At 36.5% G+C, this 64,855-nt stretch overlaps 1 protein-coding gene across 1 annotated transcript; it reads left to right on the plus strand.

Moving 5' to 3' along the window:
* The first annotated feature begins 13,730 nt into the window (after positions 1–13,730).
* Positions 13,731–60,144, plus strand: LOC149818711 (mitochondrial pyruvate carrier 4). Its single transcript, XM_089985501.1, has 5 exons — positions 13,731–13,874; positions 42,979–43,077; positions 43,221–43,273; positions 44,980–45,053; positions 59,833–60,144. Exons 1-5 carry the CDS (start codon positions 13,817–13,819, stop codon positions 59,879–59,881), a joined length of 333 nt encoding a protein of 110 aa, XP_089841627.1. The 5' UTR covers positions 13,731–13,816; the 3' UTR covers positions 59,882–60,144.
* The last annotated feature ends 4,711 nt before the right edge of the window (positions 60,145–64,855 follow it).

Here is a 64,855-nt window from a genome sequence, read left to right on the forward strand (position 1 = left end):
ATATGTGATAGTGGATAGGCTCATAAAGTATGCTTACTTCATAGCCTTGCCAAGCACATACTTGGTTCAATTAGTGGCATGTCAATTAGTGACATGCTCCTTCCACCAACAAGTGTTCAAGCTCTTTGGTATGCCAAAGACAATCATATGTTTTAGTGATCCAGTCTTCATTAGTAGATTTTGGAAGGAATACTTTTTCTTGATGGGCACTAAGATGTGCTATAGCACTAAGAGTTGCCTAGAGACTGACGAGCAAACTGAAGTGGTGAATAGATCACTTAAAACCTATTTGAGGTGTTTCACAAGTGAACGCCAAGAGACTTAGGTAGATTATTTGCCTTGGGCAAAATGGTGTTACAACACCTCTTTCCATTCATCTATGTGTATGACTCCATACAAGTCATTATATGGACAACCACCTTCTAGACCACTCTTTTATGAGAAAGGTACCCTGAAGTCACCTATAGTGGATAAAAAACTAAGGCAAAGAGATGAAATTATGAGGATCTTAAAGCATAATTTAGCATGAGTACAAAACCACATGAGGCAAATCTATAATTGGCAAAAAAATGACAGAGAATTCAATGTAGGCAATTGGGTGCGGTTAAAATGCATCTCAGACAATTTTCCTTGAGCAGAGCACCCATTACAAAGTTAACCTCCCACTACTTTGGTCTCTATTAGAATGTGGAGCATATTGGCCATGTAGCCTATAAGTTGAGGTTACCAAGAGATGTTCATGTGCACCTAGTTTTTTGCATTTCAAGATTGAAACCTTATCATGGTCCAACACCTAACGAAGCAGGTTATATGTCCCCTCCCCCCCCTGGAACATGCAGGTGCGTGTTCTTGGGTCTAAATGAGTGCCACATATGTAATCACGTGGGGCTCGTTTCCCCGTGTGTGTCAGCATCACATAGCATCAAAGTCTGTTGCATTTGCGAAGACTTAAGTACCCTTTTCCACCATTAGCGTCATAAAATGATGTTTTGAAGAAATGACAAAAATGTCCTTTCACAAGAAAGAGTTAAAATCAGCATCGTTTTCGCCCTAAGGAGTAAACTTCTTTGCTTTTAACAGAAGCTCCTCGCAATATGTCACCCTAAACGTTCTGGATCACCCTTTGACGATGCACCATCTGCTGTAATAGAAGCTTCGATTGACGATACACCATTTCATGTCATCTGCTACCATCGGAGCACCCTTTGTCGTTGTCTATTGTCATCGAAGCACCCTTTGCCGGCGTCTGCTATCGCCAGAGCATCTTTTGCCGCCGTCATCGTCTATTATCGTCGGAGCACCCTTTGTCGTCGTCTGTTCGTGAGAAATAGTTGAACTACCAGAAAAATCAACATTTTGTCTATTGTTCATCATGATACCAGGGTGAAAGCGTCAAATTGAGTAGACAAAGAATAATGATTTATAATAGAGATAATGGTGGCAACGTCAAACTGAGTAGAGTAACGATTTATAATAAAAATCAGATCAGAGAGTAGAGATTTACAGTAGAAATCATATCAGAGAGTAGTGATTTATAATACAAATCAGATCAGAGAGTAGCGATATACAGTAGAAATCAGATCGTCATTCGATTTGCAACATCCTTCAGCAAATTGTTGTTCGATTTGTAGTGTCCTTCAGTAAATCATCATTCGACTTGCTACTTTCTTTAGCAAATTGCTATTTCTATTGTGGTGTCCTTCGATAAATCACCATTGCAATTTGTAGTCCTCTTTAGCAAATCGACATTCGATTTGCGATATTCTTCAATAAATCACAATTGCGATTTATAATTTTCTTTAGTAAATCACAATTATGATTTACAATGTCTCTTAGTAAATCATTGTGCGATTTACAATTATCTTCGGTAAATTGCTATTGCGATTTACAATGTCTTCAGCAAATCGCTATTGCGATTTATGGTGTTATTCAGCAAATCACTATTCAAATCAGGACCAACTTGCCGGAGGCGTATCTCCCTAACCGAAGATCGTATTTCTAATCTGTAAAAAGAGATGTCTTTGTGATTGGAGCTAGTTTATTTCTGCCAATTTGCAATGATTTTTATGGTCATTTCATGTCCCATTTTGATTAAAAACTAGACTCTTATCATTCTGCATTATTTATATTGCACAGATTTTAGTCCATTTTCTTAGAGTCATATCTCCCCAACGAAAGTTCATTTTTTAAATCTGTAAAAAGGATTGTCTTCCTTTATATGTCTAGTTTATTTTTGTCATTTTTTATAAATTTTTATATCTATTTATTATTTTAATTCTATTAAAAATCAGAACTGGTTACAGAACTTCAGGTTCTGTAATAGGTTCATTTCCTAAAACAGAATTGTGACTTTCCAAAGTCAACATTTATAAACCAAAACTGATTTTCCCATTCAGTAACTTGAAAAAGTTTCCTAATCATGTTAGGAAACTTCTCCCACAAATTTGGTATAATTTGAATTCGTATAGCCTCTAAAACATTAAAAATATATAAGTCTGTTCACTTTTTCTTAAATCCTATTTTTGACAAAAGGCCTTCAATTTTGAATTTTCCTTGCATGATTTCTCAAAAATCTTCAATCTTAAATGGATTTAAGATAAGTTCAGAGTCTTCATAATAATTATGATCATTTTGATACATCATTTATTTCATTTTGCTTAATTTTCTTTATTTTGGAGCTTGAAAGGCCTATTTTGGATTATTTCCTTCAATTTTCCAATATTGAAGGAAAATCTGACTAAGCCTACATTTATTACTAATATGTTTTCTCAATTTTGCAGGTATTTTATTTTTTTTGTTATTTTTCTTTTCAGTTGTTGTATTCAATTCGAGGGTTGTAATTAAATACTCAATGAGAATTTTTACTTTATGCTTAGTTTAGGAATGAATGAGCATTTAGTTTAAGCTTAATTTCATAATTACCTTGTTCCATTTCTTTTTATTTTATTTTAAATACACAATGGTAAAACATGAATGACACATGCACCATTCTAATAAGAGGTAAATAACCCTAAGTAAACGATTTACATTTATGGCCATAGTAAAAATGTGAACAATACTTAGGATTTTTATCTTTTATAGGATAAAATTTGACCTTCACTTAAGGTCTGAAAGTATTTGTAGGCTTCCCATCGCTTCGCGACTGCAAACGAGGAGAAAGATGCGAGGGTAGTGTGGCAGAAGGTGGCTGTCAATCGATTTGCCGACATGTTGCACAATATGAAGACTATATAAAAAAAAAACAGCTGGTGGGATAAATGGTTCACTACAGTGAAAGGGCCATGAGCCTTCTACTATCAGAAGAGATTATTGGGAGGGTATGTGCGACAAGTGGGCGAGCAATGAATTTCGAAACCGCTCAGCAAAGGCTGCATAAAACCAAGCGAAGATGCTCGATACCCATCTACACACAGATGGATCTAAGACTTTTGGGAGCTACCAGAAGAAAATGGTAATTCATCAATATATATATATATATATATATATATTGTCAAATTTGTAAGTATTTATACATACTTATTAATCAATTTTTTTATCATTTAACACTGTAGGAAGCAGAAAAAAGAGACATTGTGCCTTACAAGGATGTGTTTGTTGAAACACATAAACGTAAGAGCACTAAAGATTTTGTATCAGAGAAGGCGAAAGCGACATCGGTATGTATTTATTGTATTAATAAATATTGTAATATACAAGTTACTATGAATTACGTTATCATAAACATTATAATTATTAATTATTAATTCATATTTTATTCATTACTTTGTGCGAGTCATACGAGTAGCAAATGATACAACGATATGGTGATGAAACCACTCAGCTTCTGCCTTTTGATCTTGCAGCATGGGTGACTACAACAGGTGAACCCAAAAAGGGTTGTGTATTCAGGTTTGGGAGTAACATGAACACCACAACAGTCGTTGCCTTCTGCAGCCATGACTCTCAATGTTCTCCCGCCAACATTAACTCCCAACAGCTGATTGTCCCTGCTATGTCTTGGAATGATGTCTATCAGCGTCTTGAGGACAAAATGCAGTACTTTTTAAATAAAGTCATTCTCAACATTGCCCGTAATGAGTTGTGCAACTTTTTTCAGGACAGGGTAACTTCATTTGTATTTAACATGAGCTCTGGTGCCCGTCAGTATAAAGATTCATGTCATTTGTTTCATGTTGTTAGATTTCAAGCTAGTATATGCATGATTGAATACATATATGCATGATTGCCTCACTATGAATTTTTTTAACACCTTATAACACATATATGCATAATTTATTCACTATACAATTTTTATGATACCCTTATAACACATATACGCATGATTGAATCACTATGAAAGTTTTTTTACAACCTTACAACACATATATACATGATTTAATCACTAAAAAAGTTTTTTGACAACCTTAGAACACATACAAGCATGCTTTCATCACTATGACAACTTTAGAATACATATGAGCCTTATATTAGCATATATGAAAATTTTTTAATGCCTTATAACACATATATGCATGATTGAACCACTATAAAAATTGTTAACTGCCTTAGAACATGATACACATGATTGAATCACATATAAAGTTTTTTGACTGCCTTAGAACACATATGAGCATGATTGAATCACTATAAAAAAATTTGACTGCTTTAGAACATAATACACATGATTGAATCACATATAAAGTTTTTTGATTGCCTTATAACACATATGAGCATGATATTAGCATATATAAAAGTTTTTTGACTGCCTTATAACACATATATGTATGATTGAAATCAATATGAAAGTTTTTTGACAATCTTAGAACACATATATGCATGATTGAATCAATATGCAAGTTTTTTGAAAACCTTAGAACACATATATTCATGATTGAATCACTATGAACATTTTTTGACAACCTTAGAACACATACAAGCATGCTTTCATCACTATGAAATTGTTTTACTGTCTTAGAACACACATATACATGATTGAATTACTATAAAGTTTTCCTTAGAATATATTTATCCATGATTGAATCAATATGCAAGTTTTTGGACTGCTTTAGAACACATATGAGCATGATTGAATCACTATGAAAGTTTTTTGACAATATTAGAACACATATAAGCATGATTTCATCACTATGAAAGTTTTTTGACTGTCTTATAACACATATATGCATGATTGTGATACATAACACATTTATTTGACAGCCTTATAAACCATATATGCATGCGTGAATTACTGTGACATTCTTTTACAACCTTAGAACACATATCTGCATGATTGAATCACTATAATTTTTTTTTTCTAGTTTTAGAACATATATTTGAATTTTGTTAATGTCCTTCAGTTTATTGCTAGTCTATGTGCATTCAACCATTTACTTTATTGCATTAGATTATGTGCATTGCATATAATTTATTTTATTATATTTTGTTTATAAATACTAACATTTTTGTTCTCTTGTAAGATGCTAGAGATGATCAAGGTAGAGGAGCTGATGGAGGTATGGAAGGAGGGGCATATCGAGAAAATAAAGAGGATGATGTCCAAAATCTTGGTGAGGATTAGATTCGTTTGTTTAATTTGTTTGACATACTTGTAACTAATTCTAACTTGGCAAGGACTGTATTTGGTTGTTAAAGTTTGCTTAACTTAGAACTTGTGTTAAATTTGTTTCACTTGTATATGTATTTTTTATATGTACTTTTTTTTATAAGAAAGTTATATGAATTATATAACGAGAAATTTTTCTTGAGTTTCAAAATATTTCAAAAAAAAAAATAAAAATTTTATTAAAAATTAGCGGCAGATATTATCTGTCGCCAAATTGAAGCAGTCGTCGGTTTGCGATGGAATTTAAGCTGTCACTAATGGTCGTCGCCAAATTGGCGACGGACATTAACGACGGATATGTATCCCTCGTTAAATAGTAGTGACGAATTAAATTTTGTCGCATAACCAAATCAGTCTCTAATTAGCGACGAACATGATCAGTTGCTACTTAGCGACAGATTGACGACAGATAAATTCTGCCGCAGTTTAGCAACTAGGGTTATGCGATGAACGCTATCCATCACTAATCCATCACAAAATCCGTCGCTAATGTATTTAGCGACGGATAGCGCCTGTCGCTAATACACATTTTTCTTGTAGTGCTCATTTAATTGGAGACCATCTAAACTCAACTTAGCATTATCTTTCTTGACATTTATTCTAGCCCACCGACCGATCTTTGGAAAACCATAAATTGTAGGGTCACACTGAGGATGCAAGGCGATAATATGCTCTCACAATCAGACCTATAAAATTAGTATATTAGTAAGACTATAACCTTCACCGATCTTAGTCTACAACTACAAAATATGTAATAAACAATTACCTAGACAAATAGCCAAAATCCTAAGACGGTTTTTATACCCTTACGCACATGGTAAAGTTGATTGTACAAGTGTGCAAGCATAGCAGCCCATGCATAGTTATTGACTTTATCTAAGTCTTCCAAGAATTGCAGCCACAAGTAACTTATCCCTCGAACCAGACAAATCAGAAAATAAAGTAAGTCTAAAAAAATAAAGAAGGAAGTCACACAACTCTTGGTCAGCTCTTTCAGATGCACATGTAGCGGACTGACCTTCCCATTTATTACGGAAATAATAAACTTTCATCGATGTGAAATTGCTTCCACCAGAAATACATTGACTCTAGTCCTCCATCGACATTTCTAGAAAGGGCGTGCACTTGTCTTTTGCGTTATAGTTTAAATCTCATAATATGAGAGCTTATTAAATGGGAAGGGAGGGAAAGAGCCCATCACGTATGGGCCTCCTCTTCCTTCTAAGTCATTTAATTGACTTTTAGAAACCCCTTTTTAAATATATTCATTACTTATTATATATATATTGTTTATTATAATCTATTATTTTAACTCATTAGGGAAGAGGAAGGGTCGACCCACCCTTTTCTCTTCCTCTCATTAATACTCCACAAAAAATGTGGATTCCTAATAATTAAAGGTGGGGCCCACTAGTGAGGGGCAACCCGCTATTATTTTTATTTCTTTTTTTGTTTATTGTTTTATCATTTAGCTAAGTTTTATCCATTTAATATCTTAGTTTAACTTTAGGAACAAAATTCATTAAGATTACTTGTTAGTTCTTAAATAAATATACTATCTAATATTTAATCTTTAAATATTTTAAAACTGAAATTTACATTTTTTATTTGATCATGCATCCATATTGGATCCAATTCTGCTTGGATCAAACTCGTACCTTATTCAAATTCAAAGTGAATTTTGGATCCACTTGAGATCCAGATCCAAAAACCAAACCCAATTATTTTCTCTAATGGATTTTGGACCTTCCCAAAATCCAGATATAAATACTAAATCCAACCACCTTCGATAATGGATTTTGGATCTATCTGAGATCGAGATCCAAAAATTCAAATCCAAATGGATTTTAAATTGCAAACTTTAATTTCAAGTTTTAAATTCCTTAAAGCCTTTAATTTCAATCAAATTGATATTTTTAATTCCTATTCGGTTCTGAATAATTAAAAATTCAAAATTTATAGTAAAATCCTCTTTTATTTAATTAAATAATTAACAAAATTTTACAGGTCTTATAGGGTGAGACACCCTCTATGTGAGTCCATTTTGGATCTTGAAATCCCATTTAGGAAATGACTCAATCAAGGCAATACAAGGCAAACCAATTAGGACGTCCCCATGAACCTTCCTATTCTAGATTTTTCTTATCGGATTCCTTCTTGTTTAGGAAACCCATATTATTTAGGATTCGTAATTTAGAAGGAATCCTAATTGACTAAGGTTGGATTAAGGAGTTTCCTTTTTTAAACAAGAGACCTCACAAGAGAGGTTATTTAAGGGAGGCCTCTTCCCTTTACTCCCACATGCCCCGTTAGTTTTCTATTATCTCTCTCTACTTTCCTATCTTTCTCTCCCTCTTCTTTCTTCTTCCCACACACCCCAGCTTGGTGAAGAGATCCTTTGAAGGCTGGTGTGTTTGCTCCATTGGCGATGCATACCATAGGAAGAATTTGTTGATGTGTATAATTCAGGAGAGTCTTTGGGTAAATTTTTCAATTTTTAGTTAAGTACACCATAACTTTATACGTGTGCATAGGACTAGAATATATGAGCATGCCATGAGATTATCTTCAGGTATGTATTGGCACACATATCAACCTAGATACATGTAGGAACTGATATTGTGTAATGCATGAAGGTTTAATAAAATTAAAATCCTTTTCAGAAATTGGTTTTGAGAAAAGTGTTTATTTGTGAAAAATGGTGGATTTTGGTGTTTGATTCATGATATGTGTTATATTTTTGTATATAAAATATCTTTAACTATTTATATGCATGAATTTGATGTATTCTTTGTTGAATGTATTTTTTTTTATATTTTTGTTGAAAAGTATGAAGTTCATGTTTGATTTCTGAAAAACTACATGTTATATGTATTTTGATTTGACTAGTCTTAAAGATAAATTTGGTTCTCCTAAACTGTGAACCCATAAATCTTGTAAAATTGTGGGAATGTTTCATGAAAGTAATCTTAGTTTAAAACGTAGAGTCAGATGAGTCGTGGTTTGGGAGATATGCCCTCTGTAAGTCGACATATGAATTTTGTCCTAATAAGTATTCTATGAAGATAGAAAAACTTTGTAAAAATTATATCTTTCTGAATACTCAAGATCTCAGTGAAATTTTAAGGTATATTAGTCTGAATATGGAAGAGCACATGGTTAAAATCTTGGAAATTGATTCCTCACAATTTTGAAATAAAAAATTGATAAAGTTGCTCCATAATATGAGATTTTCTGGAATATGTTTTGTCAAATAACAGAAACAACAAATATTACATATTTTTAGCTCTCTACTGGAATTGAATTTAAGTCAGGGTTTTTGCGAGTTTGAATCAGACATATCAATCCACCTAATATAAAAATCCTAGCATTTATTTCATTCTATATAATTTATGATTGCTTTTTTCATTGAAAATACAAAATTGGACAAGAATGTTCTGTGAACAGAAAATAGTTTATGCTTACAAAATTTTTAATTTTTGTTTTGTAATAAGATAAGTTCTCAGTTTTTTCTTGTATATATATAACATATGTGAGAATCTTTTGTAAAATTTCAGAGCCTAAATCATTCTGGATTATTTATAAAAGAATTTACAATGTTAGGTAAATTATGTGGTAACAGTTCTGAATTAGAGAATTGTATTTGAATGCATGTCATGGTCCCAAAAGTGAACCAAATTAACATGGTATGGTTCTATAAGTTAATTAGATGGACACATGACATACTGATGTAGAATATATGGTTTTATTGAGGAAGTGTGATTGTGCCATCACTTGTGAATATCTTTTGAATGTTATGCTAAAAATTTCTATCATAAAGTTATATTATGCAACATGATGTTATGAAGTGTTATAAGACATGAAAATCATGCATGTACATGTTAATGCTCATAAATTATCGTGTGGCTTTAAATAACCAATGTGGTGTTATAAGTGCATAGATATGTTGTGTGGCTTATGATGATAAAAGCATACATGCACACATGATTGCTTATCGAAGAACAAGTGGTTGAAAGAACTAATGGGGTGTCAAAAGTACATCAAGCTATACAAAGAATATAAATATGCACATAATATAAATATACCATAGAGCGGTAGGCGAGGGTATAAAATTGCTCAACTAGTTTAAAGTCATTAGAACATTCTGAATGGGTTATGAGTAAGTAAATTGTATAACTACCATGAATGAGCAATATAATGCTCATATCATGAAAATCAATATGAAAAACTACCCTGAAGGGGTACTTGGGCTATTGAGCAACGAAGTGTTGAAAGATATAAGGCACATATAATGAAATAAAATAAACCCATGCTTTTAATAAAAACACCAAATAACCCATTTAAATCAGGCTTACCTTGGAGAGAGTAGATGATACAAAACTTCGTTGGACTGTTATGTTTGTTTTTGTGAGAGTTAAACATTTCACTTGGTTCCTCATCCTCGGAGTTAGGGGAACAAACTACCAATATATCATAGGTGGTAGGTTCATATCTTATGCAGAACTTTAGGTTACATCCTCAGAATCTCGGTCACATACCACCATCAATTGATCTATTTCAGTAAGATACTCGCAAAAACTAAAATACATAGCTAATAAACACCTAGGTAGACTCTTCTGATTTGATGACTTATCGTGTGCATGCTCGCATGAGTGATAAAAAGATAAACAAAAGTCTTACACTTGAGGAGATTTATTTTGTGCTAAACTTGTATTGAAAATATACCTTGATAATTCATATGCATAATCATGAATATGATCTTGTTCTGTGATGTGTAGCATGAGTTTATTTACTATAGTTGTTTAGTTGAATCCCTTATGATTGTTATGTTGTTTTGCACATGTTCTAAAAGAATGTATGATCTCATGTATATTTGGTTTTGTATATATGTGCATTGTTATTATGTTTCTACCAATACTCAATGAGTATGCCCACATGTTATAATCATTCATGTAATGAGTAGATGAGTTGAAGCGATGGTGGGATGCTATAGGTGGTGCCAAGAACCAACTATCTAGATTTGAGATTTGCTTTAGAAATAATTTATGACATATTTAGACTTGTTATTTTGTTAGTCATGTTTCCAAACAATTCAATTAATTTATGAACACTATTGTCTTATTTCGATCTTAGATTTTGGATTCCTGATTTGGATCGATTCACGATTTAGACCTGGACCCAAGTCCAATATGAAAATTGAATCCAATCTCATGTTGAGTTAAAATACATGTTTCTTGGCCAAAAATTCTAACTAAAACTAAAATAAATATTTCTGTTGTATTTATGTTTTATTGATAAAGTGTTCTTGTCCTTGACTATCTCTTTTATGAACTTAGTGATAGTAGGCTAATATACACTAGCACTTGCACACAAGCGAGCCCCTTAGTACTTAGTTTGGACAGAGCATTGCTATCAATAAGGCTTTGTATAAAAAAATGCTTTATTTTTGGATTAAAAATTTGGGGCATTACAATTATCATTTATGGATTTTATCTGAATGTCTGTCTTATAAAAGACATTGATATTTCTTCTTTAAAACTATACGATCCACTTCAAGTAATTTTTTGACCTAAAATATGGTATTTTCAAGCTTTTCTTTTGAAATATGAATGAATGAAGAAATCATAAGCTTTCTAATGCACCAAAAATCAATTAAAATGGACATCATGATCCAATGTTATGACCAAATAGCATTTTGAGGCTATTTAAATATAGTTCTAAATCTAGATTAAGTGCAAATTGTCCTTCCCACTCAATTGTATTTTGTACATGGTCGTTCTAGCCCGATTGTCACTCAAAGGTTTTGGATCTGGATCCCAGTTGTCATTATAAGTTTAGATATGAACCCAAATTCTTGCTTGAGCTAATTGGATCTGGTTTGGATCCAGTCAAGTTATCATTTAAGCTGCTTGGATTTGGATCAAATCCAAACCAGTTTGTCATTCTATTAGTGTGGATCCATGATAGATCCATTCTCAGTTGTCACTCTAGTGATTGAATCTAAGTCAGATCCATATCCGAATAGCCTGGGTTGTCATTCTTGTGAATGAATCTAGACCAAATCCAGTCCAAGTTGCCATTCAAAGAGCTGAGATGTTGTTTGAGCCATTTGGATCTGGGTCATATCTAGATCCAAGTAGCTAGGTTGTTGCACTTGTGAATAGGGTGTTGTTTGGACCCAAAAATGGCCATTTTGGGTCCAATTCGCATTTACAAGGCTAGAAACTTTCCAAAACCTCCAAAATTCATCCCTTAGACCTTCTAAAACCCTAGCTTAGGCCCCTCAACTTTTCAAATCTATCTCACTTATCGCTTAAGCTGAATCCCTGCCTGATCGGATTGTGCCATGTCATTCTTTCGACCAATCAAATTCAAGCTCCTACGTGGCACTTAGATTTAGATCCTTTAACCCATAATCTCTTAGATTTAAGTCCAAGACCCAATCTTACTTCAAGAAATAGGGGTCCAGCCCTCCTAGTCCAACCTAGTGCACCCATACCCTGCTGAAACCTAAATCTAAATCTAGATTCTTGTCTCACCCTTCTTGGAGTCTCCGCCTAATTGAAGCTTTGTCGACATTTCCTACCATGTTTTCCAACAATCCGACCTTATTGGATTCAAAATAACTAAATTTGGAGTTGGATGAAGATAGCCTAAAACTAAATCCAGGTTGTTTTTTTTTTTTTTCCTTTTTTTATGAAGGAATCTAGCGTTCGTTTATTTACAATTAATCTTACATCACCTTTTTTTTTTGTTCAAACAAATCAATGTTGAAGGCATTTCAGTTTTTTTTTGCTTGTTTTTGTTTTTTGGGGTAATTAAACAAAGGTCAAATTTCTGATCTTAAAACTAAGTGTGTCTTTTGCATATAACTTACAAGGGCATAGGGATACATGTAATAAATAAAATGCCAAGCGGTGGCCTTGTATAGTAGCTGATAAGTTGATCGTTTTTTGTATATTATTCATCAATTTAGATACAACAAATGGGGATAGCTCGTGGGTGAGGAACCCCCTAGTTGGAGCTTATAAGGGGAGGATGCTTTGACCAAATATGACCTCATTGATGTATTTAACATTGTCAAAATAGTAGGAATCAACCTTTGGATAATAGTTTTTCGATAAATTTTTTTTTTTGAGGTATGAAAATTTAGTACACTGTTTCAGCCCTTAAAAAACCTGACATATGTGTGAAAACATTATCCAAATGTCAGTTTCTATTAAACTAAATATATATTTGAAGGCTCAGATGTTTAAAAGAATCTGAAAAAATAAAAAATATCACATCTTTTCATTAAGGGATTTCCTTGCCCACCAGGGCAGCAAACATTACCTCCAACAAATGTCTTAAATATTTATACATTCTGAATGCAAACGATAAACGTTTGCTATTAATGAACGTATAAAACTATTGGGCAAAAATCACCAACTTGTTTATGGTTGATGAATTATTTTGTAAACAGACAACTACATGCATGATTTACATGGGTTATTTAGTAAGAAAATGGGTTTTGTAATATGTGAATGCAATATGTGGGCATTTTAAGAACTTCGAAAATCAATAGCTTGTGCCAAAACTTTACCACTCACTTACATTAATAAAAATATAATTTAAAATATGATATATAGCAAATAAATCACGTTCCACACATCTATGATCTATATGTCAGATCGAGTCTTTACAACTTCCAGCACAAAGGCGTCCTTACCTACCATTTTAGTTTTTTTTGGATTTATTATAACCCCAAGAAACCTCACGAAAGACCTGATCGCGCTCGCTCAGCCTACCATACTTACGGTGCCGGCATCGTAAAACTCCTGGGCCTAGAACCCCCTGCTCCAGGGGCTTATGCTACGCATTGACTCGCACATATGCGCGATACGATGAGAATCGAACCTTGACTGCCCGTCTAGCAGCCAACGCCCACCTCACTACGCCAACCACCCTTGAGGCTACCTAATATTTTCGTTATTGTTTTTTGGCAAGAGGTTCGTGGAGGGGTTAGTTGGTATCATGGTCAAAGCGATGCACGGTTCGTTCCTGACCATCGGGTGGATGAACGGCGGTTAAAGAGCCCTACCTGATATGCACTCTCTCCCTATATAATTCGTCGTTGACGGCGATGCCAGGGTATCCGTAGCTGGTTCGTCTTGGGGGGAGGGGAGCCTACGTCGTTCTCCCTGATTTCCTTCAGAGAGAGAGAGAGAGAGAGATATGGCTGCCGTTTCAAAGCTTCAGGCGCTCTGGAACCACCCCGCTGGGCCCAAAACAAGTAACTCGCTCGTTCTCTTTACGTTGTTTGCCAGTAGAGTTGCCGTTCCGTGAATTGCGCTTCAGGCGCGTCTCTGCCGCCAGTTTCTAAATATGTGCAAAATTTCGTTCATTATTTATTTTCATACGCTCCGTTCATTTTGGGGCCCTTTGCTCCGTCTGCCTATATCTGCCTCTCCTCCTCTCGTTTTTTCCTGCTCGATCTGGAATGGTGGAACGGTCAGTAACGATGAAGATAGACAGCAATCGCCTGATCGAATTGATCGGGCCATGTAGGAACAAGGCCGGCAAGCGCCTGATCGAATTGATCGGTCCATGTAGGAACAAGGCCGGCAAGCGCCTGATCGAATTGATCGGGTCATGTAGGAAAAAGGTCTAAGATGTGATTAACAACATAGTGTCCCGTGGACCAAGCAGTCGTATCGTTGTTTGTATGATACCATGTTGTGATCGTTGTACTCGATAACTTGCAGGCCGTTCCAGATTTTTTTTTCTTCATTTCGCTCTTCCTCGCACCTTGCATTCCTCCGGTATTTTTTTATTCATTTACTGCCGCTTACAAATCGGCAGGGCAACTTATGATTCTTTTTGTTTTGTCGTTTGATAGGCGAAAACGAGAGTACTAGCAACATTTTCTTAAAGGATTCGTTGTCAATTCTACCTGTTTTGTGTATCAATGGTGTGATGAAACGAGATCGTGGACCTCTCGCCACTACCTATACAGTTTCTTAAATTGCACAGCGATCCTATCTGTTCTTACGCTCCCAAAGCTGAATCCTTTCGTGGGAAGGTGTATATTAAGCTTGGGCGAGACACACAATATAGCAGGAAGACAAAGGCATCAATTGATTTTTCAAACTTGTAAAAACCAGTGAGCATGCCCCATGGTTTTAGAGAAAGAAGTCATTGAAATTCCAGAGGATAAGCAAGTGCTGCGGCACAAAAGATTGGTTCATCTTAGCTTTTCTAAAATTTGTTATTCTCCTCTTGTAACATGTTACTTCTCTTGTTATTCTTCATACCGTCGTATGGGGAGTTGCTCCTGCTGCTTCTAAAAGTGCTCTAACTTATAATACATATTTCTAAACTCTGACACATGAATACGGCTGTAGAATGGGGATAAGGCCATTTTTAGAGAGTTTCTGTATTACTTGTATTATTGTATATACAGGGATACAAAAGGGGAGTCAACTTGAGTATCTGTCTGACATAGTTGCTAGATGACTGTACAAGATACAATTATTGAAGCACAAAGTAGATGTATTTGTTGACATATATTTATGTTAGCAATTAATTTCGATTAGATATCACAATTCTTTTATGGGATTCGAGCAGAGAGTACATATCATTTTACTTTCAACGATATATGCATTTTAAGTGACCTGTATATAAAAAAGATCATATTCTCATACCCCACAACAAATTGGGGTTACTAAGGAAAAATATAAACATATCAAGGAGACAATCTGAGCTTTGTTTTAACCATTTATTCCTCAACAGTATTGGGAAAACGTTGTATTAATTACTAACCATCGTATACTTAGAATGCTCTAAACTTCTCATGAAAATGATAGTCTTTTTGAAAACATTTTTGGCCTGTTTGGATAAAATCCTGGTTTCTTGAAAACCTGGATTTGAGAAACTTGGTTTTTGAAAACATTGAAAACTTGGTTTAACTGTTTGGATGACAGGAATTTAATTAGTAACCTGATTTTCAAGAAACAAAGCACTTGTTGTTCGGATAACAGTTAACCTGGCTTTGAATTTCTTTTTATCATGATAATCTTTTTTATAAATTTAGCAAAATCAAAATTTTATGTAGTTTACTACTCTCTCTCTGAAACATACTTGTTACTCAAGAAACAAAGCACTTGTTTGTGTTGATGAATTTCTTCATAGTCTTAGATACCTCTATATCTTTAATATCCCAACAAGCCTAACAAAAACAACCTGAGAATCCATTTACTTATATGAGGAACACCACATCAATGGCCTCTTCATAGTAACCATGGGACTATCCTGCATAGGAAACAAAGAATCTGAACAAGCAGGATCTTTTTATAGGAGAGTTTGGAAATGTTTTTTGTGGTTCAACCGTTCAAGTAACATTATTCTAAATGATACCACATACATGAATGATTGAATTGTTTATGTTCTCTACTCTTGACTCTTGCAGAAAAGAATGCTGAACCACATCCCCTTCTCTAAGCCATTAAACTCTTCACTTTTGCCACACAAATGACTTTTCATCATTTGTGATAATGCAGTTCTCAATCTAAGATCCTTTTGTTTTTCCAATAAATACTCTATCCAACACATTATCAATTACAAAAGAATTCCAAGCTTTTAATTTCCATGATTCTAGTCATAAAGCTACCTCTTCTATGACCAACACTTTTTGACACACTCTACACTCCCTTTTATCCACAAACAACAACAACAACAAACAACAACAACTACGCCTTCATCCCAAAACAATTGGGGTCAGCGATATGAACCAAAAAAGAAATTCATTTTGGGTCTTCCACATGAATCCTTTTCCTCCAATCATTTCTATCCAACGCCATGTCCTCGGCACTACACTCTACACGAACCAAAATTCATTTTGGGTCTTACACTCCCTTTTATCCACTTTTTGAAAAATTTGTGTTGCATAATGTTGGCTATATAGGATCGTCAGTATGAAACATCAAAAGTTTATCATTTGAAATAGACCATTGCAGCAAACTATGTTCCATTTCAGATTAATGTAAAAAATTGTCACCTAGCACACAATATTCTCAACAGTTTTTTTATTAGACCACCTAAAACTGTGGCTTCTGTATTTCAACAAGTTCATCAGCATGCTTCAAGCCATTAAAATTCTGTATATACCTCAAAATAAGAGCTTTGCCAGTTTTCTCATGTGCATTCCTCGCCACATTATAGTTGCTAACTGAAAAGCCAAGGGACATCCTCTTTCATGTTCAGGTTAGAAAGATTGACGTGAACTGGGAGTTCTATCAGTACGTTGAGTCTGGATGTCATTTGGTTTGATTGGTGTGCTTGACCAAGTCTCTTACTAAATGTTTATCCATGATGTAGATTTCTTTTGTAGATCATGCCTAATTCAGTTCTTTTATCTTTCTAAACTCTCTATGCCTGATATTAATGCTTGTAGAATTTTAAGGAGAGGATGAAAGCTATGCTTTATAAAGAATTTTTCAAAAGTTCACTTCCTCCCTTTTCCTTCATGTTTATGTTCATTTAATTCATTCATTCATTTCTTTCTATTCCTTGTGTTAGTCAAGGACTATATCACGTGGGTACGGGTATGGATGTGGGTACTGAGGGTATAACACAACAATTTTAAAAAATACAGGTATGGGGACACTGTTAGAAAGTGAGTTGGAATACATTGGGTTCAATAATGAACCCATACTTATGCACGTGAAGTGCAAATATACCCATTAAAGGGAAACAACACAAGCACATAATGTGCTAACCCATAAAACCCATAAAAAGGGAAAAATATGACATAAAGTCATAAGTTGCATATCATTGAAGAAACAATGGAGCATAAGCTCCCTCAAGAAGTAAGAAATACAAAGGGGAGAGCCCCTATTTATAACAACAAAAAGGAGCCTTGGAGGGGCTCCACTCATAGACGTTGGAGCCCCTCCAACGGTCACAAATGTGACCGTTGGAAGGGGCCCAACGTCTATTTGAGTGGGCCCCCCAAGGTACCTTTTGGTACTTTAGAAAAAAGAAATAAAAAATAAAATAAAAATAAAAATAAAATACATTACAATCACATTCATAAAGTGAATGTGCGTAAAACAGAGGAAAAGACTAAAATACCCCTACGGCTAAACAAAAGGAAAATATATATTTTATATATATAAATAGGAGGATACATATATATCATATATGTATATGTATCATCTTTTATATATATAAAATATATCTAATTATAACAATTGATGGGTACATTTTAACACCCCCCCTCAAGCTTTGCAGGGAAACGAAAAGATTGAAAAAAGGGCAAAACTCCACGAGGCTTCGGCGACTCCAAGAGGCTTCGGCAAGGATGCAATGAAACTTGAAATAGCCTTCCTCCAATTGTCTTCAAATGATGAACCCATTGCCCGAACCATCCAGGGTACTTCCCTTTGTCCTATCTCCAAGATCCTGAGAAAAGAAAACAACAAAGAACAAGTAAACAATATCTTTGCACTTTACTCAAAAAGGAACATTCCTAACAAGGTGCAAAATATATGTATAATATGATAGTTACTTTAGTATGAAACGAAAAATTTAGAAAACCAAAGTTTCTAAATCATACATTATGTTAAAACAAAATGAGCGGAAGCAAATTATGCAGAAATTGCAAGAATGCATAATGCATTCATAAGGTCCACCATTGGACAAATATAACCCCATAATGGGGAATAACAAAATGATCCACTAAGGGATACCACAAGAAGCCTACGAAGAGACATAACATACATATGCTTTATTGAATGAGAGCCCAAAAAAGGCCATAAAGAGCATATGTATATACGAATCATTATATGAATTAATACTCAAAGAACTAAAACATGCTTCAAACATGTAGTGAAGTTCCAAATAAGAAAAACGAAGTCTCCAAGCATACTTTAGGCAAAATAAACCCAAGATTTCACAAGATTTTTAAAAACTTTTATGTAATGAGAAGAGGCGGAAGCACCAATAGGGCAAAAAGTCACTCTTTAAGAGTGACTATAAGAGCCAAGAACACAAACACCAAATGTGCACACACAAAACTCACGAATATAGAAAATGACTTAAAGTCATAAGTTGGATTTATTGAAGAAAGGAAGAGAAGGGTGTAAAAAACCATAAGCACTTAATATATAGATTAAATGCTAAGAAATCAACTTGATATGCATATCAAAAAGATGATTTACTTGAAAAATACAAGTCATGAATGGAATTTTGCAAATATCAATAATAGTTTATTCATTACAAACAACTTCCTCATTAGTCCTCCAAAACCCATAAATCAAGTGTATAAGCTACTAGATCAAGAATATAAAGCCACTAAAGGCCAAAGACACACGCAAAGGTGTGTAAACGAACCTCTTGTCTACATATAATAATACTTGAAATAAGTGCATCTACGACAAGAGCAAGAGAATACATGCCAACATGGACTAAAAAGTATCTCTTGTCTACGTAAAAATACACTTAAAACCAAGTATGTTCAGCTACTAGAACAAGAGTAATAAGCCAACCATGGGCTAAAACATAATACATCTCTTGTCTACATAAGATGACACTTGAAATGAGTGAAATAAGCCAACCATGGGCATACATCTAAGCGACTAGAACAAGAACACAAACGCCAACATGGACTAAGATCACACACGATGGTGTGAATCAACGTGTCTTGTCTACATATAAGAACACTCAAGACAAGTGTGTTTAGCTACTAGACCAAGAGAGCAAAAGCCAACAAAGGGCTAAAAACACACGAAGATGTAATAAAATTCTTGTCTACATATGATGACACTTAGATAATGGGCATAAAAGAAAAAGACTTTTGAGGCAATAAACTTGTAATGAAAATAAACCGCGAATGAAACAATATTCCTTTTTAAAAAAGAATACTTATAATAACATTTTGGAATAGATGCAAGTAAAACGTATCTTCAACAAGATACTACAACCGATAAAATAATATTCTTTAGAACAAATGTGTGAACATACACCCCAAGAATACTTGTGAAAAAATACAAGAACACATGTGCACAACGAGCACAACATACAGAATCACAAATGTGCAAATGCACTCATAAGATTCATAAACAAATAAAAGGTTGGGCTATAATCCCAAAACATCTTGATTTTAAATGTACCTTAAAACATTTAAGGTTTCAAATACCATATGTCCATCACATTTACATAGAAGCATCCATAATATCAATGGCACAAGAGAAAAAATGAGTGACACACTCATAATTAGAGATCAAATAACAAATCATTTTAGAGTCCCAAGGTGCCCATAACTCACCTCAACAACCATCTATAATATGGAAGGTGGACAATCTAAAAATGATACAACACGAGGTGCCCATAACTCACCTCGTCAAACATCTCTAATATAACAATACTAAGGCCAAATAAATGATGCATTAAATAACATGTGATGGACAAACATAAATGCCACAAAAGGGCAATAAACACATGAGGAATCATTTTCCAAATAAAAGTTTTTACAAAGAGGACCGATTAACAAATTGAATCAAAGGTCCGATATAATCCATCAAAACAATTTTGCATAAACACGAATTATGCTTAATCTTCAAAAGAAGTCTTGTACACCAAAAAAGGCTTACTATGCAACATAATATGAAATATTAAGCAACATCATGTGCATGAACCGATTTGGAACAAACAAGCCTTAACTATGAAAGACATAAGGTGCAATTAAACGGTGAAGTTGGTGAAGTTCAAAAATAACAAACTTAGGCCAATATAGGCATTCATAAAGATGGTGAAGTTCGAAAAACTTATGAAATCTACTATTGCAACTTAAAAATGATAAACAATCATGAAATCTTCATAAAAGAATATATACTCACAAGAAGATTATAAGGACCGAAAGGCTCCTTAAGGAGAGTTTGAACAAAAAAACTCCCAAGAAGGAGAAAACTCCATTAAAGTGGGAGAAATCCCAACAAAATAGATTCATTAACAAAACCTTATGATAAATAAGATTGTACTATGACTTAAATAAAAAGTAAACATTTATTGAGGAAAAATTTAACACTCTTAAGTTTTATCAAAAAAACATGACTTAATAGATTATTACCTACTCCTAATGAAATAAGTACACAATAAACATTAGTGAAGACCATAACTTTTGTAATGAAATATGCGGAAAAGCAAAAGAGTGCATTAAGCACTTACAACATTCACTAATGAACAAACAAAAGGGCAAACACCAAAACCCACAAGAGACAATCACAACATAAAAATATAAATGTCTCTTATTGAAAAGAGAGAGAACTCTCTAAATGTTGAAAACATCCTTAAGAGTGTAAAGATGGAAAGAAAATCACCATATTCCATAAGATCATTTTAAAACTTAATTCAACCGGTATTATAAAAAAACTTTCTTAATTAAATGTTGCTCATATAAAACGGACACATAATATGGAATTTTTCATATATGCCAAACATTTTTCAAAAAACTACATTTTACAAGCATTTTAATCTTAACATACCTTTCTTTAAAGACTAAACATTCATATAAAGGTATTTTCATAAACAAGATTAGGTTTAAAATATAAATTCAAAGTTCCAACGGTCATAAATTTTTACCGACCCATTAAAGCAAGTTTTGAGCAATCATATATCTAATTTTTCGCCAAACAAGTTATCATTTAAAGTTTTTCAAAGAAAAACATACGAAAACGATTCAATGGAGTAGCAAGTAACTCAAAAAAGACATAATGACAAAAAGCACACATAAAGAAAAGGACATATTACATTCTTCATACAATACTCAAAGAAATAAAATGCATACCGAATAACTATAAGAAAGACAATAGAGAGAACCGAATACTTCACCATTTTTCTTTAACACATTCTTGAATACCACGCTTCCCGATGCACCAAAGAGCAACTCGATCTCAACCTCGCTCTGATACCATGTTAGAAAGTGAGTTGGAATACATTGGGTTCAATAATGAACCCATACTTATGCACGTGAAGTGCAAATATACCCATTAAAGGGAAACAACACAAGCACATAATGTGCTAACCCATAAAACCCATAAAAAGGGAAAAATATGACATAAAGTCATAAGTTGCATATCATTGAAGAAACAATGGACAAGGGGTAAAAACCCCATTACAATGGAGCATAAGCTACCTCAAGAAGTAAGGAATACAAAGGGGAGAGCCCCTATTTATAACAACAAAAAGGAGCCTTGGAGGGGCTCCACTCATAGATGTTGGAGCCCCTCCAACGGTCACAAATGTGACCGTTGGAAGGGGCCCAACGTCTATTTGAGTGGGCCCCCCAAGGTACCTTTTGGTACTTTAGAAAAAAGAAATAAAAAATAAAATAAATTACAATCACATTCATAAAGTGAATGTGCGTAAAACAGAGGAAAAGACTAAAATACCCCTACGGCTAAACAAAAGGAAAATATATATTTTATATATATAAATAGGAGGATACATATACATATATATCATATATGTATATGTATCATCTTTTATATATATAAAATATATCTAATTACAACAATTGATGGGTACATTTTAACAGACACATCTATATATATATATATATATATATATATATATATATATATATATATATATATATATATATATATATATACGAAAACTTTAAATCCCCATGTGAGGTAACACAATGTAAAAACCAGGGTTACCGGAAGCGTTATACCCTATGTCACATGGGTGCGGGTGCGACGCAATTTTAAAAATTTTGGACACGGGAACTCGGCTATATAAATTTTGGACACGGGGACTCGTCTCGTGACTCTTCCGAGTTGTCTCAGATCCTGAGCTAACCGAGTTAAAATAGTAGTATAACTGGGTTAGAACCAAACTCGGCTGAGTTTATCATTGACTCGGCCGAGTCTTAGCTACCATGGGAATAAAACATCATCAAGGTATTAATTAAAAGCATTAACTAAAAGCATGTTCTGGTAAATGCATTAAACATCTTTTGCAGTTTTGCTAAAATTCATAACATTAATTAAAAGCATTAAAAACTTTTAATTTTTCAAAGCTAGATTTGAAAAAGAGAGAGAGAGAGAGAGAGAGAGAGAGAGAGAGAGAGAGAGAGAGAGAGAGAGAGAGATCTCGGTGGATGAGAAAGTGTTGCTACTCCTGGATGAGAATTTATTAGCTTTTATAAGAGAGAGAATTGGGTGGATGAAAAGTGTTGGTACTCGTGGATGAGAATTTATTAGCTTTTAAGATTGAGAGAGAGAATTAAATGATAATATTTAAGAATATTTTTTTTCTGGGACTTATGTTTGAGACTCATGCTATATATATATATATTTTAAAAAAATATATAAAAAGATCATTTTTTTGTTTTTTGCCCTAAAAATGGACATTTTTGGACTCAATCAACGTTGACCGAGTCTAAAACAAGGGCGGACTCGGCCTTGACTCGTTGACCGACTTCAGGCCGTGTCTGAGGCCGCACCCGTGTCCGCACTCATGTCGGGGCGTGTCGACTCGGGTGCGGCACCTCCCTAGCCGAGTCCGTGTGACATAGGTTATACCATATGGGAAAGCGCGTTTCAGAAGTGCAAAATGTGGCGCTTTCAAAACATGTGGGGAAGCACCAAAAAAATTTGGGAAGCATGCTTCCCCTTGTTTTTTTTATTTTTATTTTTGTGTGTGTTTTTTTTTTCTTTTTTCTTTTTGCTTTTCCCTCGCTTCCTATGTCGCTTATGGTTCACTTCCGGTTCACTTCTAAGTCGTCCCACGCTTTTCGCTTTCTAAAATTTTGGAAGCGCCTCGCTTCCCGCTTCCCCGACTGGCAACTCTGGTAAAAACATGTAAGATGATGTTCACCAAAGAGCCACAAGTCCAAGAAATAACACAATCACAAGGCACAAAGGTTACTAAGGTCTCCAAAGAGAGCCCTTACAAAACCTTTTTTAAAAAATAAATATTTTATTAATGATCACTATGCACTAAACATGTAATCCCACTAGGTCAAGAATGCACAAATTATTAATGTGAATAAGTACACTCACAAAACTACTAAAGTCATAAACACCAGTCAAAAGAGTACAAGCCACTAAAGGCAAGAGAGATCACACACAAAGTAAAAAAATAAATATTAATTTTATTAGTCACAAAATTCACAAAATATTCATTCATAAATCTCATAAAAGAGTTCAACATAAACTCCACAAGGATGAGTGCATAATTCTCATAAAAGAACAAGTCATACATGAAGAAAACATGCTTAAAACCTCATGCACGAATAAACAAAATCATTCATTAATACAACAACAACAACAACAACTACGCCTTCATCCCAAAACAATTGGGGTATGAACCAACAAAGAAAATCATTATGGGTCTTCCACATGAATCCTTCTCCTCCATTCATTTCTATCCAATGCTATGTCCTCGGTGAGGTTCAAAGCATTCATATCCTTTCTTATCACCTCCATCCATGTCTTCCTAGGCCTACCCCGACCTCTTTTAACTAATATATTTTCCCATTTCTCCATCCTTCTAACTTGAGCATCATTAGGCCTTCGTCGAATATGTCCAAACCACCGTAAACGATTCTCTCTCATCTTATTTTCAATGGGTGCAACGCCTACCTTCTTACGTATCTCCTCGTTCTGAATCTTATCTTTTATTGTATTTCCACACATCCATCTCAGCATACGCGTCTTAGCTACCCTCATTTTTTGAATATGATGTCTCTTGGCAGCCCAACATTCCGTACTATATAGTAAAGCGGGCCTAATAGTCGTCCTATAAAACTTTCCCTTCAACCGCAATGGCATTCTACGATCGCATAACACTCCAGTTGCACTCTTCCATTTCATCCACCCAACCTTTATCCTATGATTTACTTCTCCATCAATTTCTCCATACTTTTGAATGATAGATCCCAAATATTTGAAAGAATCATCTACCAGTATTTCGTGCTCACCAAGCTTCACTACACTCCCATCATTACTTCGTTGCTTACTAAATCGACATTCCATGTATTCTGTCTTACTCTTACTCAACTTAAAACCTCTTGCTTCCAATGTCTGTCTCCATAATTCTAACTTAGCATTAACCCAAGCTCTAGACTCATCAATCAAAACAATATTATCAGCAAATAACATACACCACGGCACATTTTTTTGAATTGATCTCGTAAGCTCATCCATCACTATAGCAAATAGGAAAGGGCTTAAAGCAGATCCTTGATGTAACCCAACCGTTATAGGAAAATTGGTTGTCACCCCTCCACAAGTGCGGACATTGGTTACTACTCCTTTATACATATCTTTAATTATACTAATGTACTTGAGAGAAACACCTTTCTTCATCATTGTCCACCAGAGAACGTCCCTAGGTACTCTATCGTAAGCCTTCTTCAAATCAATAAAAACCATATGCAAATCTTTGTTCCTCTATTTCTCTCAATAAGTTGTCTAAGAAGATGTATAGCTTCCATAGTTGATCTTCCAGGCATAAAACCAAATTGATTCTCCGATATCATGACAATCTTCCTCAACCTAGACTCAATCACCCTCTCCCAAAGTTTCATACTATGACTCATGAGTTTTATACCACGATAGTTTGTGCAATCTTGTATATCACCCTTATTCTTATATAGAGGCACCAAAGTACTCTTCCTCCACTCATTAGGCATCTTATTTGTCCGCCAAATCTTGTTAAAAAGATTTGTCAACCATTCTAAACCTTTCTCTCCCAAGCATTTCCAAGCCTCGATAGGTATACCATCTGGGCCAACTGCCCTTCTTGATTTCATTTTCTTCAAAGCCTCTGCAATTTCTTTCTTTTGAATCTTGCGCATGAAGTCACGATTCATCTCATGAAAAGGAATTGAAAAGTCTCCAAGATCTTGAGCATGACTTTCATTAAATAGTTTATCAAAATAATCTTTCCATCTCTTCTTAATCTCCTCATCTTTGACTAAAACCCTTTGCGTTTCATCTTTGATACATCTAACCATACCCAGATCCCTCGATTTCCTATCTCTAATCTTTGCAAGCCTATAAATATCCTTCTCACCCTCTTTGGTATCCAACTTGTCATAAACCTCCTTATATACCTTATCCCTCGCGTTCCGAACTACTTTTTTTAGCTTCCTTCTTTGCTATCATATACTTCTCCAAATTCTCATTATCATGATTTTTACTTAGATTTCTATAACACTCTCTTTTAACCTTAATAGCTAATTTGACATCCTCGTTCCACCACGATGTATCTTTACCTAGCGGTGCACCGCCTTTAGACTCACCCAATACCTCCTTAGTCACCTTTCTCATGCCACCCACTATCTTATTCCACATAGATTCTGAATCCTCCTCGAGACACCAATCAACTTCCTTAACTACCCGCTCTACAAACATTCCTTGTTTAGCTTCTTTCAGTGCCCACCACTTAATTCTAGGATCTACCATATGTCTATCTCTTTTGCGGTATTGTCTAATTCTAAGATCTAAAATTAAGACTCTATGTTGTGTAGCTACACTTTCTCCCGGTATAACCTTACAATCGATGCAACAACCCCTATCTCTCTTTCTAAGTAGGAAAAAATCTATCTGACTCGTATTAACCCCACTTTTAAATGTTACTAGGTGAGACTCCCTCTTCCTAAACCAAGTGTTTGCTAAGATCATATCATAGGACAAACCAAAATCTAAAATCCTTTCTCCACTTTCATTTCTTTCTCCTATACCATAGCCTCCATGGATACTCTCAAATCCATCCCTACTAATGCCTACATGCCCATTAAGGTCACCGCCGATGAAAAGCCTTTCTCCATAAGATATCCCTTGTACTACTCCATCTAAATCTTCCCAAAATTGACGCTTAATGGAATCATCTAAACCTACTTGAGGTGCATAAACACTAATAATATTAATAATATTCGTACCTAATACTAATTTAATAAGTAAAATCCTATCACCCTTCCTACGGACATCAACTACATTATCTATAAACTCACGACTCATAACAATCCCTACTCCATTCCTATTCCTATTTATTCCTGTATACCAAATCTTATATCACTAAGGTTCTATCACTTTTGCTTTCTCACCTACCCATTTGGTCTCTTGTAGACATAAAATATCAATCTTTCTCCTACACATAACATCTACTAACTCTACCAACTTACCAGTTAAAGATCCTATGTTCCAAGTGGCTAACCTAATTTTATGGTCTTGGACTAACTTCTTTACCCCCACCCGTCCAACAAAGTGAGGGAACCCTTGCCTATTTGACACCACACCCGGGCGTCGGTGTGACGCATCGCTTTCGGGCGACGACCTAGCAACCCTTGCTCATTTATCACTGCCTCCGAGCCTATAAAGTACAGCGCGTCGCTCAGTATGGAACGCCCCAACGAAATTCTCATATTGGTTCATATTCATAGGGTATGACTAAGTTTTTATGCTGGCTGTCACAGGCCTACCGCAACCCTCCTCCTTTATCCGGGCTTGGGAGCGGCAGTGTATAACTAAACAGTTATAAACAGGCGGAGTTAAAATCATTCATTAATGTATATGTAAAATATAAGACAATTACAAGTGCACACATATCATATATCAATAAGGCAAAATCATGTATACTAACTTAAATTTCCAAAAATAACAAAATACTCATGATCACAAAAGAAAAAACCCCCATACACAAATAAAGTATTTAGGTTTCACATAAGAGCATATCAAAGAAAATTCAAACACAAGTTACGCAAGATCTCAAAAGATCACACGTGAATTGTCATGAAATGAGTGTGAGTCTTTGTAAATGTCCACCAACACAAAACTCAAATGGGCTAACAAAGAGCACACTCACAATACCCACAATGGGGATACACAAAAAAACACTGTCAAATATTAAATAATATTTTATTCAATCACCAATAAGATTGTAAAAGCCTTACAAGAAACAGGGGATTCATCCCCTTTATATACACAAACAAGAGGGCCAAAATGGGCTCAAAAGAGAGCCCATTATAGCCGTTGGACTAGCCCCAACGACTAGTCAACCCATGGTTGACCAAGTCCTGAAAAGGAAAAAGACCAAAAAATAAAGAAAAATAAAAGGTGTAAAATTACAATATATATAATATATATACATGTATTATTGTATATGCGTATACATATACATGTTGAGAGATGTATATGTGAAAGTATCTCCAACAAGATAATACGAACAATATTACAATATTCTTGAAAATAAATGCGTATACAAACGCCCAACAAGAACACTTGAAACTCTTGTGCACACAATGCACAACACAAACTCACAAATGCACAAATACGAACCCAAAAGTCATAAGTTTCACTAACACAAGCTTGGGCTATAATCCCAAAGCCTTAGAAATACAAAGGGAGAAGCCTTTATTTATAGGGCAAGAGAGCCTTGGGAGGGGCTCCACATATAGTCGTTGGAGCCCCTCCAATAGTCACAAAATGTGACCGTTGGAGGGGGTCCAATGGCTAGTGTGTTGGCCCCTCCAAGGTAAGGTACATTGTACAAAATAATAAAAAAGATTTAAGAAAAAAAAGAAAAAGAAATTGCAAAAATAAATTACAATCATATTCAAGAAATTGAATATGTGTAAAAGGACTAAACTACCCCTACGACTACTACTAGAAGAAATATATATTATATATATATATAATAAGTAGATACATATATATTAATATATGTATATGTATTACTTTATATAATATATATATATATATATATAACATTACATGATTTGATCACATAATTTAACACCCCCCTCAAACTTAGGGCAGGATGACCGAAAGTGTGCTGAGAAGGAAGTTGAAGTGCGGAGCACACAAAGCTTTAGTGAAGAAATCCGCCAACTGATATTCTGATGTGACATATGGAAGGTCAATAACTCCTTTGAGATACGCCTCACGAACATAATGACAATTCATTTCTATGTGTTTGGTCCGCTCATGGAAAGTGTGATTCTTAGCAATATAAATCACACTTTTGTTGTCACAGCATAGCTTGGTGGACCCTTCTATTGTGATCCCCATATCTTCCAGCAACTGATGGATCCATACAATTTCCATAGTAGTAGTCGCCATGACACGATATTCGGCTTCAGTTGATGATAGAGACACCTTTTGCTGCTTCTTACATCTCCATAAAATCAGTGAATCTCCTAAGAACACACAAAAACTAGTGGTGGAGTGACGGTTATTTGGGTCACCTCCCCAATCAGAGTCAATATATGCAATTAATTTTAAATCAGAGGAAGAGGATAAGAAAACTCCCTTATTTAGAGTGCTCTTTATGTATCTTACAACTCGTAAAATAACACTCATGTGAACGGAGGTTGGTGCATGTTGAAACTGACTTGTTGTATGAACTGCATTGAGATATCTGGTCTTGTAATAATACATCAACGATCCTACAAGCTGTTTGTAGGGAGTAAGATTGGAGAGAAGAACACCATCATCAATCTTCATTTTAGCTCCTACTATAGCAGGAGTTTCACAAATCTTATCATCAGTAATACCTGACCTGTCAATAATCTCAGACGCAAGCTTAGTTTCAGACAAAAAATACACTTTATGAGAGTAAGCTACTTTAATACCCAAAAAATAAGTTAGAAATCCCAAGTCAGACATTTCAAACTTATTCTTTAAAATTGATTTTATGCTTTTAACCCTTTTAGAATCACTTCCGGTTATAAGCATATCATCCACATATAGAAGCAAAATAACAATCCTTACATTAGATTTCTTAACACATAAAGCAGTATCAGTAAAACAAGATGAAAAACCATTTTCTATCATTATAGAGTTAAACCTATCATACCAAGCCTTAGGGGCTTGTTTTAAGCCATAAAGGGCTTTCCTAAGGCGAAGCTGTTAGGTTTTATCACCCACGTTGCATTCACGCAGCAGCAACAGAGAGAAAGAGGTTGGAGACGTCTGCAACAAAAAAGGGCTGATATCATTCTCTCTAGTTGAGAACGTGCCCTAATACTCTTTATATTACTTATGGGTCTGAAGTAACAATAGATAACGGGTCTGCTCCAGGCCCAAACTCCCGACCCATGAAGAGATACAAGCATAATACATAATATAGAGATACAACAGTGCACTGACATAAATACCCTTGGACGACTACCATCCTTAATACCCGCCCTCAAGTTGTGCACGGTTTTGAACCATGGACAACTTGCCCTTTAAGTACCAAAAACGTATACTAGTGAGACCCTTGGTAAACAAACCTGCAACTTGATCTTCAGTGGAGATGTACACTGGGTCAATTTCTCCATCTTCAATTTTCTGACGAATGAAGTGCTGATCAATTTCTATATGTTTAGTACGACCGTGATAAATGGGGTTAAACGAAATTTGAATGGCACTTTGATTATCACAGTGGAGTGTAGCAGGCAAAAACTTTTCTCCTATCTCGTCCAATATATGCCTCATCCAAGTGATTTCTGCGGTGGCTGCCGCCATAGACCGATATTCTGCCTCTGTACTGGATCGGGCAACGACTCGTTGCTTCTTGCTACTCCACCCCACCAGATTTCCATCGATAAACACACAGTATCCCGAAACTGATTTTCTGTCATCTGGATCTCCAACCCAATCTGCATCTGAATATACAGTGATTTGATGTTTGCTCCCCTTAACCTGAGACCGATGATAAAGTAAGCCATCTCCAATCGTGTCTTTTAAATATCGAAGAATCCTTCTAACTGCATTCATGTGTTCGGTACGGGGATCATGCATAAACTGAGATACCTGATTTACTGCATAGACAATATCAGGCCTAGTAAAAGTAAGGTACTGAAGCATTCCCACAAGGCTACGATACTGCTTGGGATCACGATAGGGTTCTCCATCTTAGGCACTGAGCTTATGATTCAACACACTAGGAGTAGACAACGGCCTACAATCTCTCATCCCTGCTTTATCCAATAAATCCATTGTGTATTTATGTTGAGTTAGGGATAAGGTTTCATTTTGTTGATCCACTTCTACTCCCCAAAAATAGCGCAATATGCCTAAATCTTTCATTTTAAATTTTCTTCCCAGTAAGTCCTTGATGATCTCTATGTGCTCATCCGAATTGCCGGTGAGAATTAGGGATGGCAGTGGGGCGGGGCGGGGCGGGGGACAAGGTTTCCACCCCCGCCCCGCCTCAAAATTTTATCCTCCACCCCCGCCCCGCCTCCGCGGCGGGGATGGATTTTATCCTCCACCCCCGCCTTCATCCCCGTTTCATGTCCTCCACCCCCGCCCCGTCCCCGTCCCCGCCCCGTCCCCGTCCCCGCCCCGCCCCCGCCCCCGTCCCCGTCCCGACCCCGCCCCCGTCCCCGACCCCGCGGGATGAGCGTGCTCGTCACCGGCGCCGCTGGCTTTGTCGGCACCCACGTCTCGCTCGCCCTCCGGAAGCGCGGTGACGGTGTCGTCGGCCTCGACAACTTCAACGACTACTACGACCCCTCGCTCAAGAAGGCCCGCCGTCGAATCCTCGGCGACCACGGCGTCTTCGTCATCGCCGGCGACATCAACGACGCCCGGCTCCTGGCCAAGCTCTTCGACCTCGTCGCCTTCACCCACGTGATGCACCTCGCCGCCCAGGCCGGAGTCCGGTACGCTATCGAGAACCCGGCGTCCTACGTGCACAGTAACGTCGCCCGGCTCCAGGGTTAGGAAATTAGGGAAGGGAGTTAGGGTTAGTAAACAGTTCATCTGAGTTGGGGGCGGGGATGGGGCGGGGCCGGGACGGGGATGGGCCGGGGGCGGGGCGGGGATGGGCCGGGGCGGGGCCGGGGCGGGGATGGGGCGGGGCGGGGCGGGGCGGGGGAACGTGCCAGTCCATCCCCGCCTCCACCCCCGGACGGGGATGGATTTTAACCTTCATCCCCGCCTCCATCCCCGTTTCATACCCTTCATCCCCGGTCCAAACGGGGCGAGGCGGGGCGGGGCCCCGCTTTCCCCCGGTCCACTGCCATCCCTAGTGAGAATAATATCGTCTACATATATAAGAAGTAGAGTGCTGACCTGTTGATGCCGATAGATAAACAGGGAGTGATCAAGTTGAGATCTGAGAAACCCATGTTGCTGAATTTCGAGCGAAAAACTATCAAACCATGAGCGAGATGCTTGTTTCAAACCATAAATAGCCCTTCGTAATTTTCAGACATGTGAACTGGGACCATGTTCTGCATATCCAGGTGGTTGTTCCATGTACACTTCTTCCTTTAGATCGCCATGCAAGAAAGCATTCTTGACATCAAGCTGACAGAGAGTCCATCACAAGCATAGAACCAGTCGAATAGTACCCATTTTAATAACTGGACTGAATGTCTCATCATAGTCTTGTCCATATTCTTGAGTGAAACCCTTAGCCACAAGACGTGCTTTATACCGTTCAACAGATCCATCAGGCCTGTATTTGATTTTGTAGACCCACTTGGATCCTACAACATTTTTGTGCGAAGGTCGTGGAACAATTTCCCAAGTTCCACATTCGTGCAACACTTGCATTTCTTCGTTCATGGCCTCTATCCACCTGTTTGATCTAGATGCATCTACAAAATTATTCGGTTCCCCTTGTTTTTCAATCTGGGAAATAAACAATTGTAAATCCATGGAGAAGTTATCATAACTTGCCCATCTTTCAATGGGATGACGGGCTCTTTCAGACCTTCGAGGCTGAACGTCAGGGCATGAGTCATTGTTGTGGCCATTTCTTCTTGTATAGACAAGTCCCTGAAATCTTGTATTACCATCAGACGTAGATGGTACACTCAACTGGGAATCTGTGACTCCCTCCATCTGAGAATTTTTGTCGGCCTCTTCTTGCGCAATAGTTGGTGATTTACACGAACAGTCATCTCGTGTTTCCGTCTGATCAAAAAGTTCTGCAGCCATCCACGGTTCATACACTTCATCCCTTTTTCTCTGCTCTGCTTGCTTCTCTCCCTGACTCTGCTTTGCTGCTCTGTCTGATTCCCCAACAATGAACTCATCAAACACAACATTCTGTGAGACTTTAATGCGACGAGAGGTTGGGTCATAGCACCGATACCCTTTGTACTGGTCAGCATAACCAACAAAATAGCACTTGCATGCCTTGTCTTGAAACTTGTCACGTTGAGAACTGTCAATGGGAACATAACAGACACAACCAAAGGCTCGCATTTCGTTATAATCAGGGTGTCTTTGAAAAAGAGTAAAATATGGAGATCTATCTTTAAGCAATTTCATAGGCAAACAATTTATGACATATGTCGCTGTGTGGAAAGCTTCTGTCCATAAACTCAAGGGAACACAGGAGTCGTGGAGCATACTTAAGGCACTTTCCACGATGTGCCTGTGTTTTCTTTCAACAACACCATTTTGTTGTGGTGTATGTGGGCAAGATATACGACGATTAATTCCATTCTTTTGGAGAAATTCAGTAAATTCATGTGATAAATACTCTCCTCCTCCATCACATTGGAGATGTTGGATTTTGGATGAAAATTGATTATAAACAAGATCATGGAACAAACAAAAGATTTTGAATACTTCAGATTTGTGTTTCATAAAATATATCCAGGTGAATCTAGAATAACTATCAATGAAAATGACATAATAGCGGCTGCCAAGGAGGTTTGGGGAGCAGGGCCCCAAACATCAGAATATATGATTTCAAAAGGAATTGAAGCTCTTTGATTTATTGAATGAAAGGGGAGTACATGACTCTTACATAACTGACAACTGGAACAAAGAGGTTCTTCTGATCTTTTATTCAAACTAAACTCTGGAACAAGCCCTTCTGACACAAGCTTTTCAATAAACGAACGACCACAATGACCCAATCGACGATGCCAAACTTCTGGCTTATTACACTTAGACAAACTAAGACAATCTTGAGACAATTTTGACTGAACAATTGATGAGATTGGTGAAGTAACACAAACTGAAGATGGTGAAGCAACACGAACTGAAGATGGAGACTCCTCGAGGACATACATATTTCCTTGTCGCTCCCCTTTAACGAGCGTCTTCTTATTAAGAAGGTCCTTAACACATACAGAAGGAGTAAATTCAACAGAAGAGTTAGTATCGTCAACAAGTTTAGACACAGAAACAATATTTTTAACTATGCCCGGGGAATGGTAAACATTAGGCAAAGTTAGGGAGGAATTAGAAAGAGGAAGGTCAACGGTTCCAACATGTGATATAGGGTGAAGAGTACCATCACCAGTCTTAATGCTGAATTTTCCAAAATAGGAAATTGGTTTTGAGATCTTACCAACATCACCTGTAACATGTGCTGCCGCCCCAGAGTCAATATACCATGTTCCTTGTTCATTCTGTTTGAAACTCAACCCTGAAAGTGCAGAAATCAAGTGGTTCTTCACATTGTCCTTATCCTCATCCTTCGGTCCCCCTATTTCTTTTCCTTTGTTGGGAAGTGTAGCCCCATTCATCTTTCCTTTGTTTTGAGGGTTATGCCAGCAATTTGCCTTAATGTGTCCTCTCTTATTACATAAATAGCATGTCGGTATATGTCTGGAGTCTTGATTGTTGGAAAATGAGTTGAATTGATTATTTGGAGTAGGCAATAATCCACGTCCTCCAAAATTAGCTCTTCCTTGACCACGTCCTCCACGGAAGGATTTCCACCCCCTTTTTGATCCTACCCCTGTGATCATTACCTCGTGACTGCTGTGATTTGGAAAGGTCTCCCCTTTAATGGTGACTTCATACTGTAGTAGCTTTGCACGAAGATCTTCAAGGTTTGGTAATGATGGCAGACAGAGCAATGATGTAACCAACATGTGATAATCGGGTCCAAGACCATTCAACGTTTGTTGCACCTTTTCTCTATCAGGGATCTCACAGCCCACCATAGCTAATTGATCTGTGATAGTCGTGACTCGATTCATGTACTCTGTCACAGTAAGGCTTTCCTTCTTTAACAGTTGGAACTCTCTTTTCAAATGAAGAATCCTGGCCTCCGAAATCTGTGAATATGTCTTAGCTAACTTCTGCCACAACTCCAAAGCAGAGCATTCATCGGGAATACTCACCAATACCTCTTGAGAGAGTGTGGAGGTAATGTATGCTACTGTTTGGTCTCTCTTCCTCCATGATGTGAAATCTGGATTGCGACTTACCGTGCTGGAGGCATCTCCTTTGTCACCCTGTTGTTCCTGCGTGATGAACTCGGGTGGTGCGCAGACTGTCCCATCAAGGTGCCCAGAGAGATCCAGACTCCTAATAAATGGCAGGATCTGTCTTTTTCAGGTCAAGTAATTTGAATTGTTGAGCCTTTCAAAAATGAGATGTCCGAGAAAACTAGAGGGCAAAGAGGAAGAATCCATAATGATGAAAGAAGAAGGAAGAACAGTGGGTGAGGATAAGACTGAAAAATTTGTGAATAACAACAACAACAACAACAACTACGCCTTCATCCCAAAACAATTGGGGTCAGCGATATGAACCAAAAAAGAAATTAATTTTGGGTCTTCCACATGAATCCTTTTCCTCCAATCATTTCTATCCAACGCCATGTCCTCGGTGAGGTTCAAAGCATTCATATCCTTTCCTATCATCTCCATCCAAGTCTTCCTAGGCCTACCCCGACCTCTTTTAACTAATATATTTTCCCATTTCTCCAACCTTCTAACTGGAGCATCATTAGGCCTTCGCCGAATATGTCCAAACCACCGTAAACGATTCTCTCGCATCTTATTTTCAATGGGTGCAACACCTACCTTCTTACGTATCTCTTCGTTCCGAATCTTATCTTTTATTGTATTTCCACACATCCATCTAAGCATCCGCATCTCAGCTACACTCATTTTTTGAATATGATGTCTCTTGGCAGCCCAACATTCCGTACCATATAGTAAAGCGGGTCTAATAGTCGTCCTATAAAACTTTCCCTTCAACCGCAATGGCATTCTACGATCGCACAACACTCCAGTAGCACTTTTCCATTTCATCCACCCAACCTTTTATCCTATGATTTACATCTCCATCAATTTCTCCATACTTTTGAATGATGGATCCCAAATATTTGAAATAATCATTCACCGGTATATCTTGCTCACCAAGCTTCACTACACTCCCATCACTACTTCGTTGCTTACTAAACCGACATTCCATATATTCAGTCTTACTCTTACTCAACTTAAAACCTCTAGCTTCCAATGTCTGTCTCCATAATTCTAACTTAGCATTAACCCCAGCTCTAGACTCATCAATCAAAACAATATCATCAGCAAACAACATACACCACGGTACATTTTCTTGAATTGATCTCGTAAGCTCATCCATCACTATCGCAAATAGGAAAGGGCTTAAAGCAGATCCTTGATGTAACCCAACCGTTATCGGAAAATTGGTTGTCACCCCTCCACAAGTGCGGACATTGGTTACTACTCCTTCATACATATCTTTAATTATACTAATGTACTTGAGAGAAACACCTTTCTTCATCATTGTCCACCAGAGAACGTCCCTAGGTACTCTATCGTATGCCTTCTCTAAATCAATAAAAACCATATGCAAATCTTTGTTCCTCTCTCTATATCTTTCAATAAGTTGTCTAAGAAGATGTATAGCTTCCATAGTTGATCTTCCAGGCATAAAACCAAATTGATTCTCCGATACCATGACAACCTTCCTCAACCTAAACTCAATCACCCTCTCCCAAAGTTTCATAGTATGACTCATGAGTTTTATACCACGATAGTTTGTGCAATCTTGTATATCACCCTTATTCTTATATAAAGGCACCAAAGTACTCTTCCTCCACTCATTAGGCATCTTATTTGTTCGCCAAATCAAGTTAAAAAGATTTGTCAACCATTCTAAACCTTTCTCTCCCAAGCATTTCCAAGCCTCGATAGGTATACCATCTGGGCCAACTGCCCTTCTTGATTTCATTTTCTTCAAAGCCTCTGCAATTTCTTTCTTTTGAATCTTGCGAATAGATGTGAAAAATCGTGTAAAATCTGCCCAAGATTACAGTAAACGTGCTTGTTGTTTCTCCTTCTTTTTTTTTGGATAACAACAAGCACCGTAATCAGTCTGATATGAAATCAGATTTGTTATAATCTGATCTGACAATCTAGAATATGCAAAATAATTCAGATCTGACGCAGTTTTGGGTATGTATTGAAAACCAACAGACGTATCAAGAAATCTGAAATAGTTCAGATCTGCTGCAGTTTAGGATATGTATTGAAACTCAACAGACGTATCGAGATAGGGTCCCTTTAAAGTATTGAGAAATAGAAACAAAGGAGAAAAGAGAGCAGACCCGATGACAACCAAATTTGGGTTTGCCGATCAGGCCTAGGGTTGAAGAACTTGATACTAGATTATACTAGGTCTGACGATGACCAGGTCTGATGACGTAGATGATGAATAAGAAGGGATAGATGAAAGAGTAGAAGGATGATGGCTAAGGATAGCAGTTTAGGGTTGGATGAAGGCTACCGAAGAAAAGATGAATCGCCCAACCTGTTTATGACAGAAGATCTGAATCTCGCAGGGCACTCTCGTTGGAATTCGTCTTGCACACTTTGTGTGGAAGTTACAGGCGAACCTGCTTTGATACCATGTTAGGTTTTATCACCCACGTTGCATTCACGCAGCAACAGCAGAGAGAAAGAGGTTGGAGACGTTTGCAACAAAGAAGGGCTGATATCATTCTCTCTAGTTGAGAACGTGCCCTAATACTCTTTATATTACTTATGGGTCTGAAGTAACAATAGATAACGAGTTTGCTCCAGGCCCAAACTCCCGACCCATGAAGAGATACAAGCATAATACATAATATAGAGATACAACAGTGCAATGACATAAATACCCTTGGACGACTACCATCCTTAATAGAAGCACCTTCCTTTTGGGAATCTTCATTCCAGGTGGAGCATCCATTTAAACCTCTTCATTCAAATCACCATTTAGAAAAACATTTTTAACATCCATTTGATAGATGTTTCATTTGTTGATAGAAGCAGCAGAGATGAGACATCAGACAGTTACCATTCAAGCAACGGGCGCAAAAGTTTCTTCATAGTCAATCCCATACTCTTGACTATACCCTTAAGCAACTAATCGAGCTTTGTATCTCTCCAGAAATCCATCGCTCTTAGTCTTAACCTTAAATACCCAACGATAGCCTATGGTTTTCTTTCCAATAGGTAGAGTTTGGAATTCCCATGTCTCTGCTTTCCTAAGAGCAGTGAGTTCATTTTGCATAGCTTCTTGCCATTCTATACATTTTTTAGCTTCTTTAAAATTCCTTGGTTCAAAGTAAGAGTGAATAGCGCTAAGACAAGCCCTATATCTGGGTTAAAAAGAATCAAATGAGACAAACCTAGAGGGTACTCTTCTGCTTCTCTCAGTTCTTCGTAGATCATCATTTGTTGAACTAGAACTACTAGGTTCACTGTATTTTTCAATAGCAGTCCTGAAATTACTTCTATTTCTATGGATATATGTTATAGGTTCTCTTAAATCTTCTTGATTACTATGTTGAGGTACCAAGGGAAGAGGAGGGGAACTATCTTCATTTTCATTGATATTATTAGGAGTAAGAACATCATCACTATCCTCATGAGCTAACATTTCAAATAGGAAAAAATAATCCATGTTATCTTCACAGGATTCACCTTTTTCAAAACCATTAACATTTTCCAGAAAACTCACATTTTTGGAGACATACAACTTATCATTCTTGATATCATAACAATGAAACCCCTTATGAGTTTCGGAATATCCAAGAAAAGCACATGAAATCGCTTTAGGTGAGAGCTTATCGTTCTTATCAGTAAGAACACATCATTTACAACCAAATATTCTTAATCGACTATAGTCAGGTTCTTTAGTATAGAGTTTTTCAAAAGGCGAGATATTGTTCATGTTTTTATAGGGTAGCCGATTTATCAGATAAACAGATGCAAGAGCAGCTTCTGCCCAAAAACCTTTTGGGATGTTTTGAGAGACCAACAAAGTTTGGGTTGTCTCTATTATATGTCTATGCTTTCTTTCGGCTAACCTGTTTTGTTGAGGGGTTTTTGGACAAGATCTTTGGTGGAGAATACCATAATTCTCAAGGTAGTTTTTGAAATCATTTGAAAGGTATTCTCCACCTGAGTCAGTTCTAAAAATTTTGAGATTCCCATTAAATTGATTCTTAATCATCATATGATAGGTTTTAAAAGTTGAAAAACTTCATATTTGTGTTTAAGAAAATAAATCCAACAATATCTTGTATAATCGTCAACAAAAATAACATAATAAGCAAATCCACCTTTTGATAAAACTGGTGCCGGACCCCATACATCAGAATGAACAATTTCAAATGGTCTAGTTGTAAACATAGATCTTTGAAAGAAAGGTAATTTTTTCATTTTCCCAAGTATACAATCATTACAAGTGAAATCACTTTTGCATAAACTTTTGACAAACGACAAATGAGAAATTTTTACAATATTTGGATGTCCAAGGATATGAATGCTTTGAACCTCACCGAGGACATGACATTGGATAGAAATGATTGGAGGAGAAGGATTCATGTGGAAGACCCAAAATGATTTTCTTTTTTGGTTCATATCGCCGACCCCAATTGTTTTAGGATGAAGGTGTAGTTGTTGTTGTTGTATTTGGATGTCCAAGTCTTTTGTGCCATACATTAATATCTTTTTGGACAACATTACAAAAAGGATTATTTGGAACTTGAAGAGAATCGACATAGTAAAGATCACCCTTCCTAGAGCCTTCCCCAATCAATCTCTCGGACTGGCGATCCCGTATCCAACATTTGTTAGATGAGAATTTTATATCACACCCATGATCCGAGAGTTGAGAAATGGAAAGTAAATTTAAGTTTAATTTGGGTATAAATCTAATTTTTGGAATAAAGAATCCTTGTTTTTCAAAGTTGCCCATTCCTTTTACTTCAAGAGGCGTTCCATCCGCGGTTGAAACAAAGGATGGAAGGGGATTTTTTGTATACTCGGAAAAAAAATTAAAACTTGGAGTCATATGAAAGGAAGCACCCGAATCCAAAAGCCAAGAAGTCTTACTGGGGGGAGAGGAGGTTGACATGGCCGCACCGGAAGTGGCCTCTTTTAGAAGGGGTTGAAGAACATTTACGATTTGTTGAAGAGAGAGGGCTTCATTTGAAGATGATGGGCCTTCTTGAGATGTAGTGGCCATGGCAAGAAGCTTTTTTAACTTTGGACACATGGGTTTGATGTGCCCCGGTTCCTTACAAAAGTAGTAAGTAAGCTTGCTATAGTCCCTCCTTCCTCCTTGTCCACTTGGATTTTGGTTTTTGAAATGAGGAGGCTTGTATGTCTTTAAGTTGTTTCCCGGTCTTGAAATGACATTTACAACTTCATTATATTCATTATTTGAAGGTGTGGCTAATACAGTTGGTATCATTGAGTTTGATAGGCTTGGCGGTGACACTTTCCTTTTCATTCATGATTACAAAAGAGAATATAGGATAGTGAGAGAGAAAGATAGATAAAGAGAAGGAGAATGAGCACAATCACTTGGTCACCACAAACACTTATCCACCAATCACGCACCACAAACTTCTTTGAGTAATGTGTGCCAAAAGAACCAAGCAAATCCTCCGAGAAGGCAAATCACAATCTCACAAACACAATGACCAAGAAACTTCTTCTTGCTCCTACAAGCACGGAAAATGAGGCAATTAATTTCCAAAGATCCAAGAGGTACGAGGCTCTGATACCATGTCACGAAATAAGAGCCTTCATAAATGTCCACCAAAACAAAACTCAAATGGGCATACACCAAAGTGGGCTAACAAAGAGCACACACACAATACCCATAATGGGGATACACAAAAGAACACTCTCAAATATTAGATAATATTTTATTCAATCACCAATAAGCTTGTAAAAGCCTTACAAGAAATAAGGGATTCATCCTCTTTCTATACACAAACAAGAGGGTCAAAATGGGCTCAAAAGAGAGCCCATTGTAGCCGTTGGAGCTAGTACAACGGCTAGATTTCTAGCCGTTAGACGCCCCAACTTCTAGTCAACCCATGGTTGACCGTCCCAAAAAGGGAAAAGACCAAACAATAAAGAAAAATAAACGGTGTAAAATTACAATATATATAATATATATACACGTATATATGTATATAAGTATACATATACATATACATATACATGTTGAGACATGTATAGATACACACACATATATGTACATTACATTTTAACATGAATAACACACAAAACCATTATACAAAATTAAAATAAATATTTCAAATCATATTAAAATATTTAACGAGATTGAAAAACATTACTATTATGAGTTTAATTAAGTCCAACATTAGCACCAAATCACAACATACTTTTGAAATCTTAAAAACAAAACAAAACAAGAAATCATATATAAAGATGATTCCAACAAGCTCAAATATGCACTTATAATCAATCAAGAATCAAAGAATATCATAAAATAGTTATAAGGGAACAATGAACAATTTTCAATAAATTTCTTAAAAACTCCATGAACAAATACTTTCATGTACATAATGCATGAAATAGGAAACATTAGCAAAATTAAATACATATAGAGTTTTAAAATACATACCAAATCAAGATTCCCTTGAATCCAAGCCATACTTCGATCAACATTCCTCACGAAGCACGTACTCAAGCAAAGGATCTCGAATCCACCACCAAAAGCCAAGTACCAAGATGATTATTCTTCACTCTCATACCATGTAATAAAAAAAGGAAAAACAATACAAGAGAATGCCTCTTATTGGCTTACAAGAGCTCAAGAACATAAACAAGCTATGACCACTTGTGGGTCAATACATAAACTCATGCACACAAGCCACTTAGGGGATAAAACACAAGTAAAAAATATAAATTATGAAACAAACAAGTAAAAATGGACTAAGCCAAAACCAAGAAGCAATAGGAAAACCTTGAAAATCTCTTTCGAAATGATGAAGCAAAGTGGCTTATGTGCATGAGTTTATGTATTGACCCATAAGTGGTCGTTTTTTGTCTATGTTCTTAAGCTCTTGTAAGCTCATAAAAGGCATTCTCTTCTGTCATTTTTTCTTTTTTTATTACATGGCAGAGCATAGGACAAAAGATCAAAAACAAATATCAGCAGGAACCATACTAGTGACCATGCACCAACAATACCGGCTATCTAAACTGACAATAAACTCAATTACAACCACAAAAGATGCACACACCTCACCTCACACCAGAGTTACCAGAAGCTTCTTAGATATGTGGGAAGCTCGCTTTGGAAGCGCGATACTCCTTGCTTCCAAAACTTGATGATAATCTTGTTTCTCCCATGCTTCTCCTATGCTTTCCACACGCTTTATCTATTTTTCTTATATGTTTTCTCACTCTACTTTTCTTGTTTTTTTATGTGTTTCCTCTACGCTTCTCACTCACTTTCATGTGCTTTCTCTAAATTGACAGTCGCCATTTTTAGATTTTGTTAAAAATTTAATTTTTGCACTAAAAAATCATGAAATTTAAGAAGTCTCTTTTATTTTGGTTTTTATTTGTGTTTCATTTCTATTCCCATTCGATTCTTATATTGCTTTTTTTTATTCCATGCTTCTTACACATTTTAAATGCATCGCTTCTCGCTTTCGCTTCCCGTATCGTTTCTCGCTTTGACTTCCTAGTCTAGCAACCTTGCCTCACACATGGTTGTAAAGCTGTAAACAACACCATCAGCTACAATGGGGGCACACAAGTCACCATACACATGGTTGTAAACTGATAAAGCAATATCCCTTGTCCACAGAAAAATCACTCAAATAAGAGGAGAGTTGGATAGTTTTAGGTGTGTGTATGAGTGTGTTTGTAGTGAGTTTTTTCTCGTATATTTTTGTGTTTATTTCACATCAATAAAATATTTTATTTTATATCTTGATTCTTCTCTTGTATTTGCATGACCTATGGTATCTAGCCAAAGGCATTTTTTATAATGCACTTGGATTTCATCTATGTTGTTATTTTTAGTTTTTTGTGTCTTGGGTTCCATGCCATTTCATAACAGTTGAGGAAAATTTTCCTTAAGATATGGTCTTTATTATGTTTTCATATTTAGGTTTGTGTAGCTGTTAGATCATTCTATGCTACATATAAAACTTATGAGCAACCTTAACAACCCAGAGCATAAATCACACCCTTCCATTCCATAATAGCCTTTAATACAGGTAGGGCTCCTCATTTGTCATGCCTTTGATTGCTATATCTTCTCTATTTAACTTTGCTTTTTCTTCCTGTTTTGTTTTTTTTTTTTGTTTTTGGCTGTGATATGTCCTAATTATCATGAACGTAGTTCACTTCTGGGCGCCGACTTTTAAGTGGGGAATTAGTATAGCCAATATTGCGGACTTCTCAAAGCCACCTGAAAAAATTTCTTATCCTCAGCAAGTAGGTGAGTTTCACTTTATGCTTGAGAATATATTCTTTGGACAAGGATGGGATTGTGATTCTGTGATCTTCTCTTTATATTATTTTTCAGTTCTGTTATTATGGTTCATCCAATCAAGTAAATTTCTATTTTCCTCTTATATTCAGCTGTCACGTGCACTGGAGTTATCTGGTCCCGCTACAGCACCGTTATAACGCCAGTATGTACACCAAAGCTTTACATGACCATGTAATGTCCTATATTCATGCATTAATTTTGGATTTTATGGGGAAGATCTTGGCATGCTGTCATTCTTGTACATGAAGGTAATATAATTTCATTGTGCATTATATGTTCAGTTTGCTGAAAGTGTACCCTAATAACAACTTAGAATAAACTTCTGCCAGAAATACATAAATGTCTAGTTTGGAGAATCATAAAGGCCACATGTAGGACATGTTCACTTTCCTCTTTTTGTTTCTCGTAGCATTCTATTTGTTGTCATGAGGCCTAGTCATGAATTTTTTCCTTCTGAGATATAACAGAGGGTGTAAATATAGGACCAGAAAAGGTTACTTGGGAACTTCTACATCCTAATATTTACCTTAGAGTGCATATAAACTCTCAAGATGGTCTCACAAAAGTGAGAAAAAATACTTTCTGGATTCCTCTCTCTCTCTCTCTCATGGTGTGTGCTTGTGCCCCACATACATACATAGAGCACTAGCAGTGTCTAACTGTTGCTTCCTCTAAATGGTTTGTAAGATCGGTAACCTACAACACCCCCCAAGCTCATTTTCTGTTATTGAATGCTGCTATCTGTGAGGCAATGAAAATATGGAGTGCAACAATGGAGATTGTAGTTCTATGGTTATGGTGATAGGGATGATAAAGATGTGGTTTTGTGAAAGAAAATCCTAAGAGGGGTGAAAGTTCTAATTGTGGCCATGTCACATGGATGATATAAACTCTCAAGATGGTCTCACAAAAGTGAGAAAAAATACTTTCTGGATTCCTCTCTCTCTCTCATGGTGTGTGCTTGTGCACACATACATACATAGAGCACTAGCAGTGTCTAACTGTTGCTTCCTCTAAATCGTTTGTAAGATCGGTACCCTACAACACCCCTCAAGCTCATTTTCTCAGTTATTGAATGCTGCTATCTGTGAGGCAATGAAAATATGGAGTGTAACAATGGAGATTGTAGTTCTATGGTTATGGTGATAGGGGTGATAAAGATGTGGTTTTGTGAAAGAAAATCCTAAGAGGGGTGAAAGTTCTAATTGTGGCCATGTCACATGGATGATACTTGTATTTGCTGTAACGCTGGTACAGTTGGTATGGCACCTGCTTTTGAAAAGAGGGTGTTGGCATATGTATATATGTAGGTATATGTGCACACAGACATCCGTGTATGCATATATCTATGTATTTATGCATGGTACATGCATGCATGTTTGCAGGCAGAGAGAGAGGGCATTTTGCCCGTGATCCATAGCATTCTGATCATTCAGCAGGCCCAAAGTAAAAAAAGAAAAAAAAAAAGCTCAACAAAGCCTGGATCTTTTAGAACTTTGGAAAAAATTGTAATTTTTATTTTTGAAATTGGTGATTTTTAAACATGATATGAACTAGTACATTGAAGGATAAACTCCTGAATTTGGGGAGGCCTTGGGATTTTCTAGATAATTTTTGTCATCTTTGTAATTCTTTATGATTACTATTTGTGCCATACTCTCAGATTTCTTGCTAGAAAAAGAAGGAAAGTTTAGTTTAATTTTAGTAGTGTACCTGGTCTTTGTGTTTAGATACAAACTAAGGAAATTTCATTCATTTATTCATTACAATTACTTCGATTAAAACCTAATTGAACATGCCATGCACTGTTGTTGACACTGGTTCTATTTTCATGTCCTAATGCTACAGAAAAATTGGAACCTCTTCAGCGTGAATGTTGCCATGGCAGGGACTGGTCTTTATCAACTTTCTCGTAAAATTCGGTAATTGGATTTTTTATACTATTTCAGTCAATCTTGTAGTAAATTGTTGTGGATAATTCGTTCTGATTAAGCTTTCAAAAAGTTGTAAGTTCTCATATGGAATAAACAAAATTCTTTCCATTGTTCAACTGCTTCAACTGTCAGGTTATTTATGATTCATCTGATTGTGTTCGCTCCTTTCAATCCTAGGGACTCAAATTTGATAATCATAAGGTTTTTGTTGTTACTAAAAGCCTCTTATCTTAGTCTCAACAGTTTTAAATAATGAAAGTTGAGCTTTTATCTAAGATCATACTATCATTTTATCTCCAATGTATTTTTGTTAGTTTATTGACATGTTTTGCCATAAGAGCACTTTTATTTGGTCTATGAATCACTCACTTTTTCTTGTGCGTGAAGGAGATCTATAGTTATTTTCCGGTAGATTGTATAAGTTGGTACTATCTTTCGGTTAGTTTCTTTGTGGGTACAGTTATTTAAATTGCGTCAAGTAAACTAAATTGAATCCGCACAATAAAAATTCAGAAAAACATATTACCAAAATTTTCAGAGGTTAAAAATCAAGGAAAAATTCCAGTGTATTAACTGTATCATCTATGAAAATATCTCATCAAACTAATGGATTAATCCTTAAAAAAAATCAAACTAATGGGACTACCATGTTCATAATTCAATTATGTGCATCAGCAAATAATACAAAAAAATGAAGTTTTGGATCTTCCAATTGCATAATTCAGAGCTGAATAAACATAGTTGGACCAGGCCTCAGATTGCACCATCCTAGCCAAGGAATGCAAGATTTGAGCTATTCCCGCTTGGCTATCAGAAACAAGATTTTATTCCTAGTAGTGCATCAAATGAACTTTTGGAATTGATAGAAGATGAAGCCCAAAAGGTAAATGGCTTCCGGTCAAGGGTTCTAAAGGATTTCATGGATAAGCTTAAAACATAAAAGAGAAAACCTGGTCAAGCCATCTATCACTTTAAGGTAGATGAAGTCATTGAGTCTTTTGTGCTCCAATTTGTTTCTTCTTTTGGTATGAATTTGCTCAAAGGCACTTCAGTTTCTCTCGCATTTACTTGCACTACAATGTTTGACTTAGAATGTGAATGACTAAAACTCTTATATTTAGAACATCACTTCCAAACTTGGCCACCACAAATCTAAAAAAAACAAGAAAATGAGAAATCAATTATAAGACAATAACATATATACAATAATACAAAACTTCATAACTAAATAACAATTTGAAATTAAAATTGAAATAGACAAAATAAATTGCTTAGATGCATTGTGACACAGTTTCACATTGTTGTAAGTCTCCCCATATTATACAATGCATTATCATAAATTTTCATTTTCTTATGAATTTGATCTTGAATGCTATAATCAGGTAAGGGTGGCAATCGTGTCGGGTTGGCGGGTCAGCATACCTCAACCTGAACCCGACCCGTTTATTAAACGGGTCGGCTGTGGCAAACACGAACCCGGCCCGTTTAATAAACGGGTAACCCGACACGACCCACCAACCCATTTAATAAATGGGTTGGGTCGGGTAAACAAGTTCTCAAGTTTGCGGGTCAGGTTGGCGGGTTGACCCACCCGCCTAACCCGTTTATTAAACGGGTCAACCGGGTTGGCATACCCCTAACACGAACCCGACCTGTTTAATAAACGGGTTAGGCGGGTCGCCCCGTTTATTAAACGGGTTTATTTTTTCCAAACCCGAACCCGCCTAAGAGGCGGGTTGGCGAGTCGTGTCAGGTTTTGCCACCCCTATAATCAAGGTTGAGTCTTTCAATACAATCCAAAAGTCTCTTGTTGACTTTCCTGTTCATTTTAAAAGGGAGTATCTAAATACAGGGCTTAAATAGTATGCTGCACCATGAAGAGGTATGAAGTTGATGAGTCCATCTATGATCAATGATGTTTCATATAAGTATGTAGATTTTATTTTTTCTTCCAATTATCTCTAATGGCCTATTTTGCCTTATCCATGTCCTCATAGAGATAACCCATACTTGGTTTGTCTTCACTGTCAACTAATCGAAGCACCTTCACCAAAGGTATAGTTATTATCAATAACTTCACGAATGAATCCTAGAATTCACTTTTGAATACAATATCTATAATTTTTCTGGGCTTTCTTTTGTGTGCATAGGGGATATGCATTCCACTCTTCTGATGAAAATAATTTTTTTAGTGCAACTTTATTCTTTACTAAACTTTGCACTGTAAAAAAATTCGTAGCAAATCTAGTAATTGTATTACAAATCAATTCAGCACCACTAGTGTATTTTTTCATTAGGCTCAAAACTATGGTTGTCAGTTGAGGAAGCGGGAGTGGGAAGCGATACGGGAAGCGGGAAGCGAGGCACTTTCAAAATTTTAGGAAGCGGGAAGCATGGAACCACTTAGGAGCGAATCGGGAATCGTCTTGGAAGCGAACCGGAAGCGAGGGGGAAGCGAAAAAAATAAAAATAAAAAATAAAAAAAATGAAAAAAATGGGGGGGGGGGGGAGCATGATGGGAAGCACGCTTCCCATTTAAAAATGGTGCTTCCCCGCGAGTTTCGGAAGCACGACGTTTCACGCTTCCAAAGCGCGCTTCCCTACTTACCTAGGTGCTTTCGATAACTCTGCTCAAAACCCATGCAAAATTATAAATGAATTTAGTAATTTCTTGGCAACATTCAATTGTTTGATGTACCTCATCGATGTTGCCAATGTCTTCAAACATGAGATCTATGTAATGGGCAACACATGTGGTCCAAAAGAATGACCCAATTTTTTTTACCAATCCTTTACCTATCACCCTATAATTTGTTGTATTATCAGTAATGAATTGCATGATATTTTGAGGTTCAACCGCTACAACAACCTGATAAAAAACTCTAAGCAATACATTTGATGTCTTGGGCATATCAGACAGATCAATTGATTTAAAAAACATGGTTCCTTTGGGGCAATAGACAAAAAAATTTATCAAGATCCTCGACTTTCTATCTGTCCACCCATCTGCCATGATGCTACACCTAGTCTCTCTCTACGACTGCCTCATCTCATCACAATATGCCTTCACTTCTTTCACATTAGCATCTAAAATATTTTCTCTAAAAGAATGATACGAAGACATCTTGTATCCAGGCCCGATACTGATTATGACATCTGTCATAACGTGAAAATGAAAAGAATTGACCGTATTAAAGGGAATGTAGGCATCATAGAACCATCTCTCAACTGTGACATCCGCTTGCTCGACTAAATGCTGAGGAGTCATAGCAGTACGAATGTTGGGTTGCGACCCAGTGGCAGTCCTAGGAGAAAAAAAGCTCTTAATAGAGAGCCTCTAGCTCTACCTCCTGGTCCTCCTCTCAAAGAACTCCCTCTTGCTCCTATTCTTTCTCCTCCTCTTCTTTTTGTGCCCCGCAGTGGCAACCGTGAAACTACTACTGGAATCCGTCACACCTTTCCCCTTCTCTCCAAAACTTCCTACTTCTAATCCTATGCTATGGGCTATAGGATCAGAAGTAGGGAGCTCATCTTCATAATACACATCCTCCCAGAGCTTTCGATACTCCATTTCTGCCTCATTCATCTCTTTTTCTTGTCTTTTTCCTCTCAAATCATTAAGTAATTATTGGTATTGTCATTTTACGACATCCAACAATTTGCTTGACGTACATGCTTGCACATTATGATGTGTCTCTGCTAAATGATGCTTCAACTGAGAGATATCACTCGAAAAACTATTTTTGCAATAGTTGCATTTGATTCTTAATCTGTTTTCACGCGTTATTTGAGTGCACCATTGCTATGCCAGATCTTCCGATGCCATCTTTTTCAAAAAACACTCAATAACAAGCAAAAAATATTTTTTTTTTACCTTAACCCACTTCCTTGGGTAAAAAAATGGGTGAAAATGCACTCTTGAGAAAATCGCAAAAGCCCTCTCCCTTGTGCATGAATCAACCCCAAATCGATCTCACGGAACCTAGGGTGTGTGGGTTCTCTTTCAATAGCCTCTACTAATGTGTAGAAGTCGGTTCTTAAGAGGGGTTTTAAACTCAAAATAAAAAGATTGAGTTTCAGGTCTTTTTTAATGCTCCAAACCCCGATACAAGTGTGTATTGTATCGTTATATCAAAAAGTAACAATACGGATCGTACGATACAACACAATACGAACAACCATGTTTTAAATCATTCAATAAAGGTTAAGATAAGACAAATATGACAAACATGGATCAATCATACATTATGTTTTAGAAGCAACTAATGCATATATGAATGAATCATGAAAGAATTTAGAGCCAATGAAAGAGTCACTTATGGACCAATTACAACAAAACTTTTCCAAGAGAAAACAACTTATTAGAGATTTTGCTCGAAAGGACGTGTTTCAGTATAATTTCCATTGTTGGGCTACAAGAATGAATAGCACCACCAACCACTTAGATAGACCCATCATAGCCACCATTCATCCCACTAATACCTCTATGTTCAAGTTCATGCCGTCTGCGAGTTGATGCTATTGTCATTGTCTTAATAGCCAATATCTTGCTCTCCCTCAATTTCAGCATGAAACCTGATGCTCAGGCAGATTTTGTGTTGCAGCCGCTACCCACAACCTTAGGATCTATGCTATGGTACATCTCAGCGGTTTGTGAGGTACAGAAAAAATAGGGTCAAACGATTAAATTGAGTAGGTTAAAATCTGTCACATGGTTGCAGGTACGGGTGCTGAGCAATTTCAAAAATTTTGGACACGGGAACACGGCTATATATATATATATGTATATATATATATATAACAATAACAAGACTTGGTCAAAGTTGTGCCTATTAGGGAACACAACTATATATATATATAACAATAATAAGACTCAACTATATATATATATATATATATTTTTAAAAAAATATATAAAAAGATTGATTTTTTTTTTAGTTTTTATACGTCTTTTGCCCTAAAAATGAACAAAAATAGACTCGGTCAAAGTTAACTAAGACCAAAATGTGGACGGACTCAGCCCCGGTGCATTGACCGAGTTTGACACTTGGTTGACCGTGTCCGCCCTGTGTCCGAAGCTGCACCCGTGTCCGCATCCGTGTCGGGGCGTGTCGACGCGGGTGCGTCGACCTTACCGCCGAGTTCATGTGACTTAGGTTAAAACTATGTTTGGTACGTAAATCGGGAAGGTATTCTGGTTCAGATCTGAAAGAACCCGATCTTGAGCTTCTAGAGTGACCTAGGGACGTGTGTTGAAGTCTAATATAGGTGTTAGAGTCAGAGAGGTTAGGCTAGGTCATTGGGAGGCTAATAAGATCAAACAAAAGAGACTACATGTTCTGTTGAATCGGCAGGGTGCAGTTTTGGTATTTTGGGTCCCGGATGTGGTTAGGGTCTTAACTAAGTTTGGGATTAGTTTCAAGGGTAGTGTAGCAGGTTTAGGGAGGTCCTAAAGGGGTCTATGCGTTCAAGTGTGTTCAGGGTATGTGCAGAAGATCCGAAAAGGCAAAACAGCCCGCAAAACGGGACTGCATTGCTCCTTCGAGTGCGGTCTTGTTCCAAACGGCTTATACAGTTTTAGGAAAGGTTAGGTACTAGGCCTAAAGTATGATAGAAGTCCAGGGAGTGTATAAATACCTGGGACAAAGCTGAAAGGATGACTGATCAGTAGAACCATGACTAACAGGGCTCCAACATTAGCTTTCGTAGGTAAGGAAGCGCTCCATTGCAAGACAAGGGTACAAGAAGGGCTTGATCCCTTGAAAGGTATGAAAGACCATCCTAGGGAAGCTTGGCCTTACGTGAATCACATTAAGGAGACAGAGAAACATGAGGGAGAAGAGAGAGCGAGAGAGAGAGAGAGGGACGTCTAGAGAGAGAAAGATATGTTATGAGAAAACTTCAATATTATTTTGTTCAATATATAAAATAGGAACTTCAACCATCTATTTATAGAGTGATTGTCTATTTATAAAGAATCCTACCAAGAATAAGAAACTTAATAAAAGAGAGGCTCCTAGAGGCCAATCTCTATCAGGACTCCTATATTAGTTAAAACTCCTAAATAGTTAAGAAAGAGAAACAATTAAGACTCTAGCTAATTAATAACTAATTAATTTCAAGAAGGATTCAAGAAGCCTATGGAAGTGGGCGACGTCCCATGATGGTGTCCTGGTTCACACCCCCTATGTGGGTCCTGCCGGATGGCCTTCCTTAGTTATGACACATACATGTATCAAAATCTCTTCTCTTCTAGTATGGACATGTGTCCATTGACTTTTCTACATGTGAGGAGGACACATCAGTTGCCACATCACTCTCCTGGGTCCCACCTAGGCTTGAACGGCCCTGCAGGGAAAGACGTGTGGATCTTGGAGCTCAGATTCACACCAACTCTTGAAATTCGGGCCATAACACTTTGCAAACTTAAAAAGGCTCTTTAGTTTCTAAAACAAGCCTCAAGAGCTTGGTATGATAAAATTGTTGAACATTCTTACTTTCGTGGCTCTGTTGGTTCTAGCTCTAATTACGGTTTGTTAAGTTGTACCTTCTGTTCACTTCAAAATGAAAGATTTGGGTGTGTTAATTCACTTCCTTTGTTGGGAAGTGCAAAATTTCATGTAGAGGATATTTTATCTCAAAAAGGTCTTGTAGAAAGATTATCTCCCAAGTTTGAAATAGAGAAAAAAACCATGTTTCTCTTCACATAAATTTTAAAACAGTTGGTTCTTTTCAGGTCCACATCCTTGCCAAGCTCTTGTAAGTAGTTGTATTTACTTATTAGAAGCTCGATATTGCATTTATCGTCAAGTTTGTTAGCAGGCTTATGCAAGCACTTGCATAAACAACATTATTTTTCATATTTACATGGAGAAACCACCCCCAAGATCAGAGACCTAGCCATGTTGGCTTTGCTTGTCATACTTACGGTCGCTGTCCTGGCAGCTTACCCCTTGCCCCCAGCCCCAGGGAGTCGCCATGCTTCGGCTTGCTCAAGGGGTGATGCCCATGGGATTTGAACGCATTTACAGGCTGCAAAAGAATTTTGATGTATCCACTCTCTACTATTGACACTGGTTTCATGTTCCAAAAGAGGGGGGAGCATTTTGGGTGTAGATTTGGACGATTGGAAGTCCACACTTTGCTCTTTCTCATGAATTGGCATGCCTATTTGTCCAAAATGAATGTTGAATTCAAAGCATCTTTTCTTGCCACACTAGAATATGTATGGCTATCATAGTTGGTTGATAATGTTCATTCTCTTATTTGCAAATCTCTCATTATATATGGTGAAAACCAAAGCACTATAAAGCTTGTGACAATTCTGTGTGATCATGATTGACTTGAGCATGTTCCAATTCAAACACCATTTTATGCATGGAAAGGTAATTGGAAGAGCGACTCAAGTGAAGGAAATGAGAAGCAAAGTGAATGTTGCAAATGCTTACACTTAAGTCATGCTCTCCAAAGGCTAATTTGAATTTCTTGGAGCAAACTTATTCTCATATCTAAAGAATTGTCACTAACCGGTGGGGAAGGTGGTAGATTTTACAAATAATGTGTTACAAGAGCAATAAAGTAAGCACAAGCTTTAAGTCCACAAAGGGACGAAGAAATTGAAAAGATTATCACGACTGGGTCTGGATCCTTGTCTGGATCTCAGGATCCAGACCCAATCTGTTTTTAAGTTGTATTTAAACACATGCTCATTAATGGCATGTTGTAAATTCTATACTTTGTGTAAAGGGTGTTTTTGTACCCTAATAAAATGTACGTGTGTATATCTAATACATAATACAACAGACCCTAAGAGTGTGGGGTTTTTCTGCAGCCATCGATATCTCTCTCCCTCTTTGCTTTTCTTTCTTCTATGCTGAAGGTGGGATACCATTTCTAACATGGTATCAGAGCAACAGATCCCTTGAAGATCCTGTCCAGCCTCCTTACTATTCTCTAAGGTATTTTCCTCTTGATTTTCATCACTTCTTCCCTTCTTCTCAATCCAACGATTTCTTCTTATCATGTTTCTTTCCTCTTTCTCTATTCCTCTCTTCATATAGCATATTCTTTTCTGATCCATAAATTTTTTTTTATTTCCCGCAAATCTGAATTCATGTTTGCGTGATTTCAAAGATTGAAATCACGTCAAACCCGTCCCTTATCTTTCCTCATAGTTAAGGTCAGAACTGAATCTGATCTGTCTACTTTTGTGCATTCGCTGTAGTTCCTTAATTGATTAAGATCATTCTGCCTACCTCTCAACTTTGGAATTTTCCCTTTTAGAAAGAAAATACGATTAGATAAAACACGTTATTTTCATATTAACGTGCCTTCTTGCTAATTGATCCATATTTCTTTTAGAGCAGTTTCTTTTCTTTCTCACTGCATATTTTGTTTTCTGTCTCGGGTCTGCAGGTCAAAAAAAAAAAAACAACAGCCGAGTTTCAAGTTTACTTTGTTTGCTCTAAAAGTGATTTTCCTTTCCGTCTCTTAATCCTTTTTGTTTTTCACCCATTGACTATGGACTCATTCCCTTCTTCGCACTGTGGTCTATCTTCCAACTTTCTCAGTCAGCTTGTGTCTGAGAAACTGAACAATTCCAACTTTTTAACCTGGAAGAGACAAATCATCCCATTCATAAGGAGTCAGGATCTTTCTGGACATCTGGATGACTCTATTCCTGTCCCTCCAGAGTTCTTATCACAGGAAGGCAAGAATGGAGAGGGTGAAACTTCAATTACATTTGTTAGAAATCCAGAGTATGTATCCTGGATGAAGCGAGATCAGGATTCGGTTGCCTACATCACTTCCACTTTGTCACAGGAGGTGCTTGTGGCAATCCCAGATGACTGCTCAGCTATGCAGTTATGGCATCGTCTTGTTCAGCCATATTCTCAAGTTTCTCCATAATTTTATTTTTAAAGAAAGAGTTTCAAATGTTGAGGAAGGACTCCATGACGGTCATGGAGTACTTAAACAAAATGAAGACTATCACATATCAGTTGGCCATCGTGGGTTACGCGGTCAGTGACAAAAATATGGTGCAACAGACCTTAAGCGGGCTGGGACCCGATTATCACATGGTGGTTACTTCCTTGCTGTGTTTGCCAGACTTACCTACTTTTGAAGATCTACGTGCTAAGCTCTTACAATATGAGATGACCTTGAAGGGATTCTCCTTAGGTATTCATAATCCCATTGGAGCACATGAGGTCCTTGCCACATGTGTTACATATGGTCGAGGACGTGACAAGTGGGAATCTCAGGAAAGGGGAGGTCAAGAGAAGAATGGACAAGGAGCCCGTGGAATTTTATCTACTCTCAGTATGTCTCCTAATCTGCAAAGGCAAAGGACGATACCTATCTGCTTTCTCTGCAACAAAAGGGGGCACATCAAAGCAAATTTCTGGTATAACCCGCAAAATCGAGGAAAACAATTGGAGACAAGAAAGGGAACAAATACATTGAAGAATACTGGGGAAGTCAAACAACTGTTGTTATCTGCCTTGGCTGAATTGAACATCAAACATAATGATCACGGTACTTGTTATGTTGATTCTAGTGCAACCATCTATGTTACTGGTGATGCTGGTAAGCTCCTAAATCTTGCTCCTTATGTTGGTAGAAATAGTATATTCACTGGAGATGGGTCTCATCACCATATTTCGCACATTGGAAATTCTGTAATTCCTATGTCCAACTCTTCTCTTGCTCTTTCAAATGTCATTCATGCTCCTAATATCAAGAAAAATATTGTTTCAGTATCTAAACTTGATGACATTAATGCTTCAGTCGAGTTTACCCCTTTTTCTGTTCATGTTAAGGACCTTCACACGAGGGAAACATTCGCTAAAGGAAAACAGCAAGGGAATATGTACGTGTTCCAAGAGAATCCTTCCTCTCGTGTTTAACCTGTTGATTCCATCTTGAAGCTCACTTCATCATCATCAGCTTCTCCTGAGAGTGTTTTTAATCTTTCTGAATGTATTGAGCCGAATCTTTGGCATGGTCGTCTGGGTCATTGTAGTAGTCGTTTTATTGATAAGCTTGTTTCAAGCAGTCTTATTCCCAAGTCAAGTTTGAATTTAAATGTCGATAATAAAAAATGTTCCGGTTGTCTTCAGTGTAAGAGTCATGTTCTTCCATTTCATTCCATTAATAAAAGAGCTTCAAGACCATTTGAAATTATATGTTCTGATGTTTGGGGTCCCGCTCCAGTTCCTTCCACGTCTGGAACTAGATACTATCTCATTTTTGTTGATAGCTATTCTCGATATAGATGGATTTTTTTCATGAAAAGTAAATCTGAAACCTTCAAATTGTTTCAGAATTTTCATACCTTTGTTCAAAATAAATTCTCTGAGAATATTACATGTTTCCAATGTGATGGAGGGGGTGAGTTCTCTTCAAATGACTTTATTAATTTCCTCCAGACAAATGGAATAAGTAGGCAGGTGTCTTGCCCTCATACACCTCAACAGAATGAGATTGCTGAACGGAAGCATCACCATATTGTTGAAAGTGCAATAAGCATGATGCATGATAGTAATCTTCCAGTTACCTTGTGGGCAGAGGCCTTTCATACAATAGTCTATGTCATAAATCGATTGCCCATGAATATCTTGGAAAACAAATCTCCCTATTTTTCTTTGCATTGTGTGTATCCAAATTATCACGATTTGCATGTATTTGGGTGTGTATGTTATGTTCATGTTGACAGTTCAATGCGACACAAGTTTCAGGATAAAGCTTTACAGTGCAGATTTGTGGGATATGCTGATGATTACAAAGGATATAGATGCTATGATCCCGTGAGTAAACACATCAAGATATCCAGAAATGTTGTGTTTGATGAATCCAATTTTGGTCATAATGTAGTCACTCTTGAAATTGAAACTTACCACCCTTGGCTCAACTCAGATCTCTTTTCTAGTATTGATGGTGTTTGCTCTACAGACTGTAATCGAAGAGATGAGGCAAACGTGTCTACTGCTGTGCAAAGAACTCAGGAAAGTGTGATCTCTGAATCATCATTGGCTCCCGAAAGGTATAAATGCATTGTTTACTCTTGACGTGAGAAGGAGATCTTCCCCAACCCTAATCAGGAGCTGAATTCTCCTTTTGCTTCCATTCAATCACCTGTACACAGAAGGTCTACCCGGACTCGGCATCCTATTGATAGGTGGGTTAGTTATGAGAATTTCACAATGGATTTTCAACTTTTCTTAACCGCCTTGGGCAAAGAAGATCAACCCACCACGTTTTATCAAGCAGTAAATTCTAAAAGATGGATTGAAGCTATGAACGAAGAAATGGAGGCTCTTCATGAGTGTGGCACTTGGGATATAGTTTCCAGACCACACAATCAAAATGTGGTTGGTTCAAAGTGGGTGTATAAGATAAAGTATAAACCGGATGGTACTATCGAGCAATACAAGGCTCGACTGGTTGCCAAAGGCTTCACACAGGAGCCAGGAGAAGACTATGATGAGACCTTCAGTCCAGTCGTGAAAATGGGTACTATCCGCATTATATTGTCATTGGCTATTGAGCACCAATGGACTCTTAGTCAACCGGATGTAAAAAATGCCTTTCTCCATGAAACTCTGAAGGAGGAAGTATATATGGAGCAACCCACTGGGTATGCTGATGGGAACTCCAAAGAATACGTGTGCAAATTAAAGAGAGCTATATATGGTTTGAAACAGGCATCTCGATCTTGGTTTGATAGTTTCTCTCTTGAATTAGAAAAATATGGTTTTAATCGGTCTCTTCTTGACCATTCTCTTTTCATATTCAAATGTGCAAATATAGTTACCCTGTTATTGATATATGTTGATGACATTATCATTACAGGTAACTCTAATGAACATATTGAACAGGTCAAAGAACTTTTGAACCACAGATTTAAGATGAAAGATCTTGGTAAACTGCGATATTTTTTTGGAGTAGAAGTTGATAGGACTCCTGAAGGTATGACACTTACTCAACATAAGTATACTGTTGATGTTCTTAGCAAGGCAGGTATGACAGACTGCAAGCCCCTAAGCACACCCAGTGTACTTCATCAGAAACTAAGTTCTCAAGATGGAGATTTGTATGAGGACCCTACAGGATATCGCAGGGTAGTCGGAATGCTTCAGTATCTTACCTTCACTCGACCTGACATTGTCTATTCGGTCAATCAGGTATCCCAGTTCATGCATGAACCACATATTGGACATATGAAAGCTGTTAAACGCATTCTTCGATATTTGAAGAGAACTATTGGCGATGGTCTTCTATACAGAAAGAGTATGCATGACCATCACATGCATGAACTTCTTACTTACACAGATGCAGATTGGGCAGGAGATCCAGATGAGCGTAGATCAGTCTCAGGATACTGCGTTTTCATTGGCCTAAATCTTGTCTCCTGGAGCAGTAGAAAACAAAAAGCCATTGCCAGGTCAAGCACAGAAGCTGAATACAGATCAATGGGAGCTGCTACAGCCGAAGTGACTTGGATCAGACACCTGTTGACAAAAGTAGGAGAATCGATTTCTAAAAGCATTCTCTTGTGTGACAATCAAAGTGCTATCAACATGTCATTCAATCCCATCTATCACAGTCGTGCCAAGCATATTGAAATTGATCAACATTTTGTAAGATAGAAGGTCGAAGAGAAGGAAATTGAACCAGAATAAGTTCGGACTGCTGATCAAGTTGCTGACTTGTTTACAAAAGGACTTATCAAAGACAAATTTTGGATGTTAAAAGGCAAGTTGTTCATGGTTCAAAACCATGTCCAACTTGAGGGAGGGTGAAAAGATTATCACGACTGGGTTTGGATCTCAGGATCCAGACCTCATTAATGGCATGTAAATTCTATACTTTGTGTAAAGGGTGTTTTTTACCCTAATAAAATGTACGTGTGTATATCTAATACAGAATACAGCAGACCCTAAGAGTGTGGGGTTTTTCTGCATCCATCAATATCTCTCTCCCTCTCTGTTTCTCTTTCTTCTATGCTGAAGGTGGGATACCATTTCTAACAGAAATAACACACCAAAGTGCTAATACAAGAGCCACAAAGGGCAACACCACATGAAAAATAAATATTTTTATTAAGGAGAGCACTTAGAAAGTGGATACAATATAAGATGGGCTGAAGGCCCTTTTTATAGAGAAGTGGGGAGGCCAATATAGCTGTTGGGCCTCCCCAACGGCTAGAAATAGAGCCGTCGAGGAGGTCCCAACGACTCTATGGCCCATTTACAATAATGCCCCCTTTATATTATTATATTATAATAAAAATAAAAAAACTAAAGGATAACAAAGACAAATATGCCCCTAGTGGGCATGAGCTATACAAAGTGTTGAAATGACCACAATGCCCTTGATGGGTATTTTGATTTACAAAGGAATATATATATATATATATATATATATATATATATATATATATATATATATACAAGAATTTACAAAGGGAATGTTAAAAATTGATTTTTTTTAAGAATATTACTATTATTTAGTGTTGACCTATTTATTTATTTATTGTTTTGAGTGAATGTAGAGAGGACAGTTCTATAACACACTGTCCTCTATTTTAATGGATCCCATTGCACATGTGCGGTTAACTTGTGTTTTTCACATTCTTTCTATTCATCCAACCAACACCCCTTAGCTTGCCTGAATTGTTTAGTATATCTTCAACCGTGAGCCAAGAACATTCCTTGTTGATTGCACAACTGTGTTTATTCTTCTATTCACAATATCCTCCATTGACAATGTAAAACTTTTTTTTATGGAAATTAAAATTTCAAATCTTCATGTAAATAAATAAATACATGCACACACACTCATTATATATATCCCTTTACGTCATAAGTCACTTTAGGATGTGAATCAATCAATTCTGAGTGTGCGGAAGAGTGGACATCCAGCTTTGTCTTCATATAATTGTTGCTTCTTGTAGCTATTGAATTGTATTTACAAGAATTGAAATGGTAATTTACTTTCGTTTTCTGTGTTGACTATTCCTCTCCCTGTAGGTTGATCAAGTCCTTGTCTACTCAACTAGGTTGCATTATTTGAAAAGCAATTTGGTTTCAGTAATTGAAACTTTTTCAATTTTGCTTTCACATCGTGGCTTAAGTTGAAAACTGAGTTAGCTTCACCTATGATTCATGATAGATTACCAATTCTTGGTGCTTATTTAGCTTTCGTGAACCCTCTAGAAAATGAGATTTGGAAAATAATAGTCCAGATGTGCGTCAGAATGCATATTTGGTATAGTTATTCGCAAAAGGTAAGGTTAAATCAGTTCAGTTTCAGTATAGATTTTGTCATCATGCACTATTGAAGGAATTTGGCTCATATGCACGGTGCCTTTTAATGATGTATAGATTGTGATAATTTAGTTTGTTGAGCCCTCCATCTACTCTGGCTTGTAATCAAGGTCTTGTTGTTGGCACATGCATAAATTCGTAAAGTAGCAGCCCAACTGTTTACCCTTTCCAACTGTCAGGACAAAAATTCTTGTGTTTCGCTGCCAGCAAAAAAAGATCTAAAACACACTTTTAAAACCATATTTTTTATGTATCAAATGAAGGAATTTATTCTATTTCATAGTCTTTTCTTTGGGAAAAGTTCAGTTAATGGAAGCTGCTTTTGATTGGTATCTTCATATTGGAATAGAGATGGAAATTTTGCTGTCTATATTTGTTCCATTGTATCTCGATTCTGACTTCTGGTGCAATGCCATCTTTCTCAATTTCTTCAGGCAGGATTTCTTATCTGAAAAGCAGGAGGCTGCTGCGATCGAGGACTAAAATTGGTTGTTCCTCGGTGTTGAGCCCATGACGTTAAAAGGAATTTATACGTCACAAAGCTATGAGAAGACGTGAATAACATCGTGTCACCCTTAATTTGTTCTTTCGTTATAAGTTCTAATAATCATGGAAGCTTATCATACTCGTACTACCGTTGTAATGGAAGTTTATACTTGTTGCTGCCCAGTGAGTGGGCTTAGTGTTATAATCATACTATGTACTTGTATTGCATTCAATTATTTACTGAGATTTCTTGTTGAAAATCCTTAGGGGAGATGCAGCATGGATCAGGTCAGGGGCATCCCTAGGATCTTGGATCACAGTAGCCATCCTTCCTCTGCTATTCCTCGGAGGACTATTCTCCTTGAAAATCCATTGATTAATCCGCACAATAACCGGTCAACCTCAGCAATTAACTCATTAGCAAATCGTGATTAATTAGGAATCAATAATTTGTGATTAATTGTCTGTTACCTATTTAAATTTTTGACGATAATAAGTAAAACTTGGAAGACAAGCAAATAAATAAATAAGCTTAAGTGTGATATTAAGATCAGAAGTATATTAATATCCTCTTTTTGAATTAAAAAGGGTTTTTTGCAAATTAGTCCCTGCCTTATGGCTGATTTGTAAAATGGTCCCTGCCTTATCCAATTTTGTAAATCCGTCCCTCTTATACTTCATCCTTGCAAAGTGATCTCTGATTGCAGCCGTTAGATGCCTATAAAGTGAGCATTCTGCCCTCATTGAAGGATGTTTTTGCAAAAGGTTAAGTGAGGGTCAGTTGTGCAAATATACTTAAAACTGGCACCTCAGACACTACGACTCTACGAGAGGATTTTGAAAACAAAGAACATACGGGATTGCTGGGTCGATATGCAAAAAATCAAAATGTAGATAACAAACATCTGAAAATTTTATCATAACTAAATGTAAAACAATAAAGAAAATTCAAAATATGAAAAATTCAAAATTTCTGGTATACAAGGATGCGGAATCGGAAACATTAAAAAGTTTCTCAAAAATTCAAAATTCATAAGATCCAAAAAATCCAAAAAAACATATTAAAATAGGATTAAGAATTCAAACACCTAAGAAAAAGAGATGTTGGGAAAAGAATTGCTGATGTGAGTGAGGGAGAGAGGAGAGTGGGTCACTGGGAGAGAGATTGACAAGCGCGCGCGCGCACGAGAGAGAGAGAGGGTGGTGTGAGTAGTCATCCCGAAGATGGAGAGTTGGTGACAGGAAAAGACAGGGGTACTCTGGTCATTTTCTTGGCCAGCTAACCATGGTCAACGCAGAAAACATAACGAATGCATGCAACTTTGAAAATTTTCATATTAGCTTTTGATAAGGTGATAATATATATATGCAGTGACATATTAGTCACAAATTTTAAAACAAACTTAAAATACATCATAAGCTTTTGTTTTTGTCCGTTATATCTTTTTTATTCATGCAGATTTTACACAGTGGACTTTATTATTATGAATACTGCACTTAATTCTTAAAGTTGATTTGATTAAAAAAATGCTTTGTTCATAATATCTTTGCATTAAATTAGTTTTAAAATTTTTAAGATCTAAAAATATTTGAATACTTATAAAAAATTTAACACATTAGAATGTAAATACGCTTACCTGACTTTTGGATGTCTTCAGCATGCTCAAAATAGTAGGAGTTGAATTTTGGTCTTTTTTATATGTAAAAGTATGAGGTTACAAATTTAATACATTATAGGTTGTCGATTTTCAACCCTTAAAAATTATGAAAAATGACCATAGTGACAAAAATGATCTGTTTATCAAAAAACCCCACAAATTGTCAAAATTTGCCCGATGACCAAAATTGCAAATGTTGAGCGTTAAAATGATCATTTTAGCCATTGCATGTGCGAACCTCCTAAAATTATGCAAATTTCTTCTGTGGTAGACTTTGGTACTTATTTTTTACTCACAAATTGAAGGATCCTAGAGAAACACAAAAAAGAATAAAAAAACTAGACCAAATTACATTTCTAACATCTGAATCAAGAAAACAATGAACGGACGTTGAGATATAGTCCCGACAACATTTTGAAAAGAAGAGATGAATAGGCATGGTTGCACCTAGCTTGGTTATTCTATGTTGCTTTTTATCACCTGTGCCAAAAATCAGGAAAAACTATAAAAATGAAAAATAGATCATTGCATTAGCTTTCCAACAGTACCAAGATCATCTTGATATGATGAACAACTTGGGAGAAATGTCCTCTGAAAGATAAATGTTTTGATTGTATCAGACATTCTAACTAAAAGGTAGATTCACACAAATTTTTTTTATAGATTTCACAAAGTTTACATAAAATATAAACAAAAAATGATCAATATTTGCGAAGATGAGGAAGTCTACATAAAATATAGGCGAGGATGAGGAAGTTCACGTATATTTTATGCAAGTATGATGAAGTTCAAATATATTTTATGTGAAGATGAGAAAGTATGCATATATTTTATGTAAAGCTGAGGAAGTCTGCATATAATTTATGTGAAAATAAGAAAGTTCGCAAATGTTTTATGTGATGAGGAAGTCTGCATATATTTTATGCGAGGATGAGAAAGTCCACATATATTTTCCAGAAAATAACCATTTTCAACTGTATGACAAAAAATGATGCATTTTTCAAAATTTCCTATAATTTTTACTATTCTCCATGTCCAAAATTGCAAATATTTTGGTTTTTAAAAGTTCTTTTTACCCTTCGCACATGCAGACTTCCTAAATATATGTGAATTTCCTCTCAACTCTATGATTGTCTTCTGCAGAATAGTCTTTGCTTTCAAATCTTTATCCCTCTAATCTGACATAAAAACTTGTGTTTTTATAGTCGTTGAAAAGCTAAGACACAGACCTGTAATTTTCTTGTTTTGAGTCAAAACCGAAAACCCCTCTAGGGTTTTTATTTCTAAGTTTCAAAATCAGAATAAAAGCATGCTCTATAGACTAGAACAACCGAGCAATCTATCTTCTAGACGACATTTTAACCTAAAAATAAAGGATTTCGAAAAAACACATGAGAGAATAAAGAAACTAGATAGAAATATCTTTCCAACGACATTTAAATTGCTAGAAAACGATGAACGAGTGTTGAGATACATCCCTGATAATGTTCTGAAAAAAGAAGTTAAACATGCACGGTTGTTTCAAGCCCAGTTATTCTATGTTATTTTTTGGCTACATGCACTAGAAACCTAAAAAATTAATTAAAAAAATAGACAGATCGACGTTACCTTTCCAACGCCACCAAAATTGTCTTGATCTTATAAGCGGTTTGGGATAAACATCATCTGAAAAATAGACTTTTTGATTATATTGCACCCTCTCACTAAAAGATATATTCACACATTTTTTTTGCAAACTTTACGAAGTTCACATAAAATATAAATAAAAAAATGATCAATACTTACGAGGATGAGAAAGTTCGCATATATTTTATTCAAATATGAAGAAGTTTGCATATATTTTATGCGTACTTTATATGGTCATTCTCATAAAATATATGTGAACTTCCTCATCCTCGCATAAAATATATGCAAACTTTCTCATCCACGTATAAAATTTATATAGACCTAATCCACACATAAAATGTATGCGAACCTCCTCATCTATGCATACCTCCTCATCTACACTAATATTGGTTAATTTATGCTTATATTTTATGCAGGCTTAGTGAGGTCCGTAAAAAAATTGTGTGAATCTACCTTTTAGTCAGAGGGTACGATACAATAAAAAGTCTATATTTCAAAGAACATTTCTCCTAAATCTCTCATCAGATAAAGGCGATCTTGGTGGCGTTGGAAAGCTAAAGCGTCAATTTGTCTATCCTTTTTATTGGTTTTTTGGATTTCTAGCAAAGGTGGCCAGAAAATAACATAAAATAATCAGGTTTGGTGTAATCGTGTCATCTTCTTTTTTTCATAATGTTGTTGAGGATGTATCTCAGTACTCATTCATCTTTTTTCAAAGATACATATGTCATTAGAAAGGTATTTTAGTTTAGTTTCTTTGTTATTTTCTGTGTTTCTCCTGAATCTTTCGATTTCTAGGTCAAAAATTAATAGTAAAGTCTATCATAGAGAAAATTTGCATATCCTTAGTGTTATCATCGCAAAATTTTACTTTTGCAAATCAAACTGACCTTTGAAAAAGATTTTGAAAATAACTCGCCTCCGTTTTTAAAATGCGGGATTATTCCGAAAAATGGGACTCGCCTGTCGGTACGAGATTCAACTGTTCCTGGCGCCTTTACCAGGGGTAATTGAACCAAGGATTAATCAAATGCTTTGCTTTGTTCAACTTGTCTAAACCATATTCTAATTCCTAAATGCACAAAGAATCAGGCATGTGCTATGAATTTCTAAAAATGCACATTTGAAAACATGATGTTTGCTTCAAAGATTGGAAAATATTTGGAAGATTCTTGGAAAATAAACTCTTTGAAAATTGTGAATTATTTTTTTGAGATGCTGTATTTAAGAAAGTGAAAATTGATTTATGAAGAAATATAAGGATTTTGTGAAAATCGATTTTGAGAAATGTGAAATAACTTTGAAAAACTCGATTTCTTTGAATTCAAACTTTGAAATTGAATATATAACTTGGAAAAATCAAATTTGGAACTTGAAAAATACTTGAAATATCATTGGCAAATCCATATTTTGAGAAAATCGATTTTTGAATAAGACTTAGAAATTTTTTGAGAAAATGATTTCTTTGAATTGAGATTTGAATTGGAATTGGCAAATGCATGAAATGAATGAATATGGATTTGAGGAATTGAGAAATACTTTTTTGTATTTTTGAGAAATGCAATGCATTTTGAAGTTAGCCTAAGAGTGTAGGCTGAATGTGGCTAATACAAAGATTACAAATCTGGGTATCATTCGTATTCTGACTATGACCATAAATACAAATTCCACCAAGTTTGTCAACTCC

This window comes from Nuphar pumila, chromosome 13, assembly GCF_984573655.1.
Source record: "Nuphar pumila chromosome 13, dmNupPumi1.hap1.1, whole genome shotgun sequence".
Classification (NCBI taxonomy): Eukaryota; Viridiplantae; Streptophyta; class Magnoliopsida; order Nymphaeales; family Nymphaeaceae; genus Nuphar; species Nuphar pumila.

Coding starts and splice junctions, on each gene's coding strand:
- LOC149818711 (XM_089985501.1), top strand. CDS start 13,817: ATGGCTGCCGTTTCAAAGCTTCAGGCGCTCTGGAACCACCCCGCTGGG. Junction 43,078..43,220: donor TTCTTATCCTCAGCAAGTAG/GTGAGTTTCACT, acceptor TCTTATATTCAG/CTGTCACGTGCACTGGAGTT. Junction 43,274..44,979: donor ACAGCACCGTTATAACGCCA/GTATGTACACCA, acceptor CTAATGCTACAG/AAAAATTGGAACCTCTTCAG.